This window comes from Xiphias gladius, chromosome 7, assembly GCF_016859285.1.
Source record: "Xiphias gladius isolate SHS-SW01 ecotype Sanya breed wild chromosome 7, ASM1685928v1, whole genome shotgun sequence".
NCBI lineage: Eukaryota > Metazoa > Chordata > Actinopteri > Istiophoriformes > Xiphiidae > Xiphias > Xiphias gladius.
This window is the reverse complement of record NC_053406.1, coordinates 6,327,627-6,399,293: the sequence shown is the minus strand read 5'-3', so window position 1 is coordinate 6,399,293 and position 71,667 is coordinate 6,327,627. Positions and strand designations below refer to the sequence as shown.

Sequence of the window (71,667 nt, the reverse complement as noted above, 5' to 3'; positions counted from 1 at the left end):
GGCGTGTTACAAAGCTCGGCCGCCCCGTCGCAGATTAGGAGAGCCGGCTTCGACGGCGTTTTAAGACCGTTTTTAAAAATTCCAAATCTATGAGACGGAGGAGCTTTCGTTTCTTTGCACTGCGTATTTCGATTCAAGCAGTCTCATTCATAAAAGATAACACCGTGAGACATGTTACATCATTTTTATTCGATCCAATAAAATGCATCAATCATCAAGACATTCTTTGACTTAACTAAACATTTCGTCTTGTATATATGACTCAAGATGTATGATCCAGTATGATCCGAAGAGAATTATCGACTGAAATTTATGGAACTTTATTCGGTATTTCCCCAGGCACGTTGGGCAGAATAATATCTATAAATCACAAAGTAAAGGAGTAACAAACGGCCTGTGTTTTATGGTCTGTGCTGCGAGGCAGAGCTGAAATCATTCCCTGGATTCACAAGCAATCACTGAAACTTCATTTTGTGGTGTTCTTCATTAAAACGCCTAAATCATGTCTTAGGGTATTTTTAATAGCCTAAAATAGATTGGAACTTCCTGCTGTGTCTAATAAATCGGCCTGTTAAAATTGTGAAGAACTTTCATAAAGTTTTGGTCACGTAATTTTCGTGCAGAATCTTCGTGCATCATAAAAACAACGAAGGCGTAATAATAATAATATTAATAATAATCATATCAATAATAATAATAATAATAATGATGATGATGATGATAATAATAATAATAATATGCTGGATTTCTTTTTGAAGGCACCCCGCGTAAACAGCGTCGGGAGCGCACCACCTTCACACGCGCACAGCTGGACATCTTGGAGGCTCTGTTCGCCAAAACCCGCTACCCAGACATCTTCATGAGGGAGGAGGTGGCCCTCAAGATCAACCTGCCCGAGTCCAGAGTCCAGGTAACACATGAAAGATCACTATACAGAGTACTATTTTAGTGCTATATGTATTAGTATTATATTGCACACAGTATTTCGATGTAAACCTTAGTACTGTCACACTGAAAGAAAGAAACGTCTATCTGTGTGTGTGTGTGTGTGTGTGTGTGTGTGTGTGTGTGTGTGTGTGTGTGTGTGTGTGTGTGTGTGTGTGTTTGAGAGAGAGAGAGAGAGACATAACACAGGCCTCCTCACAATAGCAGTTTTTACAGGTTTACTGTTTATTTTCAGCAGTTGATTTGACAATGAAGAACTGATTTTATACTAATCTCCACTCTCTGCCATCCTCCAGGTTTGGTTCAAGAACCGTCGTGCCAAGTGCCGCCAGCAGCAGCAGCAGAGCACAGGCCAGTCCAAACCACGACCCCCTAAAAAGAAGGCGTCCCCTGCCCGTGAGGCCAACACTGAGGCCAGTGCCAACCCCACCAATGGACCCTACAGCCCTCCACCCCCGCCTCCAGGCACCGCCATCACCCCCAGCTCCAGCTCAGCTAGCGCTACGGTGTCCATCTGGAGCCCAGCTTCAATCTCTCCACTGCCAGACCCTCTGTCTGCCTCCACTACCCCCTGCATGCAGCGCACCACCACCTACCCCATGACCTACACCCAGGCCCCAGCCTACAGCCAGAGCTACGCAGGTTCCTCCTCCTACTTCACTGGCCTGGACTGCAGCTCCTACCTGTCCCCCATGCACCCGCAGCTGTCAGGCACTGGAGGAGCCCTGAGCCCCATCACGGCCTCGTCGATGGGCGGGCCCCTCAGCCAGTCCCCCGCCTCACTCTCCTCACAGGGCTACACAGCTGCCTCGCTGGGCTTCGGAGCTGTCGACTGTCTAGACTACAAGGACCAAGCTGCCTGGAAGCTCAATTTCAATGCCACTGACTGTCTAGACTACAAAGACCAGAGCTCCTGGAAGTTCCAGGTCTTGTAAATAACAGGAAATGGGAGGTGGGGAGGGGAGGGGATATGGGAAAAAATTGAGAAATCAAAACGAATCGAAGTGGAGTGAATAACAACCCAAGATTACTTTTGATGTGTTTTAGAGGAAGGAAGAGAACTTTGGAAACAGAAATCAATTAATCATATCAATTGAAGAACTAATCAGCTGAAATAATCTCTTCATTTTTTCTGTAAGAAAAAAGTATGTTTGGACGTAAACTAATCTGTTCATGCTTGGCTTGGTGATTGTAACAAAGAGACGACAGTAGAGTTTTTAAGTTTAACAGCATAGAAATCCGCCTTGAAATCAAGGAATGGCTGTGCAAAAGGAACACATGATTACAATATCTGCACAATATAATCAGATTACTAAGAAAGAACGACAGCTCTCATTCTCCAGCTCAGTGAATGAGAAGGTTGAAATTGCTGTGATTTAAACACTGGTAGTGATGACAAGACAGCCACTTGTCACTTGCAGAATGCATCCATTTGACTGATGACTCCGTAGTTATGGTTTGTGGATTTTATTTTAATATTTCTATTTGGTTTGATTGATAGAGATGAATTCAGAAACTGTTTGACTGGCCTTGACTTGGACCAAATTTGAAGCCGAGATTATTTTTCTAAATTGTAACAGCACAACAAGAGTTTCAATGACCTACAGGTTTACTGCATAGACAGCCTTGAAATTGACATGTTGACCTGATGAGATCCCAAGCTTATGTTTATTTCTTCCTTCTAGATTTTGTCTTGTATTTTCTGTGATGTATTTCTTTTACAAAGCTGCTTTTCATCACCAAGCTGACTCAAAAAGCTTTGAGCCAAACAACTCAACTGACCCACTCAGACATCTAAAAGAGTTGTCTTTACAGGGTGGCCACCGATTCAGTACCATGTGAAAACTGTATAGCAGACAGAAGCTGATGATTCCCAGTAGCCTTGTATGATACTGACCCTCTGCGGCCTGTGTGTAATATAAGCGGAGGGGGTAGAATTGGTCACTGAAGTGACTGCAGTACAAACCTGTTGCCTTTGAGCATGGTTGTAATCATTAGCAGAATGGCTTGTACATTGTTAGTATAATTGGATCACTTCCAGACAATCTGGGCAACAATGGTCACATTGTGGCTCTTGGCAGCCGAGCCCCCCCCCCACATCTCACAGTGTTTGCATGAGGTTAGAGGACTGTTGAAGCAGTTCTTGAATTTACAAATGAATTCATCGTATTTTTTTTTCTTTCTTTTTTTGAACTGCTCCAGTGAGATATTTGATGGGAGAGAAGGCCGCACCAGAGAAAGGGAAGGGACTGGGCCGCTAGGCAGCCCCCCTTTGCACAGAGAGTTTGGTGCCTCTCTCCACCCTAACCTGTAAAGATGTAATGGGTACCACTTTATGTGTTTGTTGTATTGTTTGATTTTTTTTTTTTTTTGTATTAGATCTAAACAACATTATGTTTCTATAAAGATTTGTGAATTTGTTCAAGTAAAAATTGTGGTAATTTGTTTTGAAGTTGATATTATTACCAGTATTATTACTATCATCATTAATATTATGTCTTCAGCTGACATGGACATTGCTAATATTCTTTTTGTTGTTATTTTGTAAATATTAAAACTTGAAAATGCAATCAAGTCTGTTATCAGCAATGTGTTGTTACACAGGCACTCCACCCAACAGAATCTCTCTTTCTTACTTTCTAGAAAACTGCCAACTTTTTATTTTTTCTGTTTGTAATTTTCTGGTTTCTGCTTCTTCTGTTTTTGTTTTTGTTTTTTCAAACTCAGGGGTTTATCCAATAAAAGTAGCAGTAATAGGATACAATGCTGTTTATGCTTCTTAATCATTTACTGTACTTTTATCTTTTGCATTACTATAATCTTCTGTGCTTATTTTTCTGACATGAATTATTTTGTATATTTCATTTGTCTTCTGTGTTTGACCAGTCTCACCACTACCATGCTAGATAGCTATGATGTTTCGAGACATTAAACAACTTCATTAAAACTTCTGCTGTCATTGTGTTCTGTAAGTCATTGGATCTGAGCGTTTCATTGCTGAACACCGGCTGTAAGGGTTGAATCAAGGTTGGGCTACACCTCTGACATGTGTCATCCTTCTGTATCTCTGCCCTTTAGGGCTGCAATAGGAAAAAAAGGGAGTGTCGGACATACACGGAGAGGAGATCGGGAATCCGTTTCTGGGAGCGTTCCACTAATCCATGCAAGAGGTTGAGTGGTTATAAGGCAGAGATGAGAGGGAGCAGGGCAGAGAGGACAGAAAACAGATTAGAACTTACCATAATACTGAGGCCTGCCGCTCCACCAGCCCCAAAACTGAAGTCTGAGAGATGGGCAGATTATTTTGGATTGCTGAACCTTTCTGTATGTTCCTGCTACCAATAGGGCAGAGAGTCAGTTCAGTGGCAGGTTGTCAGAAGTGCACTACTTGAAAGGCTTTCGGCATGCTATGAGCTCATGGTGTGTTGAGATGCTTGACATCCTACAACAAGGCTGTGGGCACTGAATCAAAATGACACAATGGGACAGACTCCAATAAAGTGGAAAACTTTATATAAATGTTGCACCAAAATGACAATTGAATTAACATTCTCATTCATCTATATGATCCTCATTTGGTTGCATCCAGTGTGAAGTCAGCTCAGATTCCTAACTGGTGAACGCGCTTGTAAATTTAAGGAGTCGCTGCCAAATATGGCAAAGCAGCAAAATAAGCCAAGGTAAGTTTGACATACATGGGAAAGTGTCTCACAATTAATGAATAATTCAATCTAACTTTGGGACTGCTTTTGGGAAATGGTAGGATTAACAAACCTGCTTTCATGCTTTTCTGTCCACTTTTTGATATTCATCCCCCTCCTGTGTGCGTTGTTGTTGGTATGGGCCCATGGGATAACGTCATGTCATTCATTTGTTGTTGCTTAGTCCTCTTGTCCTCTCTTGCTTCTCGGCTGAGTGGAGCCTTTCTTTGGATCGTGGTCGATTTCGCTGCTGTCTTGATTATCAAACCCTGAATAAACGTTATTGAACTGGTTTCTTAAGACATTTTATTATAACTTTGACTAAAAACTACAGTGTACATTTGAGCTGAAGCTCAACCTGCACGTCTTGCAAGTCTGAGAATGTCGCACACGGCCACATCTTACACATTGCAAACTGTGAAATGCATAATGGGGCTATAATTAACGTATTTTAACACAATCAGATAGATATTCAGTACCGATCACTGTTACATTAGGCCACGTGTCTTGGCTGGTTGTTGCACTTTTCTCCTCAGGTTGCCCAGTAACAGTGAGACTCTGCCTTCTGACTGGGATTTAGCCTGAGAACAGAGAGCTGGGTTCAGCTTCACGGTGACACAGCATAACACTGGCCAGTCCAAAAGCTTATTAACAAAGTGCAGTGGACTGCAGTCGTTTGCCCAGTGTACACTTGTAGAAAAAGCTATATTGTTGGTCTGACAACTGAGTTTTAAACTTTAAGAGTTTCTTGGTGTCACTGATATTGTGAGCATAGATAGATAGATAGATAGATAGATAGACCCCCTCCCGTGTCTTCAGGCCGTGTGCTCCTGTAATCCCCCAGCAGCAGCATATGGACTGTGAAGCACAGACACAGACAGAGATACACTCAGGACTTAGAAATATGATTCATTTCTTTCCTCTCTCTAATCCCCTACAAACAAGCTGGTGACCGGCCCGCTCTGAAGGCGCACTGTAATCATGCCACAGGCTGCTGCTGCCAGAGCTGAACAGAACCCCCCCCCAGCAATTTCCTCTTAATCGATTCCTAATCCCAACGCCGCCAAGCAAACACGCGCCGAGCACACGCCCAAGCACACACATATGTACAGGCACATATATGGACAAATTCACAATCGTCAAACATATATTTATAAATGCAGATATGTACACACACACACACACACACACACACACAAACACACACACACACACACACACACACACACACAAACACACACACACACACACACACACACACACACACACACACACACACACACACAAACACACACACAAATGCCTACATGTGCAAGCAGAAAGTCATTACTAAACAAATGCTACACACAAAAGACACACACACCTCATTTACTCACACGATGGTACACACACACACACACACACACACACACACACAGTTCATAAATGTATACACACTTTTTTTTTTGTGCTTGGTTTAGAATAAAATAAAATGGAAAGGAAATCCATGTTGAAAGAGAGTTTCAGAGAGATGAAGTGGGATCACTGAGCGAGGAAAATGTTGTACTGTTGTGTGGTAGCAAGACAGAGTCAGACCAGCTTAAAAGAGTCGCTGAAAATACAGTAACAAGCCTGGTTTTGGTCAAGTGGGACTCAGATCATGCATCATAATCATCATAAGACCTTAATAGGTGTTCCAGGATGGTACCGCATTCATCCCAGTGACAGCTGCGTACCAATAATGCAACCAAAACTGTCTTTTAAGTTTCTGCAATCTGGTTCCATATGACTTGTGCATTAGAGTTAGCCCACACACATGCAAAATGGCACAAGAATGCTGATACGACTCTCTTAAACATATGTACTGTATGTTAGACGTATGGTTCACAGGGTGATGTGTTAAACAGTGTTGAGGATGTTCTTCCTAGTTTTACAGCTGTTTCATACTTCGGCGATGAATGTGTGAGGCCAGAAAGCATCGCATGACCTCCAGTTCTGCATGCGGCCACCGCACCGAAACGACTGCACACCCCAGTGCTGTTTCTGGGTTCAAACAAAGAATACTGTGAGGTTCCTGAGGAAAGAGTTGATGGTCAGTCAAATGTAGTTTGTGCCTCAAGACGCAAAAGTCGGATTATCACTGTATAAGCTAATGCTTTGTGGCTCTGGTTCAAGCTGCTCAGTTGATTCATTTTTTAAATTTTATTCTATTTTTTTTACAACTTTATTGAAATGAGCAGATCAGGGTAAGAAAAGACATAATTTTGCACACACATGCCAGTTCTACAATTATGACATGAGGCATGGACATGAAGGAAAATCACTTAATTAAACTAAAATACATATATATGATAATACAGAGTGGACAAAACATCACAACGTGCCTCACAATTTCCTCCTGAAGAATGACACTTTTCTGTGCTTTTTGACACAGAAAAGTCCACATCAGTAGAAAAAGTCTGAAATTGGGCACATTGTTTGTTCTTCTTGAGTAAAGAAAAGGATGTTTCTCCAGCAGACAAATAAGCTTTATACCGTCATCACTCTTTCTGGTATGAGCAGAAACTATATATTATGAAAAATATATATAAATACTAAATAGTAACAGTGACACATCTGATCAGCATATTTTGAGAGTAGCAGAGTTTGTTTGTTTTTTTGTTTTTTTTTTTGTATAAAGGAAATTCTGTAGACCAACAGTAAACAGCCCTGGGGATCAGCACAGTATATACTCGGCTTCTCCCAGTGACAATGATTGGAAACCCACATTATGGTCACTATAGGATGAAACCTCAGTATCCTGTATTGCATTAATATTTCTATCTTACTGTTATAAGATAGAAACCATTCCACTCTTATCAAATACATAATTAGCTTTGTTAAAATAGGTACCTTAAGATACAGTCAGTTATCATAATAATAAAAAACAATTATCAGTGGTCTTTCATTATGTCCACACTGAACAAAGAGAAACCATCATCCAAACTGTTTTGAATCTGGCTTAGCAATACATTTATGGATATCATGAAATAATCCTTATACAGATAATTCATTTAACAATGCAGTAATTTGCATAAATCATCAAATAAGATTTGTACTTGTGCAGTAATCACACAGTAGTGCTGTGTAAGTAGGTGAGAGTGATCTGCAGCTAGTAGTGGTAACAGGATCAGTATTACAGTATGAATGGATCAACCAGCCACTGTCAACCTCAGCATACACTTCTGCTAAGGGCTTTACTGCAGATTACAACTTAACACCTAGTTAATATCACTAATAGTAAAAGTCAGAGTTTAGCGCCACAGATTAATGATATATTGGACTAAAAACAGTTGTCTGGATTATGGGAGCGCTTGTGGTTTGGTGCTATTCAGGGTATCAAATACAAATGTGATCGGAGACACTGAGACAGTTGATTCAGGTACTTAAGCCAACAGGTGGCAATTCTTTGCATCAGTGGATTGTGCTTCTCTGACCATTCATTTTGATAATTTCCCATCAATCTCCCCTTTATTTGCTTCGGACCATTTTTTCCCCGTGTTAGGGACTGCGTGCCTTGCTCAAAGGCAGCTACTGTAAATATTAGTTGGAAAACAGTCTTGTCAAAATGGTTCAAACTGGCAACAGACCTTTTCTTCCTTAAACCTCCCATCAGCAGCTTCATTCCATATTTACGTGATGGGTTGAACCTATGTCTTCGTCTATTTCTACCTTTTCTTCACATGCACCTGTCTTCCCCTGCTTCATGCCACCCTCCCTCATCCGCCCCTTCCTCCGTGCCACCTCTCACTGTGTGCCCCCCTCGTTCCCTCCGCTCCTCTTCTCCTTGCAGTTTGTTATTCTTGCTGATCTAATTTAGAGAATGTCCCAAATCCTCTTAGTGTCCTGCTCCCTCAGCGCAACACTAAGTGAATTAGACAGGATTACTGTCTCCCTCTTCCTCCTCCTTCTCGTCCTCCTCTTCCTCCTCCTCCTCCTCTTCTTCTCCATGCTGTCACTCTCTCCTCATCATCTCTCCACTTATATGTCCATCTTTCTCTGGACATTTCTCGTTTCATCTGCAGGATTAAGGCCTTTTCCCTCTCCAGATGACAAATTGGTTCCAATGTTCCCTCTGTGACAGATGCTCTCACAGGCCCAGTGCATCATGGGACATGAAACAGCGTTAATTAAACTTTGACCTCTTGCGAAGAAAAATAGCACAAAAAAAAAAAAACACAAAAAAACCAACAAAACCCTGACATAACGCAGATTAAGTTCACCAACATCAGCATGTACAGTACAAGTAGTATAGGAAGATGAAACTTAAGGTTTTAAAGGAAAAGTAAAGGAATACTGATGCTGCTCACCAGGGTTTCATGTGCTCTATTTCTTTTCACTTTAAATTATCAAAATTAAAAAAAAACCCTAAAGAGAGCAATGTCAGAGCCATATTTCCTTGCTCGTGTGGCTGTCTCTACCTTGGTTGCACTGCAGGCCAGAGGAGCCCCAGGACCAGGCAGGTCCTCCAGTTCCAGATTCATGCCAGTGTGATGCACGCTCATCTGTAGTCCAGCTTTCTCAGGTTCGACCTGATCTCTGACGTCCCAGTGCGCGGTCAGTTTAGGATCCCAAGTGTTTACCAAGACAAAAACACTGTGGTGTAATTTAACGGTATCAGATACTTTTTGTTTCTTTCGTTTTTCCGTCTTGTACAAATTTGCTCTGGATTGCATTTTTCTATCCAGGATGTGTCGAACTGACCACAAAAATAAACCTCATTATGTAATACTTTACCTCTGTTCACTCTCTGTCATCAACGTTTATAACTATCAACTATCAAAAACAACATGCAACCCACCAAAAAAAGAGAAAGGACTGAGAGACCGGAAACCGCTGATGAAATAAGGTGGTAAAAGATACACATAGAGAGGAGGGATCTAGAAGAAGAGATGTGGTGGCAAGGTACGTGCTCACTTCACTGATAATTTCTCTTTCTATTTAAAGTAGATCAGAAGTTCCCAAACTGGGGGTCAGGACGCCGACAAGTAGTTGCAAAAGAAATCTGAGGGGGTCATGAACTGAACAACAGTATAGAAAGGAGGAAATAAATTTACATGTCCACCACAGACAAAATGGTGTTTATTTTATTCGACTTTCCTCCACTCCTTTCCATTTTCGACTGGATAATTCATCTCTTCGGGATCACTCTTTGGTTGAACAGGTTACACCCAGCGATGAGGGGTCACAGGACAGAAAGGCTGGGAACCCCTGATTTCGGTCATTGGTGAAACAAAATGAATCAATAATAATTCATCATGTTGATTGTTATCAAAGCATGATGAATTAATTTACAAATTAAGAAAACAGCATGACTTTCTACTTTGTTCTCCCTTATCATCACTTAATATAGATTATAGGCTATTGTATGCAATGGGGATAATATTAAAAAAAAAAAAAACTAAAGAGGCACTACATTTACATCACCGTAAAGAAACTCCTTCCCTCTGAGTGAGGGGACACGCTTACAGTGGAGTCTGCGAGTTCCAGCATGAGCTTTTGACCTTTGCCCCTGTCACTCCACTACACTCCCCCCGCTGTTGTCTTCATCTGATTTACTCCATGGTGACTGCATCTTTCATCTTCTGAAAAACAACTTTACAAATGTTTTATTCTTAAAGAGCTCCACTTACTGCAGTTAGATAATCAGACATGACACCAGGACCTCTGCACTGTTCAATCCTGCTCTGCTCTTAGTATAAACCCCTGCATATCTTCACCCCCCCCTGCCCTCCTGCACTCGCTCCTCTTTCTTTGTTGCAATCTCTCACTATCTCCCATCTCTCTTTTCTTTTCTCTCTTTCTCTTCCTCTCTTCATATGCGGGCCATCTGAACAAACAAACACACACACACACACACACACACACACACACACACACACACACACACACACTTCTCCTCCCTCACTTTCAGTAATTCCAGCGTTGCCTTTCTCGCTCGCTCGCCCTAATCCAGCTCTGACCTCAATCCCGTGATGTAACGGATCATGTGATGTGGGGAGAAAGAGAAAGAGAAATAGAAAAGAGAAGAGAGAGAGAGAGAGAGAGAGAGAGAGAAACAGGGGATGGAAAGTGGGGAAACATGGTCTAATCCCCAATGGCGGAGCCAAAGACCAATCACAGACTGATGGGGTCAGGGGTCAGGGGGCGCCTCCACGAAGTTACAAAATATTAGTCAGACACACACTGATGCCCTCACACATGCAGTCACACACAGGCATGTACGAGCACACACACGCCCTCTGAAAACAACAAGTCAACATGTTTGTTTCATCTCCGTGACTCAGTGGCTATTTACATGCTGGTTTGTCTGCATCCTGCCAACAACAAACACATTAGCCAGTCTGTTTGTGACTGGTAGCTGGCCAGTCCCTCACACAAATATTTACTGTGTGTGACTATATAAAGATATAATCATACATGCATTTCTATATCTTTGTTGTAGAGGAACAGAGTTTCTGTGTAGCAAAACAAAGGCCTCAGAGCTGGAATCGGTTTCATGTCTTGCATCATTTGCAAATCTTACTGTTATAACACAGTGTCCATTAACATGTTTGTCCAAATATCGTGTACAGTACTGTAAATTCTTAACCATGACTAACTTATGACGGCCCATTTCTGCCACTTAAAAAAAACAACAACCATCCAAGTTTTTTTTTACATAATTATTTTTCACTGATATGAGTTATTATGTCATAAGTATGGGTATATAAGAAAAAGTATTTTAAAAATGACTTAATAATGATTATTTAATCATTTGTTTCAAGTGTCGTAAATGTGTTTCCATAGAATCTCGTAAAAAGTTTAAGAAAACAAACAAAAAAGTAAAAATTCACACACTTTCCTATTTTTGTTTATATAGCAGAAAATTTCCTATTTTCTTTCATCATATACCTGTAATGCAGTTTTTTTGAAAAATTATATTCTGGCAAAAATGGCAAAAAGTACAACAAGTAATTTTGTGAATTTTTAAATTTGTTTAGTATTCACATGTGCTATTGGCTGTGTTGTGTGTGTCATGTAATGCTAAAGTTGATCATTAGGAGGAGCTGCAGAGAGACAACCATGAACAGTGAGTGTGTGTGCGTCCGCAAAGTCTTGTGTATGTTCTGCTCTCCCTCCCCTCTTGTTCCTGGTGGCAGTGTGACTAGAGAGGCACATGGCTTGAGAGACAAAGGCCAGCACACACACATACACACACATCGGGACACACACTGGTACAATGCAGTCGTGAACAGCAAGAAAGACTGAGGTTTGGAATGAGGAGGAATGAATGAAACCGGTCCAATGACACTCCTAATGGCACACTTAAAGTCCCTCTCCCACTCAAAAGTCTGTTTTGCTCTTTGTTGCTTCGCCTGGATGTTTGACCTTCACTGTGCAGAATGATGCTTGTGCAGAGCTTGACACTAGAAGGCTGTTTTCACATTCACCTGCTGAAGGGGGGAGAGTGTCTCCGTGCTCATCTTAGATCTCAGTTTAAAATCTCAGCCAATCGTGGTCCAACATGGACTTTTCAGTAAAGGAGGCCACATCTTTGTGTACAGCAGGTAAACTTTTGAAATTAAACATTTGCATATTTATACTCGGAGATTCGGGATTTTTCAATGAGCGCGAAGGACTAGATGTATATTTAAAAAATTTAACTAGTTTATCAACACTTAAAAGATAAGATAAAACCACAAATATTATCTCCCATGCCATGTCCCTCATGCATGACAGTTTTCCAGTTTATTCCAATGATTTTTGTAAAATCCTCTTCATATGTTTAGGTTTTGACCCATGTTCCCGTAGGGAATAACCTGACCGGGCCATCACAGGTCATTTTAACACTGCGTTTGACACTGTTAAAATAGAGGAATACAGCCTTTTGATCATTTTGTCTTTCATAGATGGGAACATACTTGCACGTGGGCGGTCAGCTGGCCGTGAGCCGTAGTCTATGCGGTGTGTTCTGGTGCAACTTTTAACAGAGGACCTGAGGTGACTTGAGCAGACACAAAACATGTTTTCAAGGCTTGGTTGGTGTTTTGGATTTTTACAGTTTGGGACATTACTGGGGCCAGATCAGATACATTTTACTTGGGCTGCTGTAACTGACCTCAGTCAGACACCAGTGTAACAGGCTAGTTGGGAAACCTTTTTACTCTGTTGTGTAGCAAGTTACAGTATTTTTGCACAACGGCTAGCTAGCTTGTTTGCTGCGTACACTATTTCATGTCATAACAAAAAGTCTTGACCCCATCGTGTTTATACAGAGAACATATTGATAGTATGAGTTTCCTACATTTTTATGAGGCCCCGACCTTAACAGCCTACTTTGGGCCTATCTCTCGTGAACTTAAAAGTTACACAGCCACTTCTAAAATAAAACCCTTCCACCGGATTTACAGAATAGCAAGTGGAATCACACACTGTACAAACTGTTTTTGCCATAAGTGCCATAAGACTATTAGGTGATAAATTGCAACTAACACTGAATCAAATGAATGCATAATATGAAAGGGTCACTTGTGCTAACCCTACATGTAGACCTTAGTATTTAGCACCTTTTGTCTTGTTTTTCTTGTTTTTCCGACTACACATAACTGTATGTTTCATCTCTAACTGCACTTCTTGTTAGTCAGTGTGTGTGGCTGTACTGAACCCTGCTGTGTTGCTAGTTGACTACCAGGTTGTGCTAATGGCTGAACACGGTTAATCCCTGGGAGCAATTCTCTACACACCCCCACCCTCAGGTTCCCTACCCCCCCCCAACCCCCACCCAACCCCCCCACACACTCACCATGTTCCTTTGTGCACTAGTACACAATAATCTCAGTGGTGCGCTCATGTAGTCTGAACCCACTCACCCCCCCCCCCCCCCCCGTCCAAGCCCCTAGCCTCCCACCATGACTACAATCTCCACCATACACACACACACACACACACACACACACACACACACGACACACACACACACACACACACACACACACACACACACACACAGACACACACCCCTTTCTTTCCCATCTTGTGCAAGTCATGGACTTTGTCTCCTCACTCCACAGGGACAGATGAGGGTGAACCCATCCTAATCTCAGTTTAGTTAGCACTGATGTTAACTACCCGATGATTTTAATTTTTGTTTGTCGCAAGACAACATCATGTAGGTATCACTTTGTGTATTCCTTGGTCTTACAAGTTTTGTCTCCTGTCAACCTTACCTGTTACACTTTGACGTTACCTTGGCCAAAATCGACTGACAATAAGTTAATGAATGCAGTGTACACTCTCAAATCTCAAGAACTATCCGGTTCTCTTCTGACTAGCTTACGTACTTGCTCTAAAACCATCATACATAATAGTAATGTAATCTTTTGCATGCTTAACTGAAAATTTTAGAAAAGAGTGCAGGGTGTGTTGACAGAAGTTACATTAGCAAAAGGCTTTCTAGATGCTTAAGGCCGCTGTATGCTTCAAACATGGTGCTTGTTGGATCATATCAAAGCCTCCAAAACCTCCTCTCTAAGGGTGGAGCACGAGTTGTACCTTTGTGGTAAAGACAATATGAAAATCAACTTCATGTAGCAACAGGCAAGGTTGGCAGAAGTGTGAAAGTAGGCGGGGATTGATCTTCTATATCAAATCAAGGATGTCCAAATGTGTGTGCTAGATCCTCATTTGGTCGTCTCTGTGACAGCAGGTGTTTCGGCCTCCTTTGAGTGTTGTTACTCAGGACACATACTTTATAGACACTTGTGCCCCTGGCCCATTGAGTCCTACAATTTTTTTTAATTTTCTGAAGCAGATGATCGGAAAAAAGCACGCCCACTTCACACGGGGATTGCTCAGGTGTGTGGAGGTGTGAAAGTAAAGCACGGTCTGAGCTCTTCTCAAGCTCTTTATTTAATTCTTCACACAACTACTTCCATCCCTTTGTGTGTGTACACCTGACTGCGACACTATGACTGCTTCCAAGGAAAGACCGTCTGGAACTGTGCGCCATCATCCTTATTTGTACCATTCATCCCATCTCAGACTCTTTGCCCTAAGTTACAGTGACAGCTAACCAGAACAGGTACAGTATAAACACATTTTTTTTTATCTACATATGTTGTCGGACTGTGCACCGTTTTCCTCTGTACAATGCCTTTGATTATCAACACTCAGAGCAGGAATAACACTTTTGCTTTTGATTAGACACTTGGACACATACTGAAACCTTTTTCAATTGAACAAACTGAGGCCTTTATAATGCAACTGTCTGCACTTGGGGAATATTTTTGCTCACATTAAAGCTGTAGTGGAAGATTTCCATAAATCTTACTAAGATCAGCACTCTGATAATCATATGGAATATGGTCTCCAGCTCCTCTTCCCATTTGTGTCAACAGGGGACAGTGCTTGAACATTTACAGATTTAGGTGGATCTGAAGCAGTAGCTTTAAAGTTCACCTGTAGCTCTACCTACTGCTATTCCTCCACCTTAACAGCACTCATAAATTCCTGTCTATTAAAAACTACTTTAGCAACTCCTCATTCCACTGGAGTATTGTATTAAATGCGACCCCCATCCATCAACGCACCATATACATCTGTCCCTCTTCATTCTTCCCCTTCTGTCCATCTCTACTCGATGTCTATCAGCCCCCTCCCTTCCCAAAGACGCACACAAACACACACCACACACACACTCACACACTGTACCAGTTTTGTACTAATCTGGGGTCGTCCTCTCAACCTGCCCCCTAACCCCCTCTCCACCCCCCACCTCCTCCCAACACATACACATCTCTCTCTCTTTCTTTCTTCCTGAACATCCATCCACCTCTCTCTTCCACCCAACCCCTATCTCTCCATACTCATGCTCCACCCGCCGTCCCCCAACCCCACACCCCTCCCAATCCCAGCACTGTGTTAATCTGGTGCTGGTCTGACGGTCAGCACTTTGAGCGGCAGACAGACAGATTGGCTGTAATCCCCTGAGTGCCACAGATGGAGCACCACTACGCAGACCTTGGGGAAGGTGAACGCACAGTTGTGTACACACACACACACACACGCACACACACACACACACACACACACACACACACACACACACACGGACAAAGACATATAATTAGAAAAAAAATACCTATGCACTTACTTATTTATCTGCGTGGGCATGAACGGTCCATTATATGCTCAGCAATTAGGGCAGAGTACTGCTTATGAGCGGTTACATCCTCGTAGTCTCACATGATGCTCCTTTACTTCATGACTCCATGTTTTTGATGAACAAAGATAAAATACAATGTGCACATAAAAAACCAGAGAGGCTCAAGTTGCATTAACTGGCGTAGTGGCAAATTTAAAAAAGGAGGTTTTGATCCAGTGATGATAATTTACAATTTTCCACAAGGCAACCATAGGCCTGTTTTTTCCTATTTTACTAATTTTGAGGTGAAAGCACAGCTTGTAAATTGTAAAACCAAAGACTTGGTGGAAAATATATTCTGCTCAGCCAAACTATGGTAGATAATCCAATCATCACAATTCATCATTATTAAGGCTCATTCAGAGCAACAAACGTCTGGCTCTCCTAGTCCCACATGCCAATATTCAGGTCCAAATCCGGAAAGAAATGCTTCTTTTGATATGTCGCTATGTAATCCTACAGTTAGATTAGCTAGGAGTTAGCTGGGTTTTTTTTCTTCTTTTAATCCAAAAAATGAAATTATTTTGTGTATAATTAACTGGTTAATTGTGTGAAACCAGTTTTCACTGTAAACTTGTAAAATGTGCATCATTTTGTGACAGGACTGGGGTACAGCGCACGTGACACGGGATTTTCGAGGTTGAAATTGATATAGATTTAGTTTAAATAATTCAATAACAACACATTGGATATATCAATAGTTATTTTTTAAACATAAACACATACCATCAACAAACAATCTTGATACACATTGCTTAGGTTTGTGTTTTTTTAAAGAAAAGAGACTAAGATACATACTTAGTGAGACATTTTACAGTTAAAAAATCAACTCCTCAGTGAAAAGAAGAGAAGAGAAGAGTTACTACATGAATGGCTTGTCATTGGCTTGGTTTGTGACATTTTCATACCAGTTGGTAGAACTATAAACCTTTTCAGGTAATATATAATGAATGAAACCTTTTTGCAATTATATGATAACAGCTAGACATATACCCAACTCCACTGGTTGCCAACTGGGGGTATTTGGGCAGGGACATGGAAAGATAGTGGAGTAAACATACGTGATTATAGGTGGAAAATAAAAAGGAAGGTGTAAGGCTGATCTTTAGTATATCTATTGTCACAGTAACCAAAAGTGCTGGATAAATGATTGAAACGTCCAGCTTCTGCCACTCCAAGTGGTAATCGTACGATTGCAAAACCTGACCTAACCTCCTGGGGGGAAAAAAAATAAAAAAATATATATATATATTGATTTATATATATCAAATAGTAAAATAAAGTACAGTACTACAGTGTGTCTCAAATTAAGTTTTATTTAACAGTGTTAAAGAAACATCAAGTTTAAAAGTGACTTAAATGCACACATTTGGAAAAAGACAGATGAAGTCGATGAAGGCACGGACCCTTCTTTCCTGTATAATGGTTGTATTGATTTGACCGATTGAATTTGTTGGCTCAATAAAAACATTCAAGCTACTGTATTAATCAGAATGACAGCAACCTGAAATGTGATTTTCACAACACTTTTACTGGATGGATGCAGAGCTGGGCCGTCACCCCGGCAAAGTGACTGGTTGACTGTTTGTTTGTGTGTGTACATGACTGTGCTTGTACATACCACCGAAGCCGTGGTGCCCATTCAAAACAACAGGATTAAAGGCTGGTGTTTGATTAAATGTTTGTTTGTCTATGTGTTTTTCATTGTAATGAGTATGGCTGAGGCCACAGTGACATGGGTGAACATGTGTGTGTGTATTTCATTGTAATGAATATAGCTGAGGGCATGGCTTTATCCGTTTTAATCAAGGAAGTAGAAGGATGAAATTAAACACTGACGAGGGGAATGATGTCAGTCCAGAAAGGGATATTAATTGTATCTGTGTGTGCGTTTGGGTTTGTGTGTGTGAGACAGAGAGGTTCATAAAAAATTATCCAGCAAGAAGAGGACAATGGGTAAAGAGATCACTGCAGAGAAGTATTTTATCATCAGAAGAAAATGTGTAAGTGGTAGGGTTGCTGTTAAATTCAGTTAAAAGGACAGAGGTAAATTGGATGAATATTAGTTCAAAGTACAAATATTATTTGTGGGTAAATACATATTTCCATACATATACACAGAAATATTTTAAATGTATCATTCATCTAACACCTATACATCACACTGTCCTATTTTTGTATTTTTCTATTACAGTTTAATTTACACAGTATCTTACTGCCATCTTGTGGTATAACTGGCGTCAATGTGAGATTAGGGTCTCACTCCACTTTAGGGTTCCAAACCTTGATCTCATAGAACATACAGAGAGATGTGTTTATTGAGCTAGAAAAATGGATCTAGTACAAGAAACCACAAGAGTGATACACTCTCATATTCAGTGTCTTTGATGATTTGGGAGTGGCTGTTCCTGGTGTGTGAACATGTGCAACAGGCTTGTAGCATTTTTTCCAACCCTCCAAACATTTGAGAGTAGCTCTTTCTTTAGCTGCTCTTTTAAAATTAAACAGATTTTACGGAGCTAATTTTGCAGTTGCAAGGGTTGTTGCCATTGCAATGAAATCTAGTTGAATCTTGGAATGTTAGTACTTTAATTTACAGTATGTTTATCATGGATTGTTTTCATTTACCATGTATATATTTTATATATATATATATATATATATACACACACACACACACACACACACACACATATATATACACACACACACATATATACACACACATGCATACATACAACTATATATATATATATATATATATATATATATATATATATACACACACACACACACACATATATATATATACATACATACATACATACATATACATATACATGTATAACTATCGTGAAGGTATACAGATAGAGGAACAGTGATCCTTATCCTATTAAAATCACCTTGTTTCAGCTTTTGTCTTAACTGTAAATATAATAACTTACAATAACCCATAACTATTATATAATATGGGGAGAGACAGGGGAGTGTGTGTGTGTGTGTGTGTAACATCCATTTATTACCACCTTATATGACAAATCTGGAAATTACAAACATTGTTTATTTGAAACATCATCATTTCCAAAAAAAAAAAAAAAAAAAAAAAAAAAAAAGAAGAAAATCAAATAGAGCAAAAAATAAAAATTAAGTTAAAAGGGTGACAAGTCAACCTGAGAAACGGTATACAGATGATCAACTGATCCGGAGGAAAAAAAAACAAAAAACAAAAAAACAAAACAAAAAAACAAAACAAAAAAAACAGAAGCACAGGGGGGACGTATACAGAAAACATGACCATTATTATTTGTCATGTAACACTGATTTACAATACATTTTAATCAGTTATTTTGTTTGTTTTTTAAAAAAAATCCTTTTCACACTTTGAGAGCTTTTGGTTTTAGAGAACATTACAAACCTTGATGAACCTTTGTTATAAAAAGGTCCTTTATTAAAAAAATGAGCCACTGTTAAAAAAGTGTCTCTGACACCATCCTTGAGCTCTCAAGCTTTGGCTTTAAATAATTAGATGAAACCAATTTGAACACCACAAAAACAGGTGAGGTTAAACACTTGTCGGTTAGGAAGAGAGCATCTACAAGAGGATCAAACTTTGGTGCCAAAACAAGACAGTAGCATCACATTTCAGTAGAAAAAAATAACTTTCTGTTCTCTATAAGTGTTTTAATCTGATTCATCCCCCCATCTCCATGTCATCCACAAACAATTTGAAGTGAAAAAAAAAAAAAAAAAAAAAAAAAAAAATCCCGTGCATGAGACTTATTTGGAAGGAAAAAAAACCTAACATGACGAATGACAGCAATGATTAATATGGTAATCATAAATCAACTTCTCTAAGGATGCCAATGGATTGTATACAATTTGTTGTGGTGATCAGAGCCAGCACTCATGCAGACACATGCAGGGACAAAAATTCCAGCCCCGGCTTTCATGAGCAGAGACTAACGCTCTCGTTTCTGCACATTTCTGAGTGGAGGCTGGCAGCGTAGAGGAAGCACGAGAAGAGGACTAGGTAAGTTCTTCTAGCACCTTGCTGCAGAAAAAGAGACAAGGGTCCCCCAGCAGACAATAACCATCCTCTCCTCCTTTCTGTCCCTCCCAAATTTGCATTGTTCCAGTCCATCTTTTTCCTCATCCTATCCACAAATCATCCATTACCCCACAGAGTCAGAGTAGAAACAGTGCAGACTAGGAAACGTGTGCTTGAGGAGATCTCATCACCAAAGAGATGGTACATGCACAGAAAGAGAGTACCCTAGATGTCTGCTGCCGAGAGCACTAAGAAAAACACGACTATACACTTTATTTATTCATAATATAATCAGTTTTCCTCTACACACTACTAACACAGGGAGAAAGGGAGGAAGGGGGCAAGTGAGGGGCGGGCACAGGGACGGAGAGACAGACTGGTGAAGGAAGGGCAGGAAGAAGTGAAAAGATTAAAGACCAAGAGGAGGAGAGAGCATTTAGGCACGCTCTCCACGGATACGACGTGCCAGCTGGATATCTTTGGGCATGATGGTGACACGCTTGGCGTGGATGGCGCACAGGTTGGTGTCCTCAAACAGACCCACCAGGTAGGCCTCGCTGGCCTCCTGCAAAGAAAGAAAACAGGAAGCAAACAGCTCTCAGCAGAGTTTAGGTTACACAGATAATTAGGGCACACAGCCTATTTTCTACCTTAATATGGGCATTTGTCATTATCTTATACACTCTTCCAATACTACATGATGTATTTATGCAGCAAAAAAAATAATCAGTTAAATTATTTCAAAAGTAAAATGGTAGGTGAAGCCCTAGCTGTCAGTCCCTGCACCTACAAATTTTATGCACACACTGTATGCACAGTTAAGTTTTCAGTAGACCGAGTTATATAGATACAACTCATGTTTTGAACATATGCACGCTAATTCAAGTGCAAAAATCCTTTGTTGTTTTGGTATATCTTTACATTATAAATATTTTCTACTTCTACTTTAAAAATGCAAAGATTCGGCTTTTATCTTCACCTTAAAAATGCCCAGGCTTCACAATATCATATTTAGATACAGTTGAATTTACACCTGGGATTAACAATTAATAAACATATAGTTGCACAAGGTGAATTGACTGTAATACTGACCTGCAGAGCTCCGATGGCTGCACTTTGGAAACGCAGATCAGTCTTGAAGTCCTGGGCGATTTCTCTCACCAGGCGCTGGAAGGGCAGCTTGCGGATCAGCAGCTCAGTGGATTTCTGGTAACGACGGATCTCACGCAGAGCCACTGTACCAGGCCTTCACAATACATGAAAAATAATTAATTATGTGGAAAGATATGGGAAGCAGAACTTGGTTGTAGAAAATCTTTTTTATATCAACCACATTAAAAGCCAAACTACCCACAGCAGGACACCTACAGCTGGTGTAGTGAGAGTCTACAATCTAGGGTATGAGAATTTTTTTTGCTTTGTAGAAATGTTTTAATTTTTTTCCCAAATAATTTTGACCCTACAATTGTAAAAATGTCTGTCACTCATAATTTAGGATTTCTATCTGGCCTAAAATAGAGTGAAACCACTTGTCTGGGAGCGGCTTTTGCCTGTCTCACCTGTAGCGATGGGGCTTCTTCACACCACCAGTGGAAGGGGCGCTCTTGCGAGCAGCCTTTGTGGCCAGCTGCTTACGTGGGGCTTTGCCTCCAGTGGACTTACGGGCAGTCTGCTTGGTACGGGCCATGGCTTCTAAAGATCACCTGAAGAAGATGGAAAAGAAAGGATAAATAATTCAGCAAGAGGAGACAAACCACTTAGATCATTTTGAATAGAAAAATCCCTAACACAAAATATGGCTATTGTATGACACATATCCGCCCCTCCCCCCTCCCAAAAGCCAATTGTCTACTTCATAACAGCCAAATGGGAAACATGTCAAGCCAATTGTGCTGTTGCGAAACCTTGTGCATGGATAGTCGAAGTACTAGCTGTAGAAAAAAGGCGTTTTAAAAGTTATTTTGGGGCAAAGTCAGCAAACTTTTTAAGCCTTTTCTATCAGGTTTGACTGGTGATTCAAGACATGTAGTTATGATGTCCCAGTGACCACTGAAAGTGAAGTTATGGCTCTCTCGCCAATCGTGTAGATAGGGACCTGGTCTTTTTAGCTGAAGTTACTCCCCGGGGTCGTGACTTTCCTATAAGGACTTTGCTTTGGTTTAATATGCACAACTCATTCCATGGCCAAGAGATATCATCTTAAGTCCTCTTGTTTTTTGTTCTCTCTTTACCCTGATCACTCAGGGGACTAAATTGAAGGCATTTGTGGCAACAATAATGCACACGTGGTAACAGACAGAAAGAACAGTTTTGCATTCATTACTTTATTTAGTTGGTCTGATATTTCTCAAGTTAAGGTGATACCACTGTTGAGGAAGACGCTTCCTAAATATTGATTATTAACCTCAAAAAGGTACTTGTGTTTTTAAATCTCAGATACATATTATATAGTAGTTTTTCCAATTAGAACAGGAAACTTGAATTAAGTAAACTTTTTGAGTAAGTAAACATACACGACATTCCCTAACACAATAAGACCGATAAACATCAATCAAAGATGAACGACGATACTATAGGCTGGTAGACCAATACGTATCCAAAAATATAACGTGTGAGCCAATCAGCATTCAGAGTCTATACAGTCGGCGGGCTCTACCGCTGCCTTTCACTGTTGCTAGGTCCGCCTACCCCGCTCTGATGATGGCGGCGGTTTGATGCGCAAACGGGATAAAGACCCAGGGCAGAAGAGCAAAGGAGTACCACAAAAACAACTTCAATTTTATAGATAACCGCTCTTCCAGCGTATCGGGAAATAAGAAAACGACACAGAAGACATTTCAAGGAACTAATAGATAGGCATAGGAAAGCTGAACGGTCCCTAACGGCTGCGTAGAACCGAGCTGAACCGGCGCATAATTTGAAACAGAATTTCCCCTCATCTGAGCGGCTGCAGAAAAGACTGCATTTCACCGTCGCTTCGACAGCCGTGTTTGTTATTTTGCCACACGACAAAATTAGAGGTTATTGTCTGTTAAATGTGACTATAAATACACACATTTACAACTCAAAAATATAAAGTTCATTCACAAACACAGTGACATATTTCGAGAGGCTTACCCAAGGGGAAAGTGAGTAGAAGTCGTGAGAAATGTTTCGCTTCTCTCTATTTTCTTCTTCGTATCCACAATGGGAAGCAGCGTCCAGCGGGAAAATGGCCGCTGCGTCAATCATGGGTCCCACAATGCAACAGTGTTCACAACATTTATGTGGTCACTTTTATTAGGCTGGCACATGCCGGTCAAAACGGGTTAATTGATTTGAGTGTGTTTTATTAATATTTATCCAGCAAGTCTGTGCTTTAAATTCTGACCGGTAGTATGGGAAATGCTGATGAGACGTTGGGAGTGTTTCGCCTTTGTCCACATACAGTTTGTATGTGACCACTCGCGGTCAAACCGAAAGTTGTACAGAAAAGTGAAGCCGTACGTTTTACTGGTTGTCAGAGGTAGTTTGAAAAGAATACATAACAATTTTGAGAAGATTCCCATACGTCTGTGTTGAAGAGAGCAGACTTGTGGTTTTTTTTATTTTTTCTTCAATGAAATGAGGAAACAACCCGGGAGTAATGTTTATTCCAAAGTCGATATTTTGGTGACCTGGGTATGGCTTGTAAATTAAAAAAAACAAAACGTTAATTTTTAAAACAGAAATGTTATTTGTTGTTTTTAATTTGAAATAAAAAGGAATCCGTGCAATTATATTTCTGGATTATACGTAACTATATCATCATCAGACCAAATACTCAAAGACTTCTAATTTTCAAGAAATGAAAAGAGGAACAGTGCCTTAACATTTAAAGAAGGGCGTATTTTTTTTTTTTTAATGTCAGTTGACTGCAGGGGTTTTCATTACCTCTTTTGAATAATTTGTTCTTGGAAGGATGTGCAAGAATAGACATTTACAAAATGTATGCACAAGAATATGAATTGGGACTGCAACTATTTTTTTCTAAAATCAATTAATGTGAATAATTTTTTATGATCAAATGGCAGAAAATACTTGTTTAATACAACAAACATCCCAAAACTTAAAAAAAAAAAAAATTCAGTTCACAAACACACCAGACGGAGAAAAGTTGAACATCCTCTTGGCTGAAAAGCTGGAATTAGGCCATGTTTTACACATGCACGTGAAAAACGGCAATAGATTATCAAAATATTACAGATTAATTTTTTCTTCCATCAGCTAATGGACTAATTGTTTCAGATCTAATATTATGTTAATGTAGATATTCTCTCATACAACGCATTTAACCACAAGTATCTGTTTATTATGTTTGTATGTGAATTCCGGAGTACAAATATTTTGCTATTAAAAATGACTGAAAACATAAATCAAAACACAGTAGAAAAAAAATTAGGTTACCATATCAACCTGAGAGAGGAACCGAAAGTCATAACATTACCTGGACATAATAACATGGCTGAAAATCAAAACATGATCAACACAGGTCTGCTACATATATGCCACTCGTAGTCTGTCAAACCATGCAGTGTCATCATAGCACAATGACGTTTTTAATTGACAACCAGAATCAAACTTTTGTATTTTGAGATATTTAACAGTAGAAATACACCATTATTGTAAAAAATAAAGAAAGAAAATCACTACTTTTACACCAAATTTCTATTTAACAAAAAATTAAAAAATCAGAAGACCCACTATATCAATGTATGTGTCCGTCTGAAGATGAAAATGTCTCATTGCTATTTCCTATGCTGATTTCAGATCATACACTATTCTTGGCTTGCAAGAACACCTTATTCATAGAGATAACAAGGCATTCCTGTGAGCTAGCTAGTCATAAGTGAGGAGTGTAACTGTGATTCAAAGTTTCAAACATACATGAAGATATCTCTAAGGAAACTCTGCAACTAGTAGCACCAAAGAAGACATGATCACACATTTTACGGTTATCACAATCATATGATATATATAGAACCTCAAACCAAACTACTAACTAAGTATAGAGGAGGGAAAGGGATGGAAAGAGCGGTGAAAGGACAAGAGGACAGCATATAATAAATCAGAAAACATTTTAAGCACGCTCTCCACGGATACGACGTGCCAGCTGGATATCTTTGGGCATGATGGTGACACGCTTGGCGTGGATGGCGCACAGGTTGGTGTCCTCAAACAGACCCACCAGGTAGGCCTCACTGGCCTCCTGCAGATGGCAGAGTCAAAACATTGGTTTAGTTGGAAAGAAGGAAACATAGTTTTAGTTAAGTTAATTAGTTTAATAATTTACTATGATGACCGCTACAGACCTGCAGAGCTCCGATGGCTGCACTTTGGAAACGCAGATCAGTCTTGAAGTCCTGGGCGATTTCTCTCACCAGGCGCTGGAAGGGCAGCTTGCGGATCAGCAGCTCAGTGGATTTCTGGTAACGACGGATCTCACGCAGAGCCACTGTACCAGGCCTGGAGAGGAGAGGCAAAAATTGACCTGTAAAATTTAAGGTGGGAGCAGCTGAACTGACTTGCTTTAGTACAAGCTTCTGTTATCCTCCTTTTTTTCATTTCAACAGAACACTATACATGCACCTATTTTCATCTTCACCTTGCCCCTCTGGTTACTGCAGGTAATGATTACTTGAACTCCAGTCTCAGTTTCCACAAGTAAGAGTGTGAGATGACAGGATAGAACATCAACTCTACTCAGAGAGGTTTTCTGCAATGTTGTCTACTTAACAGGCTAAATGCACAATATACACAGCATATTGTGTTTTGTGGCAAAGTTTGTTAATAGAATGAACTGCATTAATAGGGGAACTAAAATATTTCCTCAGAGTTTTTTGTGGGCACGAGGAAAACTACTGAATCCATCCATAAGTCAGTTTTGTTTTAATTTATGTTGACCTATGCAACAAGGGGCATAAAACTGTGGCATCTCTTGTGTTGTTTTTCTTTCCACACACCCAGAGGAACCCACTGTGTTTTCACCTGTAGCGATGGGGCTTCTTCACACCACCAGTAGAAGGGGCGCTCTTGCGAGCAGCCTTTGTGGCCAGCTGCTTACGTGGGGCTTTGCCTCCAGTGGACTTACGGGCAGTCTGCTTGGTACGGGCCATGGTTACTAAAGATCACCTAAGGGTACATAACAAAGTTTTGCTTCAATAACAACAAAGCATTTTTAGACACATGCAACAGAATAGCTTAGGGCACAGGATGTGAATGATAAAAATGTAATTTTCTGTTTGTATTTAATTCAATTTAAAACTTTACATAAACAACTTGACAGCCTAATCTTTAGTTAGAGAGGGCTAGAAAAAAACAATCAGCATCAGGAGCTTAATTTTTTTCGAGTTATATTCAAGGTAAGCTTATGCAATGACTGCAGCAAGAAGGACAGCATAGGCATCGAACCATAGCACAGCTCTTTATCATGTAAACCAATCACCTTCTATAGACAGACCAGTGGGGCGGGATGTTGTGACCCTTAGAGCCAATCACCACGCGACGATTGCCCAACAAACTCCGCCCCTTGCGCACTGAATGTGGGTTCGTTCGTTTCTTCATAGCGTGCTCCCCGGTTGCGCAAAAGCCGTGTTTTTTTATTCAGAATGAGCTATTTTAAAAGAAAACCAGGCGATCCCGCCCACACCGGCTGCCCAGTGTAGGCAAACTAGCACACCTAAAGATGATGGCTGGCTGCTGGCTAGAAGAATGTAAACGCGAAGGAAAAAATCGTTGTAGGAAGCGAAGAGGGTGATGATAAAAACGACGGAAGAATATAAAAACCGCGGCATGAAAATGGAATAAACTTTTTGAAGATGACACGAGACATGTCAGGGGATCAATTGGTGAACAATATTTTGTCAGATGACCCCTCACTTTAGGCGCATTTCCGAGTCAAATTCGACCAGATCACAACTGCTTTTTAGGTCCCTGACTCCCCGAGCAGGCAGATAATAGCTCGACTGCTCTGCGTTTTCTTTTTCACCGAAAATAAACGAAAAACACGTCCATCCGAGAACTAATATAACGTGAAATGATAGATTGGAGTTTTATTGAAATGGTGATACTTACCTTCGAAAGTTAGTGAAAGATTGCAGCTCAAAAATTGGAATTTATTCTTGAGTCTCTAAAGCGTTGTTCTCGCAATAAAATGAAGGGAGGAAAAAAAGGAAAAAGTACATAGGAAAGCAATAGGAGACACGTTTCCCATGATGCACCTGGGACAAACATATTACATACATGCAGCAACATGATAAACAATTACATGAACACAGTCAAGTGCAATGTCTCACAACAAGTTTTTCTCAAATCTGATTATTGACAGTTTGGCTAGTTTAGATTATTATTTTTAGTTTTTTATTAAATGTATTTTACCTGGAAAGAAAAAAGGCAACTATAGCACTAAAAATGTTAGGGAGAGAATATAAAGTGAGTATCATTCTGACCTTTATTACTACACTCACATTTTTAATTCCGTTTATTATGTACTAAATATAAAAAAAAATATTGGAAACCAACATAACAATACTCTTCATCGTTCTTTCCGTCATATTAAACTGTGTGTATAATATTCTCACTCTGATGTAACTAAAGATAATTATTATAGCCTTATCAAATGAGGTACAGTAAAAAAAAATAAAAATAAATAAAAATAAATAAAGTTAAGACTTCTATTTGTATAGTAAAAGCTTTTTTAACATCTATACTGTCAGTCCTGCAGGTGGCGCCACCACCTTCACTCCGGCGCCTCAGCACTGAAGAAGAACAAGCGTGTTTCTTTTTTCCAGTCCTTCAACATGGCGGCTGCCAGGAGGTTGAAACGCGTGGCGGCTTCACAGCCAGGTTTTTTACATTTAAAGTCCACTTCAGACTCTATAGACTCGATGAGCAGTCGGAGAAAACGTGTGAACAAGAATAAGAAGAAGAACTGGAACAAACACAGCGACATAATTGACGTAGAGGAGTTTTTAGAAGACGTCCGGCACCAAGAGAGGACCACAGGGTAAGTTAGCCAAATGTGGGGACGACTTGTAAGCGTGATGCTGCTGTAACGTAAAAGGTCAGTCGAAAAAAATAAAGTCTTCACCATGAAAGTTACCTCGTCGCCTCTCTTCGGGGCCTTGTATCGCAGTTTCTTTGCAAGACAGTAAATTTGGACAGTGCACGACATATTGCTTAATTCCCTAAAAGAGTGTCACAAAACACAGTGTGCTCGATCTAGAAATACAAGTTGCTTTCTCCTACTAGTTTAGTAAACTAGTTGAAAAGCTGCTTGTAAGCTGGCGTTACTTTTTGTTGATGTTTATGTTGTTTTGGGCATGTGTGTCATGTGAAGTCCGTAAACTGTTTGGCCTAATCCATGTCTAAAGTCACTCCATATGTTTTACTACCTTGAAGTTAGTATGAGTACTAGTGCTGAAACGATTAATCGATTGACGGAGAATTAACGAACAGCAATTATGATAAGTGACGTAACCAAACAAGTGCTGAAAAATTGCTTGTTCAGGCTTCTCAATTGTCCTGCTTTGCTCTGTTGCATATCACTGTAAATTTAATTTCTTTGTGCTTTGGACTGTTCAAAATTTTGAACATGTATCTGTGAACAGTGGGATGTTGTGATGGGATTTCTTAAATTCAATTTTCTGACTATTTGTATGCCAAACAATTAATCAACTACTTGAATAAATTATCATCATAACTAAATTATTAGTGGCAAATAATGAGTTAGGAAAAGCTGTTTCTTCATTTGTAAGTTTAAATTGTAACATGATGTGATCATTATGTATTTCAGGGGTCTGCTGTCTGAGAAGTCAGATGACAGTTTGTTCTTTGTGGATGTTGGACAATCAAAGAAAGCTGAACAGAAGGGTAAATATGTAATATTTGTGTTTGTCAACTATTTAATAGAAATTTCCTGGGACCTACAGTTGTAATAAATAGCTCAGATCAGCAAAAAACAAATATGTATTCTTGTATTTCTCAGACGTTTAAATTAATACTTAACTAACCAGTTTGATTGTCTCTTTACATTCTTGGATTAGGGGATATGTATGTATATTTGTTCTTGTTAGTGAATAATTTGTTTTCTCTGTGAAGAAGCAGAATCCATAGAGGGGAAGAAGAGGAAAGGGAAAACGTCACGTCCTCTGAGGATAGACCTGATCCTGCAGCACGACTCCCTCGTTCCACCACCTAAAGAGTCAGTAACCATCATGGTCCTGTGTGCTTTTCTCTCCGTCTATGGCTTGATTCATACTTAACTGTAAAGATATTGTCAGAAGAAACAGAATTCAGTTTCCTTTTAAGTGGTTTAAGTTTTTTTTTTTTTTCATCAACTAAATTTTTATATCTAGCTACCTGAAAGTACTGCAAGTTGTAATCATCTGTTTTCTTAAGGAAATCTGTCTGTCACCTTTTTCCTGTTCCACCTGCTTGCTGAGATTTCTTAGTCTTGTCATTTGGGCAGATATAGATCTGCTAATAATAGTTTATGTGGTATTGTCATTTAACAAATTTACTATGTTAACCAACCCATAGAGCATTCTTTGATGCAAAGCTGCATATTGTGATTTTTCTGTTTATCAAACCTCAAGATTGTGGCAGGTACATTGATTTTTATTAATAGCTATAACTAGAAATGTATTGGAGAAACATGGTGGCATAGTTGGTAGGTAGTATCACCTCTCTACAGAGCTCGGCTGTCTTTTTCATGAGTTTTTCATGGTAATTTTCAGTATCTGAGCAAAATCATAAATAATGTATATTCAAAAGTTGATCATTTAAAAATATTGAAACATCAGCTTTTGATTTATCGTCTGAAATGTTTGCGGACTGTGTGTGACCGGTGATGATCTCATCCTTGCGCTCCCAGTATTTCCATCATGGGAATGTGAAGACAACACACAGGAGCTCAGGAGACTGTTGTGTGAATGGTGTCCTGAGATCTGAGGAAATGCAAAAACACACACCACAGTGTAGACAGTGTCAGATAAAACGGGCCTAAACATCTAGTGTGCTAGTTGCTGGTTTTTGAATTTCATTACTTCCTCTTGATTTCAAGTGTCAACTTCTCGCCATCATCTCTCATTTTACCTGTTTCTTTTACCACCTCCTGCACTCAGTATCAACTATTTATGTCTTCTGCCTTTTCCCTCTCAGTGTGCTGGCCTACCAGCAACCAAATGCCAAGAAACTTCGTCGCATTGCCCAGAAGGCTGAGCAGCTGGCAGCTAAAGGCGTGGTGCCAAGGAGGCAGAAACAGCTGCCGAACAGACGGCCTGTCGACAGGAAGGCGAAGAAGGCAGTGACAGAGGCCAACAACAACCCAGACAGAGAATATTACGATATATGGGGGCAAGAGTGTGAGTGGAGTGAGCGTGTGTGTGTCTGTCCCGTGATGAGCACATCCTTGCGGTCCCAGTATTTCTTGTATGGGAATGTGAAGACCAAAATAGAGCTCAGATGACTGTTGTGTGAACAATCATCTGGGATCTGAGGATACACATAAGGAAGTTAAAGTTCGGAGTTGTATGACGATCAAAAATCTCAAAATTGGGATGATTGTTAATAATATATAAGAATTTGATTGACAATAATGTATAAACTTAAAATGTGCATCTCCTTGATTTTTAATCCTTCAGTGTGGGTGTAATCAGTGGTTAAGCCTAAACTGCGTTTTCCATACAGTTTGAATAACATATATTCCATACAGTTTGAAGACAGTGTGTTCCACAAGCAAGCGTGATCACAGTCTGTGGTGTGTGTACGGTGTAAGTGGATGCTTATTTTAAAATTTCAAGTGCCAGTTCAAGTGACCAGGGGAATCCAAAAGAGGAAGCCACCAGAGTTTTATTTTCTGAAATGGGGGATGCAGGCCTAGTTTGAGTGTCTATTGCAGTACACAAGGCTTGATCTACCCATATGTAGTCCTGGTTTAGGACACCCCAACCACATGTAGAAATTGAGGCGCGAATATGTCTTACTCACTTTTGTCAGCCTTCTCAGAGCCCAATTTTTCTTGGACATGTATTGACTAGATACTTAACGGCTTTGAAGATTACAGCAGCCAGCCGTTCATTTCAAAATGTGGAATTTTGCACCATCTGGCATTTAGTAAAAGCAAACATCTCACCAAAATCAGTCATTATTAGAAAGTAATGCAATGGAACTCTGTAGCTATGGAGTGGGCCTTAAAGTGTAGATAACAAATATATCTTAAAATTGCAGAGGAATGTTAAAAAGCATGTGTAACCCTTGTGTATTTCCTTTGAAACTCTTTTTTTCTTTCTAACACAGCCAAAGATTCAGCTGACCCGTGGTACCTTCAACAGACTGGCAAGAAGCTTGTCACGGTGAGAATGGCTGTTTGTTTTTTTTGTTTTTTTGAGAGATGTGCGTGACAGCTTACAAAGTAAACAGCCATCCAGCAGGGGGCTATTATTTTATATTGTATGCGTGGTGGCTGGAGTGCGACTAATGTGGCTTCATCGGTTTTGTCAGCGCCCAGAGAAGTTGAATGAGAAGCCGTCTGTGCTCCCTGCTGTGGAGGTGATCGCCCCTGGAGGATCCTACAACCCAGACTTCTTCTCTCACCAGGTAACACACACCTTTATGCCTTACAGACTTACTAATAGCTGCAATAATTATGCTAGGCATCATCATTTGACAGTGGTTTTAATGAACATGATTAACTGTTAACAACTGATGTTATAGATTGTACAACCATTGTGGACTTCTTAAATATGTTGTGATTTGTGTCAACTGGCTGTATAACTTCGTAAGGCCAATTCATGGTGGTACAAATCGGCAACAAACTCTTCTTCTTGCTGTTAGGAAGTTGCCGTCATGTTATCTAGTGCGCATGTGTGGAACGTGCCTGCATACACGTATCCCTGATTGTAGTATGAATAGAAGAGCAACAGCTGTCCACATCCATCCTGGAGTATGATCAAGGCTTTAAGCTTGTCCCGTGGGTTATTCATTGATTATCTTGTTGTAATGACCCGCGCTAACTGACTTCTTCTGCTCCCTCACTCTGAACTCAGGCCTTGCTGCAGGAAGCCCATGACGTGGAGGTAAAGAAACAAAAGGAGGAAGATAAAATACAGAGACAGCTGGCTATCAACAAAGAAGACAGAGCTACAGAGGTACAGATGATCATTCCAGCTCTTCCTTCATTTTTTGGTTTATTCTAAATGCAGTGGAAACTTTGATCCTTTCTTTTATTTAACGTGCATGTGTTTGTTCTGCAGGAGACGACCTTAAGAGAGCAGGTGGAAGGTCTGGTGGAAGAAGAGAATGAGGAAGACACAGCTCCTAATGAGGAAGAAGGGGGTGTGGCAGTGGGAGCCATCGCACTGGCAGAGAAGAAGACTGAGAGACAGAGGAAGAGACAGAAGGCAGACAAAATTAAGGTTCATGCACAATTTATACATTAATCATTTTAAGGACACAAATACTACAGCTCAGTAACTTCTACAGCTTCCTGTAAGTAATTGCACACATGTAAACAAGTTTGGACTATTACCTGTATGTTGAAGAGCAACAGGGTTTGAATGCAGCTACAGATTGAATTGTATTGATAGAAATCATTGTACTTTTCTTGGAAACCTCTTATTTTTAAGAATGTAATGAAGCATTTTGATAAGATGACTCTTCAAACAGAACAATGCAAGATGTCAGCTTATTACGTATTAGCATCATTCTTTCCAGATTTATTAATATCAGCCAATAGCACAAGAAGTTATGTTAAGGACTCCTAATCCTGAAAATTGAGGAGAAGCACTTGAACATAGATCTGAACTAATTGATTGATTACTTGATAAGCTGATTGAAAGAAAATGTATCTGCAGCTATTTTGATGATTTTCCAATATTGACTGGTTGAAGCTTCTGAGATGTGAGGAATTTTCTTTTGTATATTCTATATGTGACAGTAAATGAAATATCTCTGGGTTACTATGTTGCAGCTCTTAAAATGATGCACTGTTTCGCCTCCTCTTTCCATCCCAGGAGCAGCAGAGGCTGTCTGACAGACGGCAGACTGAACAGCGGCAGCAGCTCTTCCAGCTACGCTCCATTAAGTCGTCCATCAAACAGCAGGAAAAGAAAACCAAGGACAAACAGAAACTGCGCAAGGCCAAGCAGGAGGCCCAGAAAGGCCAGCCCAGACGCCTCGGCAGACTCAAGTACACCTAACACTCTCCTACCACCTGTTCCCACATTTAATAGGGGTACTCCTGTGATTTAGTATTGCACTCTCATAAAGTTAGGGGACTCGCAACAGACAGATTTAAAAAAGAACAGTCAAAATGAATAGAGGATGATTGATGATTCTTAGTATGGGGTCAAGCTCCAAAAATACTCGACCCTACTTTTCCCTTAATGCAATTCAGTAGCGTCTTTTGTGAAGATCCTTCTTGTCCCCTAAATTCCCTCTTCTCTCAATCTCCACACCTCCAGTTTGTAATGCAGTCTTTCTAATACAAATTAAATTAAATAAAGTCTCAAGCCCAAGCTGATATAACCCAGATGATATTACTACTTTACTACCACTCACAAGCCGAGTACTAGTCCTCATGACGAGTAAAATAATCTTCCCGCGTAAAATTGGTGGAGTGCTCCTAAAATGCATGTTTTTATTCCTGGTATTATCTTTACTGGGGAAACAAAACCCAGCTTCTACTGTATATATTCATAAAGATTGGAAAAATGTTGAGACCATTTAAAAGTTCTACAGATTGCGGATCAGTTTTTTACTGGTGGTAGTCTCCTTTTTTTATTGTATTTTTTTTTTTAGTTCTCCAGTGCCACTTAAGCAACACCAATGATATATCCGCTGGTACAAATTTTCGTTCTGGCATTTCATTTAAAAAAAAATTTTTTTTTTAAGCAAAATTCATTTAATTTGATGTTTCTTGTGTTTTTTGTGCAAAATGTGTGCATGTGGACATGTTTATGGCAACTAAGCCCTTCACTTTTCACAGTTTATCCTTTCATCATCATAAGCTATCCAGACACGCGTTACCGGCATTAACAATAAAGCTTTACCCGTGGTTATTTCAGCAGTGGTCAGTATGTGAATGGACCTTTTTATGACCCGCATGGTAAATATTGTATTTCGTCCTTATTTTGCAGGTTCCAGGCTCAGGACCTGGAGGTTCAGTTGAGTGACGAGCTGGCCGGCTCCCTGCGACAACTCAAGGTACTTCACTAACAGCGTGTTCTTTCTTATCCACTTTGACCTTTGCCAGTGAGGACGCAGTGTCTTTATCTGCAATGAGTTTTGGTTCATTTAGTTGGTGTATTATCTTCAGTACTCTGTATTGTCTTATTCTAAGCTTTATCCTATTCTGTAATACTGCGACGACCCACTTTCCCCACATGGACAATTAGAATTTCATTTGGTGTAATTGCCGGCCTTTCTCTCTTATCTCCTGCCATTATGTCTCTGAAAAATACTTAAATCAGCCTTTGTGGTGTGAATGGGATTTTATAATTTGGGTGGAAATTGTGTATTGAGTCAGAGCAGAGTGACGTTTGTCTCACATGGATTTGTCTGGACTTGTCTCTCCCCTCTTACCTCATGTAATGCCGTGACTCTGCAGCCAGAGGGCAGCGTCCTCAAGGACCGCTTCAAGAGTCTACAGAAGAGGAACCTGATCGAACCTAGAGAAAGAGCCAAGTAAGGACCTCTTGTGTAACATCTCATCAAAGGCTCACAGTGATATACAGTTTCTTAAAGTGTATATTGATGGGTTAAAATGTATGTTTCCACCCTGCCCCCTTCTCTTAGGTTCAAGAGGATACACAAGCTGAAGTATGTGGAGAAGAGGGCTTTTAGAGAGATCACTTAGTGCCGACCTAGAGTTCACAGGAGCTTAAAACCAGAAGCTGGACAACATTTAAAGCCACAACTGCAAAAGAATGGAACTGTGTAAATACAACTTAATGTCTGCTGAGGGCCTGCTTGTCCCTTTCAGACATAGCAACTTCTAACAAATAAATATGTCACAGACAATTGTGGTGGAGATCAGTGTATTTCCTATAGTGGTATGTATCATGCAGTTTTTATATCACTTCTCACAATTAAATTGAGATGATGTCATTTGTGTATATGTTAAATAATATGATCCCGATCGGGCAAAGGTTACCTAAGGGTTTGTAGTTTACAGCTGAGTCCAAGTGTCACTGTGTCACTTTCAGCTTATGTTATTAACAGGGTCAGCCGCATGAAGTGTTACTTTCCACTGCAGGGGTAATCGTCTGTTATGTCAGCTATTAGTTTCTTGTATTTCTGAACATTGGTGCAACACCAAACATTTAGACCTTTTAATATATCCTACATTTTTTGAAGGAGTTGCATGGAATATCACTTCAGTGGGTTATATTTGATAAACATTTAGGTTGATCAAGAGATTTTTATTACTATACCAGCATAATTTATCCCTGAGGTTGCTCTGGAGCTGAAACCCTAGATCGTTAAGTTTTTCATATATCTACTGACTTTTTGTGTATTTTATGTGCCATGACACCCAGATTAACACAATTAAAAAGTACTGGACAGTGATTAAAATGTTAAGATAGGAAGCAACAGAAATCAAAAATAGATTCATTTTTAAAATCCACATAATTAGATGATTTGATTAAGTGGAGTTTAATTGAAATAGATTAATGATTTTTTTTTTTAAATTTATTTATTTTTTTATATATCTTAGGTGAAAAATAAAAATGCAGACAGATGGGTTTGTGGAAGTCGGCATGTAATAATTGATTCCAGCCTGCTACTTAAAACCATAATTGCCTCCAGTGTCCTGCTGGTGTGAACAAGGACGCGCTTACACACACACTCCGTCCCAGGGTGCCTGGAGCTACGCCAAAGCTTCTTATTAATTAATCAGTGTGAAAATGTAATCTTTTACCTTTAGAGTCCACAGAAGCCCCCACCCCCACCCCTATGTAGCTGCCAAAATCACACAGTGGGGGGGAATCAAGTGATTTTGGCAAAGGGGATAGTGGAACCTGGACCACCTCCCCTTTCAGCAACTTTATCAATGTCTATATCCCAACTACCTGCTGATGAATTAACCCGTAGACTAATAAAGCCGCAGTTTGTCCTCAGGGAACCTCATTCATTGCTTTGGATTTACAAGAGTTAGTACAGAATATATTATAATACACAACTCTGTAAAGAGCAGGTGGGGCTAATTTGAGCCCTCAACAGTCACCATCCATTTCTCTAGTGAGTGTAATAATAATTGATGTTAAACTTTTTTTTTTTTTTAAATTTTGATACAAACTCAATGGAAGCTATGTGACATACAACAGCAAATCTAAAGGATACCATAGAGGATTAAAAATACGGAGAACTAAGACACAAGACCTAGCAGCTCTGTGAGGCTATAAATGCTAACATCAGCATGCTAACATGCTGACAGTTGGCAGATATTGTTGTTGCCATGTTCGCCATCTTAGTTTAGCGTGTTAACATGCTAACATTTGCTAATTAACACTAAACACAAAGTACAACTGAGGATGTTGAGGAGATGGTTACCGTTACAGGAATTTTGTCATAAAACAAAGTCTCAGACAAATTAAAATTTTGACCTGATTATGCATGGTGGATCATAAAAGTTATTACAATATGTTTGCCATGAATGTGTGAACCAAACTTAATGAAAAACCATTAAATACTTGTCAAGACATTCCATCCAAAACCACAAATATCAACCTCATGGTGGTGCTAGAAAAAGTGTCAGGAGATCACCAAAGTCAGTAGGATTTACCCTCTTGGGGACCATGAATGTCTGTACAAAATTTCATGACAATGCATCCAACACTTGTTGAGCTATTTCAGTCTGGACCGAAGTGATGTAACGACTGAGCGGTCCACTGGCACTGCCATCCCAAGAGCTACACCACTAGCATGGCTAAAAATATAGGTAAGCCCATTTAGGAATAATAAAAAAAAAGGATTATTATATATTTTGGTTTTTCAAAGGACTACAGAATGGTCTTTATAGTCAATGACAGTCACCTTACATGGATATTAGGAGGTTAGAGAAATGTCCTAGTGTTTTCTTCTGCACTCATGCCAGATGATGCACACAGCAGCCGCCTCCCCTTGCCTTACTCTCTTCACGTGTGATACGTGGTGCTGCCAGATTGTCTTGGCATGGGCTGGGATGGATTAGGTGTGTGCATGTGTTTGTGTGCCACCAGAGTCACTCATTACATCCTTCAGAATAGATTACTACTCCTCCGGTCTGGGGAGCCGGGGAGTGACAGAGGAAGCCACTAAAACACTCATCTGCACTGCATGGAGATGCTACTGTGTATGCGTGTGTGAATGAATATTTTTATGTGATCCCAAGCTTGGTTGCTGCAAAGTGACAGGCATTTGCATGGCGGCCCAGTGTGTCCCTGGATGTCTCACCTCTTCACTGTGTGGTACACACAGAGGCATGTGGACACACTGAGGTTTGCACTGCTGCAAGTTAGCTGAGGTAAACTTACAACCCAGCATTCCCACCCATAAATTCATTTATTCACAATGATTTGATCAATTGGTTCACACATCCACAGAACACATTTACATTAATTTGGAGTTGTGTTTTTGTTGTACTTATGAACGTAAGTCCAATATTCACTTTCTTTTTAGCTGCTAAATGCTTCACCATGTTCACTAGCATATTGCTAACTTGCAAACTAATACAGCGGATTTTTAGAGCTTTTTCACCTAAAACAGCTGCCTGTTGTGGCTGAAAAGGATGCCTGAGAGTGGTGAGAGTGAATCAAAACAGTTAAGTTGTGGGCCGTAAAACCAAAACAGTGAGCTGAAAGACACTAAATTGCTCAGTAGAGCTGAAAGGAACTGCAGAGTTGGGTGATAATTCTCCATTTCATAGTCCATTTGTAATATAAAAGGAACTTTATGTAAGTTTTGCTAATGCTTCATAGTCGTTAGTACTAACAGCTGTTTAATTACCATTCTACAAGAAATGTTGCAAGTTCATCATCAAACTTCACTCCTTTACTCATCAAGAACCTTCTCTGATGGTGGAAAGCAAAGCCAATGTAAAAACCTTGTTTTGCTTCTATCACTTCTTTTCTCCTAACGAAGTTAGCATGCTAACCAGCTAGCCCTGGTCCGTCCCCTCACTTTCCGAAAATGAGTCACTGTAGCGTCCAGGTTGTCCTGAAGAAGTAGTGTATTGTGTGTATTGTAGAGGCAAATCATGGCTGAATCTCTTGGCAACCGACCATTATCAATGTCTGCTGGGAACCATGTTCGGTGGCTGAGAAAACTTATATATATCACCTTTGAAAAATATCAATTATAGCCAATTTAATTTAGTTATCAGTTGAAAATGTCAAACATTTGCTGGTTCTAGCTCTTCAAATGTAAGTACATCCTGATTTTCTCTGCTGTACATCTTTGTACACTGAATATCTTTGGCATTAGAAAAAAATTTATGAAATGCATATATCTGAATCAGTATTAAAAATCCATCATGTTTATTTTTTCTACGATTGTAATTGTAAATGTGTGTGTGTGTGTGTGTGTGTGTGTGTGTGTGTGTTTGTGTGTGAGAGACAGAGAGCCTCCGCTGAGTAAATTACTCTAAATCCTGATGACTTTTGCTAATTCCATTTCCATTACGCACACACACACACACTACTCTGATTCCAATACATCCTCACTCTGTCACACACTTCCCGTGTGTTGGCTCAGTATCCTCGCATAGCCTCAGTATGGCACTGCCTACCATGTCTGAATGTGTATGTGTCCGCTCGTGCGGACCGTCCTTGCTGTTACAGTAGGTATCGATGCACACAAGACATCAAGAGGCAAGACAATATAAACATAGAAACAAGACAAAATCACAAGCAATGTGTGTTGTGAGAAGTGGAAAATGCTTTATGCGGTGGTGTTGGTGGTGGAGCAGTAAGAGAGGAAGAGGAGGAGGAGGGAGGAGGGATATACACAGTGATGGAGAGTGAGTGAGAGGGAGCGAGAGGGGGGAGGAGCAGAGAAATTATTCCCCTAATCCTCTAGACACACGCTCGGTTTTGCTGCCTACTGGCTGAGAGAGAAGGGGCAGGTGGAGGGTGCAAACAGAGAAAACAGGTGGGAAGGAAAAAACAAGATGAAGGGAAGAGAAGAAAGGAGAGCTGCCTCTCGTAAACCAAGCTGAGAGAAGCACAGAGAGAGAGAGAGAGAGGCAGTGAGGACGATGAGGAAATCAGTGACTCTTGCCCGGTACTGAACAGAGGGACAGAAACGGTGGAGGAGGCGGAAGTGTGATGCTTCTCTCTGGTGCTGCCTGAACCGAAACTAGGAGAGAAGGAGAGAAGCAACAGAGAGGAGGAGGAGAAATCCCTTGAAAAACAGCTGGAAGAGAGGACAGAGAAAGAGGAGACGGCGGGAGAGAGGAAGAAATGAAGAGTACTAAGGAGCGGAGAACGTGCAGAGATCCCTGGGTACTCAGGCTCACATGAGTGCATGGACCTGAGCCTGGCCAGTGTTAATACAAGATGCTTTCAAAGACCCAGCGTGTGAGGGCAGAGTGTTACTGTGCGAGTGATGGATGTCTGCACATACTACAGCTGCTCCTCCAAACTCAGTAGTGGATAGTGTCTCTGGGTGTGTTTAGACCAGGTATGTGTGTTTGTCAGTGTGAGAACGTATGACCGACCAGCTGTGATAAAACAGGGTCAGGTGTACCTAGAGGAGGAAAACAAGGTGGAAAGTAGGAAGACACATTTATGTGAGCAGTTGCATGGACAGAGAATTACACACAGACACACAAGAGTATGTGTGCAACTAGCACATAAAAGCTTCAGTTCAACCATCTCAGGTGCAGTTAAGGGCCTGAGCGTGTGTTTAGAGACAGCTACAAAAAAGAAGAAAGGGAACTCACAATGAGGCGTCACTGAACTTCTTCAAGGTTCCTTTTGACTCTGCTTTTACACCGAACTAGCCACCTGAAACCGCTCCCTACCTCATCTTAACTCAACAAGTGGACTTGAACACTCAGAAAAAGGGACATTCAAACCAACACTGGTGCTCCTGCTGACTGGGAAGCCCACCAGAAGTGGGGTCAGCCCCGATTTCCTGTGCCCAGTGGATGCCTCCTAACTCCAACCATGGGAGAATGGACCATCCTAGAGCGCCTCCTGGAGGCTGCCGTGCAGCAGCACTCTACTATGATCGGAAGGTGAGTTCTTGTAAGGGTGTGGTGTGTGACTGTGGTCTTTGATGCATGCATTGGAGGGGAGTTTTGGAGTGTTTGTTTGAGCGCTTGTAATTGGCATGTAAGAAAAGACTGTTCGCGCTTGGTTCTATCATGTGTGCACGTGTCTTCATTAGCGCTTTTTCTAACTGTATGTCTGTGCATACGCATTTAAAATAAGAGAGTACCAATGCATGTGTAACATGCATGCAGAATATGAATCCTTCCCTGCTTCCAGTCAGTGATTCCTGGTCCAAAGTGGCTGATGGAAGGACGAGGGGGCTTTAGCTTCTTTAATCCCTTTGAGAGACATGATGGGGGGGTTTAGGCAACCAAGAGGGACACTGTAAGCCCACACAGAGGCTTTGGACATCAGAGGATCCAGAGCAGTGTGAGGACATCTCACCTTAGAAGTCCATAAGGCCTTCATTCACAGTTTTCTACTGTACCTCTCCATGCTGGTGTCTTTCTTCTCCTTCTCTTTTCCTCCTGCTTTTACGTCAAGTCTGCCATCACGTTACACAAGTGTGCCTCATTCTCTGTCAAGTATGAAGTCACTTCACAACTTCAAAAACTTGTCACCAGTGCAAGGTCATGGCAGTTATGATTTATGCATACTTCTGCATACTGAGTGGTCTTGTGTTTAGTTTGAATAACTCATTCTCGTCGGCTGCAGAAGGAGCAATTATTCATGAGCGTTTTAGCCACCGAGGCACATCAGCTCTGTATACGGTATTAAACATGATTGCACATGTAGTAAAGGACATATTTCTGAGTCTGGGGTTTTCTTGGGACACCTTTAAAAATGACAAAATTCAGCACGGGTTCATTAGAGACTGTCTGAATTAACAGTTTAAACCAATCCCCTAAAACTACTGACTCACTCTGGCTAGTAGTACTCTTGAAATATATAGTGAATAAATGTCAGCCAGTATATGAAGTAAACAATGTTTAGATATATTCTCTTTTTTGGCAAAAGATCAGTCTTCTTCTGCTGACAAAGCTCTGAGCGTGAATTTTGTCGTGCCGAGAAAATTACGTCTTTTCGAGCCGTGTTCAGAGAGCAGGCTCTCGGTTGAATAGTTAGTTAGATTTGTTTCCTTTGGCATTATGATGAATGATTGGTCGGCATGTGCTTCCCCTAATTCATGAGACACACGAAGTGCAATGTCGCTCATCAACTGGATAGTCATACTGGCTGCAGGGTCTCAGTGAGATCAAGAAAGATAAGACTTGGAAAGAAAAATGATATCCACAAAGGCATACGAGGATAATAGAGAAAAAAAGGCAAAGCGGTTTGGTTGCAAAGTAGAGAGAAGAAGAGCAGAATCAACAGAGTACAAGATGTGAGAGACAGGAAGCAGATGAAGGAGAAAGAATGATAAAGACTGTGAAGGGGAGGACAGTGAGGAACGGTTATTCACAGACAAGTGAGCAGACACATGGCCTCAGTCTGCAGGGTGTTGGTAGGAAGCCAAGAGGACTGTCTCGTCAGAAGATGGTGCTGCCTGTCATGACCTAGGCAGGGCAACCAGGACACCCGGTGGCAAAAAGCCTCAGATCTTCTTCGTGCAGATAATATCAGTTGTTCAGACAGTTGAAATGTTCAGACGACGGGAAGATCCGGCCAAAAGATTTTCAAAATATCAAAATTTACACACAGGATGTCAAGCAGCCGGTACAGTTGCATTTGCATTTGTTTAGCCTTAATATACAGTACACACTTTTAATTTCAGTCAACCAAGCTACTGAAATGTTTCCAAAAGTCTGTGTGTGAGCTGAAGAACTGTATACAGTATATTTCGGGGGAAAATGAGTGTTGTGCATTTTTGTAACAGTGTAAAAGAAGTTTTTATGTGTACAGGAAGTTCAGAAATCAGGATTATATAATCAGTTTCTCTTCAGATAGTAGGAAGCTATTCAGTGGTTTGCTCCAGGACACTTCAACAGGGTGGATAATCACTTTTGAGTGGCTTGAACTCAGGCTGACATGTTGAAGGATGTGGTGATGATGCAGCTGAATGACACTAAATGTCTATACAAAAATGGTAAATCAAAAAATGTTCAAATACTTGATTCCAGGTTCAATTTTAACTGTATTTTCTAGAAATGTCAATGTCCATCTGTCGGTCAGTCCACCACTTTGGTCTGGACTGAAATCTCTCAACAACTATTGGATGGATTGTCATTAAATTTGGTAGAAACATTCATGGTCCCAATTGGATGAATGCTACTGACTGTGTTGTTCCTCTGACTAACAAATCTATCTAATTCCGTAATTCTGTCTACAATCAAATAGCTGCACAAAAAAATGACCATAAACCTCAGTTATTTTTCGGTTAGTGCTAATTAGCATTTATTAGCATGCTAACAAGATTAACTACAACCATGTACATGGTAAACACTGCTAAACATCAGCATGGTAGCATTGTCATTGTAAGTATGTTAGCATGCCAATGTTAGCATTTAGCTCAAAGCACCGCTGTGTCTAAGTACGGCCTCACAGAGCTGCTAGCAAGGCTTTAGACTCTTCGTCTTGTTGTCTTATCAAATGTCCATCCACAGCAACCATATATGGCAATGAAGTCAGCCGAACAATGATGGAAGAAAAATTTTAGTCATTAACATGATGTATGATTTGACTCAGTGTGCTGAGTGCAGCTGCAGTCTACTTGTACTGCTAAAGTGTAAGTAGTTAGGCTGCAAGTGGAGCTCTTTTGGCCTTGAATCTCAGTTCCACAGCTGTAAACTGAATTGGCTTACAGATTGATTCACCATCCAGTTGACCAATTGGCTGAGCATAGGCTGTCCTTTCCTTGGGAGAGTCCTACTAACTCTACTTGGAGATTTAATTTTGTGGTTTCCATGATAAATGCCTCACAAGACATCCCTAAGTATGCACTGGTCTGTTTACTGTAAATCTTAAGGGCTTGCTCTGCTTGTTTCATTCACTAACAGGAAGACATAAATATGATATTTTACCAACTTGCCCATTGAGAAAAAAATGGATAAACAATGGGAGGATGTTATTCATGGTATTTACTTACCTCTTAAATTTTGTTAATCAGAAGCGCTCCTAATAACTATTGCTAGTGCTATTTCTGAAAATATGAAAAGAGTCAGTCAGCCATTTATAGCTTTAGTTCCTGTGTGACAGTCTGTATGTTTCCACGGTAATATGCCTTCCCTACATCTGGCTTTTCTACAGCTCAAAACCATCTAATCTGGGCCATCACTGCTGACATGAATTTTTATAAACACACGCTAATACTCCCTCAATCCTAAAACCTATTGGTCCCTCTGGTGGGATTTCACTCATTTCATTGGTCAGCGCAGGTCCCGTCCTGTTGGAGGAAGTATTGGACAGGTTTGTGGTCCCTGAGGCGATGCCAGTGTGTGCTCTCATGAGTCCACCAATACAATAGCCTGCAGGCCTGGGTTGATTTGTCATACATGAGTCACACACGCATTAGGGGGAGTATAACACTCGTTTGTGTAAGATTACAGACGGCTCTAGAGATTCCCTTCTACGGTCAGGGTTTTTGTGTATGTGTGTGTTCCCATAAATACTCAGACTGTGTGTAAAACGTGAGCTTCAGTGTACTTTGTTAGCCTATCACATGCTTGGATGGGTTTCAGTCCTTTCTACGAGTGTCTGTGTGTGTCTGTGTGTGTCTTAGTGTCTGTGTGTCTGTGTGTGTCTGTGTATTCACCTGCTACCTGTGATTTATTCCTGCCATTACGGGCATTGGGCCAGGTGTAAATTGATTTCCCCGGGACCGTCTGATGGACTGTGGGATCACTGTGCCTGTTGTTGCACACAAGCTCTGAGGATAAACCCTGATGAAACACTCTCTACCTAACTACTGTCAACACATCACTCATGCTGTCTCTGTGGTCCTTGCTCCCATAGGCTACAGTTCCATTTGTGAGCTGCCATTGGTCAGAGTGGGATTGCTAAACATGCAAGTCCATCCTCCTACCATCCTGATATTGATCTCCAATAATGGAATAGGAAGTGAAGCTTGATAGAGGACAGGGCATTTATTGAGACAGTCTTTAAGAGATGTCCATTTGCAGTAGAAATAGGCTCATGGGTTGCAGCGACTGGAATGTTAAGTGAGTGATTAAAGCTGTAAGTACCTCATTGACTTTTTTGCCCATTAAAATAAACCTCGATAGTAATTAAGAGAGCAAATATTTATTTGTTAAACGCCTCAAGGACAATGAAATAAAAGTGACTCTTGACAAGAAGTCAAGAGTTACGTCATGATAATTATATTAAAAAAAAGAATGTTACCGCACTCTAATCAGAGGTGGGTGATGCACCTTCTCCTGCAACTGAGTAGGAGTCTGTGAAACTGCACTCATTTCCAAATATATACTGATCAAAAGTCATTCACATGCTAACCCTCTTCTTAGTGTTTTTCAATTTTGGCACGATGGTTCGGACTTGTACTATTAGAGGCTGCAGAAGCACCACAGGACTGCATTCTTTCCCTTCAGAGCCTCATATGGCTCGGCAGTGGTTACAGATGGCAGTAGGTCCCTGGGTAGCAGTACAGAGTGATATACAGTAAAACATGAAATGCTTTTATTAAAAGCAAAACATAAATCCCAAATGTTTGTAGCTTGTCTGTCAGTCATATACTCACAATCTCCTTTCGGGCTCTCGAAAGCTGTCAAAAGTTTCTCCGGCTGTGAGTATTTGTCTTTTGGTCTTTCTGAGACCCTCATCAGGTCATTTGGGACACTGCTGATTTTTTGGCTATAAGTTAAATTTGACCCCCAAGTCTCTTTCTGCAGTAAAGATGTTGGTATACGCCTTCACCTCATTTTCGCTAGTCAAGAATTTATTTCCTCTGTGACTTGATGAATCTCATTAGCCTAGCAACTTTACAGTTACAAAAAATACAGCCCTCTCTCTCAAAGCGTGCATTACACTAGTATTCTTGCCACTCGGAAAGAATATCTGAGGTTGTGAAAATGTAAATGTCTATACTTAAAATATAATACTACCCTCAATTTTTCAAATGTAATTTCCAGAGAAAAAAATACTTTCTAATATTCTTTCCAATACAGTACTATAAAGGCCACAGTATGCTTCAGTTGAACTAGGTTGCACAACATTTAGTCTGACCACGTCTGAAGGCATCTAATGCCAAATGGTCACTCTTGAAAATGGGGGAAAAAGACTTTTGTATGTCTTTTTAGTCACTGCCCACTGAATTGTACAAAGGTTGGAGAACAGTTCACACATTTGAACATTCTCTCTTCGAAAGCATTTATGGTGTTGCACTTGGTTTGTAAAGATGAAAAGTGACGGCTGGAAAGTAATATTCAAACTCTGCCTGTTTTTGCACCTATTCACATCTGCATAAAGTGGACATGATTGTGGGATTGACTGTACTGGAAAGACAGTCCAAAATTTTCAGATACAGCACTCTCCAGTTCTGCCAGAGGAAAGCAGGTTTTAGACGCTCTTACACACTCTGACAAGCACTTTGAATGAAGCATACTGAGGCCTTTAAGCTGTGCTGCTTAAATACAGTCTTTGCAGCAGCAGTTCATTTGGCGTAGTTGAAGAAGAGGAGAAGGTTCAAGGTTTGATTGAATCTCAGCAAAGATCTGCATGTGTTCACTTTAGAGGAGGAGAACAAGAGTGTGTGTGTATGTTTGTTCTTGCAGAAGCTCCACACCTCATTTTTAACATAGGCCAGCTCACTTAGCATGACTCCTCAGCAGGGTTCCACTGAGTCAAATGAGTGTTGTCACTCAGGAGCTCAGCTCATCCTCCTAGGAAAGCATGTGTGTGTGTGTCCCATGCACTCTTTCAGGACCATACTATGCATACACAAAGCCAAAACCAATATTCATTAGTTAGCACTGTTGACATGTGACTCAGTGTGCCTTTCTTTGATGACAGGTTACAGCTCTGTCGTTATGACCTTTAGATCATCATGCTTTTATTTAGCAAATCCCTGTGGAGTGTTCACAACCCCTGCGAAGGTGATAGATGATTTTGTTTATATAGACTGAGACTTATCTAGCAAATATGCGCTGTATTACATGGAAAAGTAGGAAAATAAGGAAGCAAGAAAGAGGCTGTGATATCGCCTCGCTTGTGGCAGATTCCCCTGAGAGACTGTTAAAAAGAGACACTTACAGAGGACCAAGCGAGACCTTCAACATCTATTCACTCCCTCCCACCCTGTCTCTGCTTTCACACTTCCTCCATCCATATGTAATGACCCGCGGGATGCTGTCGGCTGAAATGTCAGTGCCTTCTCTGTACTGCCATAAGAAGCTGGTTATTAAAATGCCCTCACATGCTCCATAGGGAGATTATGAATCACCAGTGGGAGGTCGATGCATGTAATCTCAGACTTTTTAGAACAAATATACAACATCCACCTTCTGATAAAACCTCTATTTATGAACACCATCTGGCAAAGTAATCATATTGTCAAGTTTATATTGAAAAAGCCTCATAACGTTCATGTCAGTGCGGATAGTGGGACTGATCTACTCCAGCAGGGCTACTAGAGATACAAGTGGGCCCCAGGGGCAGGAAAGGGCTGCTCTGTAGCTGCTCGCAGCTTATAACTGGAGTACTACAGCCGGCCTCCATTGGGACTGCTGGAGATGCAAAGTTGTAGCTGAGGGAGAAAGAGAGAGCAATTGCACATAATTAGGGAGCTTGTGGTCTCATTTCTTTCTGCTCAACCTCACATCCACTTCCCCCCATTCTTTCTTTGTGTCTCAGCTGCTTATCCCCCCTTTCTTCATCTTCACAGTCCACATATGCTAAGGTCAGCGTTGATTTGGTGTTTACATGCTGATAGACTAATTGATTAAGCTCTTATTGCAAATGTATGTTTGTGCTCATCAGATATTAGAAGATAAACCTCAATCCTCATCCTTAAATGTAGTGTTATTGCCAATGTTACATCAATTTTAACATCTTACATGCATAGTAAAAGGGTTTCAGTGTATACGTTGAGGGAAAAATCTCAGGTGACCTAACCATAATAAAATGACATGGTTGGTCATATAGAAGAGAAGGAGGGAGAGAATGGATGAATAGATTAGAGCAGGTGAAGGGGTCAGAGTTCAGACAGATTTCACCTTGCGGGGCCTCGGGAAGAATACGTCTCTGACAGGGTGACTCAACAAGGCTTATAGGTTTAGTGTTAGCACCTCGCTGGAGGACAGAGCAGGTCAGTGTTAGAATGATACTGGGGGGTTAGTTTAACCCCCGTATTACGATACGCACACAAACATAGGAGGGCAACTGTGCAAAAAATGGCCTCATTTTTATTTATAAAAGATATTTTCCTTTTAAAACATCAGTCTAGCATTGGTGCATGGGATACCCTGGAATGATTGCTATAAAAAATGAAATTATGGATGAAATCCCTGGCAGACTTTATTTTACTCCGGTGGTACTATTGATGTTTGTTAGTCCATAGCTTTTTAGGCTGATGAATGAGTTTTTCCATGCTTGCAGGCAAACATTAGTTTTGTTTCATTTGAGTACGGTTCAGTGAAAGTCATCTTGCAGATAGCTAAATCTTGCTTGCAACTGCGAATCCATCGGTGATCATTCTCTTGCTTTATTTTATCTTTTTTAAAGTTAGTTACATAGTAAAGTGGAAATGCAGTTGAAAGCAGGATCCAGTTTTAAAACTCTTCCCTGCTGCTGCATTCAGGGACCTGTGGTCAGATCTGACATTCAAAGATTGAAAATCACCTGCCAAGATCTACACTGTGTTGTCAGAAAATCAATACTTGAACATGCCAACATGATAAGCAGTCCCTGCTCTCATCTGCATTACCACATGATGCAACAGTGATGTGATGAATTATTTATTTCAGGCAAGTTTTACATCTCTGAAAGATCATTTTCATGCCTTGTTGACATGAGCTGCAAGTCATGTAGGTGGGCAAACTAGTCAGAGTAAATATGTTGGTTGTCAGGTGTTACATTATACAAGTGCAGATATGGATATTTTAACAAAGTATTAGTTATAAAAGATATTAGATGCCAGCTTTATTAGAAAGTTTTCAGTGCTTAAAAGGCTTAATAAGGCAGGGTATATAATATCAAGTAACGTAACCATGAATTTGTAATGGGGTTAGCGGTCTCCAGTCACTGTGAGCCTTAAAACAAAATTACTGTAAGGCAAGGGTACACAAAAAACAATAATAGTTTAATACATTTTTTAATAAATCTGTAAGTGGTAACTTAGATTATTGATAATACATAGGAAAGGTGGATTCTGCCACAACCAATAAAACCTACTACATATTGAATGTAAATAAACTGAATGACTATTGCAGAAAAAAATACATCAATAGTATTAAAAATAGGGTCTGATTTTATTAAAGTCTTAAGGATTTTAACTTTGAAAAGGTTTAGAGCAGGGTTTATGCACGTTGTTGGCTCATCACAAAACTACATAAAATGTGAGGGATAAAATTAAACCAAATAGCCAACTTTGATGTTTGTTTGGTACAAAGAAATGCTGCGTCTTTAGAAGTTTTCTCAGTTGAGTCTCTGTGTGAGCTTGTGGCTGTGAGATCATTGCCTTAGTTATACCGTCTGCTTTTCTTACACACGACTAACAGCAATTCTCTGTGGGGATCAAAAGGTTAACATTCTTGTTTTTGTTTGACTGAGAATTATGTTTGTCTGCTGATGTTCTGATAACACTGTTCCGCTACACATCACTATGCATCTCTCTCTCTTTCCCTCTGCCTCCACACTTTATCTCACTCTTTCTAAATGAAAAGGATGCTCTTCTGTCACTGATTTATTGTCCTTGCTCCCACCCACCACCACTCCCATCATTGGCTGCATCTTCACACATTACTGACGTCTCTAATGAACAAGGTGAGAGTGTAAGAGTCACTTAGACAGCAGTACGTTCATCTCTTTGAGTATGTTTGAGTGTGTGTGTCTGTGCGTTTGTAACAACTAGTTCCTCAGAGGCAGTGTCAGCTTCTGCACAGTGTGCCTGACTCAACGTGAATAAAAAATCGTGAGTGCACACCAGTCAGGCACCTTACACCTTGCTGAAACACACACCATCTCCGTCAGGACAAACATACTGTAAAAAGACATCTGATTCACTGCCCCCTCACACATGTGCGCACACACACACATAACCAGATGGTCATCCTAATATACAAGCATTTGCGTAAGCAAACTCGCAGCGTGGTTTCTATATTTACTCATACTTAGGGGCAGAAATATACACATAGACACACACACATCCTGCCAAGACTGTCACAGTCCCCGTCTTTGCAGCTGATTATGAGAGCAAACAGACAGAATGTGACAATGCATTCACACCTCACAACACACACACACACACTCTCCACACACATGATCCCATTCGCCGATTCTTCAATTAAGCAGTGAAGTCAAGCTGCAAGGAGTGCACTTGACTCTCGGCAATATGCTACATTCACACCGCTCTCGTGGCCAATTATTTAAAAAAGCTACTTGGTAGAGAATGCTGTGATGTCAGACGGATAAATTTAGCCTTCACAACCTGTAGAATGACAGCAGCAGGACTCATGCAGCTGGCTACTATTTACTGGCGGAAGCTGTATCTCCCAACAGGCAGCAGTGTGACATTTTGGGAATATCAGGCTGCATTCATATCACATCAGATGGTGGACAGTAGAGATAGATAAAAGCACTATTCACTTCAAACTTTCAGAGGGTAAGTACTATGTGGGATCTCAGGGTGTGATGGCCTTCATACAATGTATTCCAACAAGGTAGTTAAGGGAATTAGATTTTAATTTTAAAGAAAACCAACAAAATATATTTTTTACGGTTGTCAATTTGTGATATTAACTAAAGTCACGATAAAGCATGTCTACGTGCTGGATTTGTCGGACAGTTCTAGGTCTGGTCTGCCTAAAACATGAACTCAAATTAAGTCTCACCACAAAGTCGACTGAGTAGCTGTTCTGGAGCTTTTATTATATCACACGATTTTCATCAGCAGATGAGGTTGGCCAGCTGTCATGGATGTACAGTGTTGAATTCATAAGCAATAAAACACACCCATGCTCAATTCAATTCAATTCAATTCAATTGTATTTATGTAATGCCAAATCATAACAGAGGTTTTCTCAGAGCACTTTTCATATAGAGCAGGTCTAGACCGTACTCTTTATAGTTATATTTACAAAGAACCAGTATTCCTCCATGAGCAGGCACTTGGCAACAGTGGCAAGGAAAAACTCTCTTTTAACAGGTAGAAACCTTGAACAGAACCGGGCTCATGGTGGGCGGCCGTCTGCCCTGACTGGCTGGGTTGAGAGAGAAAGAGAGAGAGAAAGAGAGAGAGAGAGAGACGGGGGGGGGGCATAGCACAGTACAGGTATAACATTAAGATGTATAATAATAATGACACCAATAATAAAACTAATAAATACAATAGTAGGGTGAATAATAATCTTAATAAGACTAAATACAATAATAGGAATGATAATCATAATATTTGAAGCAGTGGGTGTTGAGAAGGATCATGGGGGCAGTAGGAGGTTTGCAGTCACAGATCCAGACTCTGCAGCACCACGGGCAGAAATACCTGCAGAAAGTGACAGGAGGAGAGAGGAGAGAGACGAGAAAACACAAAACTACGGGAGAGAGAAGAAGTCAATTAAGTACCCTCATGGGTTTTGCTGCTATAGTCTTATTCGGTCTTGTATGACCAATAGTTTCTGGTGGATAATGTTAGCTAATGAATTTAAAACTCTTCTCTGCTTGTGCTACTGTTATGCTGTGTTTTAGCATAGACCAATATTCACTAATTTCCACTTCTGGCTGCAGTAAGCACTCTCAAGCAAAAGTTACATTGGCTCTTTTTAAAGTGCACATAAAAAGTGGAAATTCGTACATTTACAGTACAATTCCATGACAACTGGGCATCTCCATCTGCTGAGGAAGATTGTGTGACATGGTCATAACCTCAGACCAGCTACTACGTGGAACTTGTGGTAAGATTGTTTTGACAACTGCTGTTTCCATTGAATGTAAAGAATGAACTTTGGTTCACAAAGAAAACATATTCACTCTCTCTTCATAATCTTTGGGGACTTGAACAGAGCAAAATTAAACCATGAACTACCAAAATATAGATAGCATAGTAATTGTCCCACCAGGGATATCAACACTGGACCACTGAAGAAATGGACCAGGGAGGCAGAGCAGCAACCGTTTTGACTGCACTGACTGGAGTGTGTTTGAAGCTGCAACTGGCAACCTGGACAAACTGATTGACACTGTGACATCTCACATCAGCTTTTGCAGAGACATGTGCTAACAAGACCTTCTCACGTACAACACCAACAAGCAGTGGTTCATAGCCAGACTAAGACAACTTCATCAGGCCAAGGAGGCCTACAGAAGTGGGGATAGAGTCCTGTACAAGCAGCCCAGAAACTCACAGACAAATGAGATCTGAGTATCTAAAAGAGCCCTCTGAAAAGTTGAAAACAGGTTTTCAGCCAATGACCCTGCATCGGTGTGGAGAAGCCTGCAGGACCTCGACAACGCACCCCCCCTCCCGTTCCGAAATTCCTTCCTGCCTCAAGCGCTCCACCATCATCACGGTCAGGGATATGACCTCAGCCTGTCACTCTGACGTCTGTGGTCCTGAAGTCTTTTGAAGGACTGGTGTTGGCCCACTTGGAGAATGTCCCCTGCAGTTTGCCTACCTGGCAAACAGGTCAGTGGATGACACAGTCAACATGGGAATGCACTACATCCTGCAACACCTTGACTACCCAGGGACATATGCAATTATCCTGTTTGTGGACCTCAGCTCAGCGTTCAACAACACCATTCCAGAAATCCTCTCCTCCAAAAGTTCCCAGCTCACTGTATCCACCGCCACCTCTCGGTGGATCACCAGCTTCCTGACAGGCAGTAAACAGCAGGTTAGGCTTGGGAATGTCACTTCTGGTATATGGACAGTCAGCACTGGTGACTAATCAATACTCACTCTGGACATGAGACATGTTAATGCAAAATGTAAACTGTCCTTTACAATCATTAGTGATTTCCATTGTAACGACTGTGGCAGATCTATTAGTATTTTTCATCAATTAAGATTGTTTTGGATGTTCCCTGTGCAGCCATGTGCTGTCTGATTGTGTGTCATGGAGGCTCTCTGCATGTGCCAGAGCTACTGATTTGGGTTGGGGCTTGGCACAAGAGAGCAACAGTGGGTGGGATGTTGGCATGGATGCAGCAGTCCTAACTCTGGATTGTCCAAAACCCACCGACTTAATCCGGATTACGCCCATCATTTCTGTCTGTCGCTCTCTCTCTCTCTCGCTCTTTCTGTATTTCCCTCCATTGACTCCCCTCCCTCCCTCCCTGCCTCCCTCCATCCGTCCCTCCTTTCTCGCCCACGCATTAACTCTCTTCCTCACTCCTGCTGCTCTTTCTCCTGTTCAAGCCTCACCCCTCAATCAAAATCTTACAACCCACCCAAAAAACAGCACTCTCACTGGTTGGTCTGTTGCCATGGTGACTACTCATGTCACTTCTTTTCTTTCCTGCATTTGATCTGTTGTGAATGATCTTCTCAGAGTAGATTTTTAGAAAGTCTATTTTTAATGTCTGGGCTCTTATTTAACCATTACTTGATTGCCTAATCAGTTGCCAAGGTAACTGTCACAGTTATTATTGACATGGAAACCCTTGCGCACTTACGTACCAGTGCAATGGTAGGAAAATTGGATAGTGATACATCTCTTGGGATCAATCTGTTCTATATTAGCGTGTAAAAAAATGTAAATAAAAATATAGCCTTTCACAGCCATTCGTCAGACTGATGGAAAATATTTTCTAATGGATTTATATCATTTAATTATACTGATTAGTATAACTACACAAAAATACTCTGGACATTTATGTATGTGTTTATGTGCATGTAATTCATCCATTTATCTCCAGAGGCAGAGTCAGTTCACATTCATCAACACACCACTTAAATACCTTTGTCCGTGAGTCTCCCTGTGTTTGTTTGTGTGTGTGTGTGTGTGTGTGTGTGTGTGTGTGTGTGTGTGTGTGTGTGTGTGTGTGTGTGTGTGTGTGTGAGTGAGAGAGACAGAGAGACAGAGAGATGGATGGATAAGTGACCAGTATTAGAATATACTGTTATTAGTTTTCCATTTTAGCAGTTTACAGACCCAGGATTACAAACAGAGACTACAGTATATCATAATAAATAGAGTACTGTCTCAAACAGAAATATTGACCAATATGCCACAACATTAAAACAATAATCATAGATATATATATACTAAGTATATATACTCATCTCTGTCTCTCTCTCACAAACACACACACAACTGATATATATATATATAAAAATTTTTTTTTTTAAATTTTATTTATTAATTTATACAGTTAGGTATGTAGGTATGTGGACAGTGACACAATTTGCATAATTTTGCCTCTGTACACCACCACAATGGAATTGAAACAAAGCCATCAAGATGTGATTGAAGTGTAGACTTTCAGCTTTAATTCAAGTGGTTTAACAAAAATATCATATCAACTGATTAGGAATTACAGCCATTTTTATCCATAGTCCCTCATTTTCAGGGGCTCAAAATTAATTGGACAGTTGACTGACCATCGGTTTCATGGCCTGTTCCCTCATTATTTAATGACAAATTAAGCAGATGAAAGGTCTGGAGTTGATTCCACGTGTTGAATTTGTATTTGGTTGCTGTTCCTGGGAATTCTCAATAGGCGGTCCAAAGAGGTGTTGCTGCAAATGAAGGAGGCCATCGTTAGGCTGAAAAAACAAAACAAACCTATCAGACAGATAGCAGGAACTTTAGGAGTGGCCACATCAAAAATTGGGTAAAATCTTAAAAAGAAGGAGTGCACTGGTGAGTTCAGCAACACCAAAAGGGCTGGAAGACCACGGAGGACAACTAAAGTGGATGATTCTTTCCTGGGCGAAGAAAAACCCTTCATAACATCTAAGCAGGTCAAGAACACTCTCGAGCAGGTATGTGTATCATTGTCCAAGTCCACAATCAACAGATGCCTTCATGAATGTAAATACAGAGGGTTTACCACAAGGTACAAACCACTTGTAACACTCAAGAACAGAAAGGCTGGATTAGACTTTGGCAGAAAACATCTAAAAAAACCTGCCCAGTTCTGGACCAAGATTCTCTGGACAGATGAAACCAAGATGAACTTGTACCAGAATGATGGGAAGAGAAGAGTATGGAGAAGGAAAGGAACAACTCATGATCCAAAGCAAACCCCATCATCTGTCAAACATGGTGGAGGCAGTGTTATGGCATGGGCATGTATGTCTGCTAATGGAACTGGGTCACTGGTGTTCATTGATGATGTGACTGTTGATAGAAATAGCAGGATGGATTCTGAAGTGTAAAGGGCTGTACTATCTGCTCAATTTAAGCCAAATGCTTCAAAACTGATAGGATGGTGCTTCACAGTACAGATGGATAATGACTTACAACATACTGTGAAAGCAGCCCAAGAGCTTTTCAAGGCAAAGAAATTGAATATTCTTCAACTATGTTGGTTTCTCCAATTACTTTTGAAACTCTGAAAAAGAGGGACTATGGATAAAAATGGCTGTAGTTCCTAAACAGTTGATGTGATATTTTTGTTAAGCCTTTTGAATTAAAGCTGACTGGTTTTAATGTTGTGCCTGATTGGTTTACACTGTTCAGTGAGTGTAAAACAGTGAATGAAGGACATGAATGAATTGCTGCAAATCTGTACACGTGTACGCACATATTTAGTATTGTAAGGCAATATCACCTTTGTAAGGTAAATAATAAAATAATAATGGTAAAAGGTAATTTTTCCTTGTCTACTATAATTTATCAACAATAAGGGTCACCAGATAAATATGAGGGGTCATGAGATGATTAATGGGACAGCAAAGAAGAAAAAGTTATGTTACACACGTCTGTATTTGTTTTTTAGACTTTTCTTTTTTGTCAAATGTTGGATAATTTTACCTCTTTAAGCCTTGAATAATTATTTCAATGAAACCATCTGAGTTTATAAGGGAAATGTCTCTTTGGTGGACCTCCAACAACTTGTAGACTTCTGAAATGTGACAAAGGGCCCCAAGTAGACACTGCTGTCTTTGTAAGGGGTCACAAGCCAAAATGGTTGGTTTAATCTAAAAATTCATTCATATCATTGTATTTTATGATCTTATGTTTTTTCTTTTTTTGTGTATGTAATGTAAAATGTAAATGTAAAATCTGAAAAGTAACTAAAAATGTCAAATAATTGTTATGGAGAAGAGGTACAACATTTCCTTCTAAAAAGCAGTGGAGTAGAAGAATAAAGTAACAAAAATGATTTACACAAGTAAAGTACGAGTAAGCTACCTCAAAATTATACTTAAGTGCAGTATATGGACTTACTGTAGTTGCTTGTCACCACTACATATACTGTACATGTCTAAAGTTTATTATCCTGGTATTATTTGATCATTTGGTTTGGATATATTACTTCTTGAATATTCATCAAAATAAGCCACACTGGTACATGCTGTCTCTGATTTACATGAACTGAACCAAATTGAACCTGAGAGTCTCTGAAGACACCTGATTGGAGACCAGAGGCTCCCAGACTAGACCATGATAAAACCATTATTACTGGCTGGTATGATAGAAATTCATCTTCATCTTCTCCCGAAAAGATGGAACTAACACCCGGCAATGTCAGACACAATCGGCTTTGTGACGCCCTGCAACAGCTGGGAGAGTGTGTGTGTCTCTGATTAAAATGTGTGTATGCACGTGTGTATGCAGAGGTGTCCTTATCTGTGTGGGCTGAGAGAATTCACTCTCTGTTTCTGTGTATGTAGCGCAAGTACACACTGTTTTTATTTGTTATATTGGTCTTAACATTTGAGTGTGGTAGTGAATGCCCGTGTGTGTGTGTTTTTGTTAGGAGGTGGGTGGCCATGCAGGATAAATCTCTGTCAGCAAGTGAGAGTGCAGCCCCCTCACTCCTTCTGTCACTGGCCTGAAGCACCGGAACGTCCCTTCTGGTTGCGTGTGTGTGTGTGTGTGTGTGTGTGTGTGTGTGTGCGTGCGTGCGTGCGTGCATGCGTGCATGTCTCTCTGATGGCTCTCGTGTTAGGTCGGATACAGCTTGGTGCCAGGTGACCTGGTGTGAACTACTAGCTATTGATAAACCTTGGCAAAGGAACACAGAGAGTGAGTATACAACAATTGTCGGCCCATATTTGATGTGACAGGATTAGATTTGTCAGAGCTGCTGGTATATTGTATTGGGTTACCAACTGGCACCCTCAAGAAACACAGGAGAGAGAAAGAAGAGAGGCAGGATAAAGGTTGGAGTAAACAAAGAGATGGATGGACTGAGGAGGGATTTTCCAAAACCACTGCTAACACGATGACAAAACATTACTCCAGATTTTGTACCTAACTTTTGTAACATTAGTATTAGTTTAATCTTTTTACTTACTGTAGCTCGTCTTGCAAACATTGGCAATCCCTTTGTGCTGTGCTTGCATGGTTAGATCTGCTGACCCATGAAAAGAGGAGAACTCCTCACTTCGTGAAACTGCACTTGGAGTGTAACCTCAGTGAGAGGCTAGCCTGGTTCCAGGCCCCTTCCCTTAAAGTGAAATGGCAGTTCAATATAATTACCAGGCTAAGTGATTGGCATACACATCTGAGATTGTGAAACAGAAGACGCAAGGTGAGAGGCTGATTGGGGAATATTTCAGAGACATGAACTGGGATGTAAATTAAAGAGAGGTACCGGTTAGAAATTTAAGTATGAGTAGGAACAGAGCGGTAGCAGGGATGGAAGTGTAGAAACGGGGCAGAGGAGGGGTGCAGAGAAAAGCAGTGAGCGAACAGGTATTGATGGAGGCTAAAGGTGTGACTCTGAGCAGGATAAGCAGGTCAGCCATAACACTGGCTTGTTTACACCACAGTCCAGAGCAGCTAACAGACTCCTCGGCCTGCAGAGGCACAGCTAGGAGCTGCCTCTCTTACTTACCGATTATCATTGACGATTCCAACCCAAAAAATGAATTTCAGCACTTAAGAAACATGAATTTTAGCTATTTTGTTAGAACCAGAACTAGAACCACTTGAGACTCCTTATCCATATTTTAAAATGGTTTTGGTGTCTCTTTTTGAAAAGAACCTTTTTTATTCATCTTTCCTCTCGATGATTTTTGAACACCAGTAGTACCTGAGTTCCTTTTCTCTAAAAAGGGGACCAATATGTTCTACTTTTCCTCACTGAATTATCTTCTAAGCAACTTCTACACAGCAGCATAATTTAGTTTGCCTAGCTGCCATAATTTACTGTTTCAGTGAAGCTTTCTTCAGGCGTTTTGCATAAAGTAAATTAGCATCAAGCTCTGTTAGGCACCTAAGCCACATTCTAACTGGTGCAACCAATCTGCTGCCCTCCTCAGCAGAAATGTGCTTTAGTTGACTTAGCTTCTAGACGACACACTTCTCTCTCTGTCTCTCTGTCTCTCTGTCTCTCCCTTCATTTTCTGCCCCTCGCCTGTTGCCGTGGTAACTAGCAGGGGGAAGTTGAGTAGAGGGGAGAATGAAGGGAGGGTGGAGAGATGAGAAGAGAGGGGGTTGTGTTGGGTTTCTGGGTAAAGGAACCATGGCTGTTCTTCCACTACCCTTCTCTTCCTCACTCCAAAACTTACGCTCCTTATCAGTCCCTGGCCAAATATTTCCTGTCCTTTTCCTCCTCTTCCTCATTTTTTTTCCTTTTGCTGGTTTAATTTCTTCTGTTGTCTCCTTCATCCACAATTCTTGATTTTTTTGCTTTTCTATTCCATCTCCATATTAAACGTTGTCCCTGTCTCTAACCACATCCAACTCCAGCTCTACCTATTGAGCTACGTCCAACTCCCACCTCACCTCTACTTCTATTTTTATTCAGCTTATCCTCTCCAATTGCCATTTAAACAGCATTCGAGGTTTCATCAAAAGAGACTGACATTTATCATCAAGGAAGATCAAGAGAGCCTCACTGTGCATGGCATTTTAATTTCTCCGGAAGTTGAATAATGTAGACCGCTGGGGCAGCAACAGCATTATGTGTTTTTTGTGTGTGTGTGTGTGTGTGTGTGTGTGTGTGTGCGTGTGTATGTGAGAGAGTGAGTGCATATGAGGAGGTGGATGGAGCTGGATATCTCGCATCAGGTGCAGAAGCTATGATTATTTTTTCATGTTACTGTACACATTTTATTTTTGACAATTAACTGCAGATCTATAATGAGATCTCCGAATATGAGAAATGCCCCCATAGTGCAAATATCGCCTGTCAGATAATGAGGAAGAGCAAGAGAAAAAGACGGTGTATACAAGTTGGACACACAATTGCTGGAGGAGAAGAGGCATTTTGGAATTGCGTTGGCATAATGTTTTTTCATAATCACCAACCGAAGGTCTGAGTGTGTTGAGATATGTGCTACTATGTCTGTCATGTGTATGTCTTTTAAGCATAAGTATACAACTTACTGTAGGGTCCCAGGTGATGATTATTTTCATTATTGGTTAATTTCTCAGTTATAATTTAAATTCATCAGTAAAATGATCAGTCTACAAAATAGCGATAGAGAAATCTGAGAACCCACAGAGACGTCTTCAAATTAATTTTTTTGTCCAACCAACAGTCCAAAATCTAAAAGTATCCAATTAGCAATGATATAAAAGATGTCTGAGAAGCAGCAACCAGAAGATTTGTTGTCATTTTTACCAAAACAAAAACTTTGTTATCAATGATTTTTTGATTTTTTCTTCTGTTGACTGATGAATCAATTAACTAATCAGTTAAGCAGTAATAAAAATGTAAATGGTTCTGCACAATTTGGTGGATGCAGCTGCTGTGCGAACCATTTCCACAAGAGTGTTAGGCAACAATAAGGAGTGCATTAGATTGAAACCACCAGCAATTTAAATGCCTCATGTGACCGTTTGCAGAGAAACGAGGCTCTTCATAGAAAACTACTGACACAATCTGGAGATTATTCCTGACGGGGGTGGGGTTGTGGGGTGGAGGTGGGAGCTGGGGGGCTCAGAGAGAGAGAGAGAAAAGAAGGAACAGAGAACCTTGGGAGTACATATGAAAGAAAAAAAAGAAAGAAAGATGTTCTAGAGAGGAGAGAAAAAACAGGTGGGGGATGCTGTGTGGGGTACGATAATCTAAAGCTATTCGATGGCATTAACAAAAAAAAAAAAAAAACCCTAATGCAAGAATCCTCCCTTGGCCCAGCCACAGATTACAGCAGTGGGTTGCGTGTGGAAGCTATTATATAATTCATTCTCTATGATGAGATTTTCCTTCATTGCTGGTTTTCCTTACTATCCCCCTCCATCTCTCGCACTCTGTCCCAGCACTGGCAGGTTTCTCTTTTAATTTGAGGAGAAGATGTCTGAGCCACATTGGGTTTTTTGGTGACTTTATAATCTTTTTATCCCTGTCTGGAACTCATTCATCTTAAACAGCACTTTGATGTCTTCTTTCAGTACTCAGTTAGTTTTAAACAGTCTTCAGTCACTGTCTGGACGGTGCTTTGTTGCACGGATATGTGCGCAAGCGTGCATTGTGTGGCCATACAGAATACATGTGTGTGCATGTGTGTTTGCATGCACATGTGCGGACATTTGGTGCAATACTCTCTCACTCTGGTATTGTGAATTCTCTGCTCACTAAGCTCCTTAATGGAGTCACTACAAGGGCAAAACCATTTCAATTTTTTTTGCATTTATTTTTTTTCTCCTTCCCTCCGTCCTTCCTTCACTGCCCCTCCACATGCCAGCTGATCACAGGTGGGCAGATTTGCAATAAGTCTTTTATTTTTCATTTTGGAGGTCATCACCAGTGATCTGCAGTTGTGATGAGAGGTACATGTGAACTGCACGCCGTCAGATTCTGGAAAGGATTAACTCTGCCCTTCGACTCCACATCTGCGCCACACAAGACTGGCAAAGCCACTGTGCGATTGGTAGATTACCCCTGACACATCCAAATGCCATCTAATGATTAACTTGCTCCGTCTAAGGTGCAGTAGAAGGGGCCCCCCCCTTGGATCAACTGTGAGGTCACAATGGTGTCCAGACATATCTTGTTGAGTTTGATTTAGTAAATCTATACGCATTGTACAAAAATATGACTCTTTCTATTTATAACAGTGGGTTGGCCCGAGGTAAATTCAAGTGGCAGCTACCATGTTATCAATACATTCAGACTAGTGAGGGACTGAGAGTAAAAGTGATGTTTGACGTGTTTGATGAGCAAACTCTTCATTCTCCATTACTGTCCTTACCCAGCAATGTATCTACTGTACTAATAAAAAAAAACATAATCAAACTACAAAAGAAGCCAATGCTGCTCTATTTTAACAAGGCTTTGATTTCTCTGCAACAGGGAGTATAATTCAGGGACAGATGTGTGCATGTGAATGTGTATGATTGCGCCCTCTGCCTTTGTGTGGCTATGTTGCCAGCAGCTATAGTAAAATATAGTCAGATATAGTTGGATTAATCTCTTAAGGGAATGGCAACCTGTCTAAATATTATGAAACCTTTACAATACCTCTAAAACATGTCACCATCATGTAAAATTGGTTGACTTACGGTTTACTGTTGAAGTCTGAAAGGCAGTTATAATGTATCTGTTGTGGAGCTTTATTTCTTTATATTGAAATAGTCTGTGTTATGCAGATTGACTTTTTCTCGGGAATTAATTCCTCTCCCTGCACCTCATACTGTGCTGCTCACTAGCACTGCCTGCAAAGCCATTTTTATATGTCACCATCTATTGATTTGTATGCACACAAAACCCATAAATCCATGATAAATGTAATGAGGTCAGGTTTTGATGGGCTACTGTAATGGCATGTACTCTAGGTTCACATGAAGTAATGACAGTGATTTATCATACCATTATTTATTATCTATATTTTATCATTAATATAAATAGTGGTGATTAGTGAGTGTTGATCTTATGCAGAACTCGGTTTGAACTCCTTCATATCTGTTGGATGGAACTACAAGGCGGCAATCAATCAACAGATTAACAGCAATGTTCAGGCCTGTCTGCGGTCTGCAGCCTTGTTCCAGACTTAGTTTAGTCACAGATTACAGTGTGAGACCGCCAAGAGGCTTGCACAGACTGCATAAAGCAAAAAGCTTGCTATGTGAAGTGCTTGCCTGGTCTCAGATCTGAAAAATAAATGAGGGATGAATAGAGTAAGAAAAGAACAAAGAGAAAGATGTCTGCAAGAAAGGAAACAGAACGGGGGGGGAGGAACAGAAACCTGTGGTCCATCTACTGTGTGTGTGTCTAACATCGTGAAGCACATAGACACACTAAGTGTACCGATACGCCAAGTCAGCTCATGTAACCATTTGCTTGAATAGACAAATATAACAAGCACACACACTCATAGTGAATTGAAGTGAACCTAGATTTAGGAACAATAATCTATCTCACCACATTCCACACAGAAATAGCACCTAATCTGCAAACAAGGTTAACCTGTTGCTAGGGCAGCGAGAGCAGACAAAGTGTGTGTATTGTTCATAAAAGTCAACTGAGAGATTACTCTCTATGACTGTATGTGGCTGTATGGATGTGTGCAGAAATTAATCACAGCTCCAACTTAAGTGATTCTAAACTGAGGTTGCCATGCTAACTTGGCCTAATGATGCAGAAGACACTAAAATTAGACAAGGAGACGTGTCATCTCACCTCTCCTTACCTGTAAACACCCTCACAAAGCACACACACACACATAGAAAGACACACACAAACTGCATCTTCAATCACAGATAGCAGGCTGTGAGTTATGAGCGCTGAAGACACATCGAGGCTCCCACTCATAACTGTCCTTCTTTTGGAGTGTTTACTCTGGCTGATAAATGGAATCTGGAGTGCTCTCCTTCTCTGGTTCTTATCAGGAGGAACAGTCACTTAATGATGGTCCATCATTAGTACGTTTTTTCCCCTCTTTTCCCTGCCTCTGTGATGTCTCTCTTACTTCTCTCTCTTAATAAGGAGTTCAAAGTCCTTCCTCTCAACCTGGATTCTGATTTATTTCATCCGCACCTTGTATCCTTTATCATATTTCCCCTCAATTTCCTTCCTAACTCTCTTGTCCTTTTATGTCATGAAGGCAAGTGGTGATGTCCAATTCCCTTTTACTTACGTTTGTCCTTTCACATGATCAGTCAATTGTTTAAAGGATTTGTTGTTTTCTCATAAAAAGAGTTGATGGGTGGAATCTAAGCATAACAGTAATATTGTTCGAACTCACAGTATTAAGGCACACTAATACCAGAAATTGGCCAAAGTCCTTATAGGCAAGTCTGGACACTTGGCAGCCATCTCGGCAATGGCCTTGGGCAGTTATTTCGGCTAACAAGACCAGGAACCCTATCTTAATGAATGGGGAGAGAGCAATAACTTCACTTTCCCTTTTAATTTGGTTTTATGTCACTGTGACATAAAAAATTCATGTATAGAATACCCAGTCAAATCTGATTTTAAAAAAAGCTTAAAAGGTTTGGTGACTTTGCCCAAAAATAAGGTTTAAAATGTTTTTTTCCCAGAGCTTATACTTACACTATGCATGCACAAGGTTGTTTACTCCCGCCAGGCATTTTGTTATTGGGATTGAATTGTACATCCCTGAAGTCCTTAAAGAGTTCCAGAGGAGTGGGAAAAGCACTCCGAGCCAGCTAGCTTGCTAATTGTCATTTAACTAACATTAACTGTGAGTTAACAAGCTTGTTAGCTTGGTCACTAATGACAATAAGTTCACACAGTTCAATCAAAAGATGTATTTATACCTTGACTCCTATCTCCTATATCCTATTAACTGCCTAAAAACATTCCTGTTTATTGGAGCTCTTTATACTCTGACAGAGGAGGTTAAATGAAACTAAATCGAACAAAAGAGTTAAGGTGCAGTCAATGCTTCCATTATTTTGCATTCCATAGGTTTCTATTCCCTTAGAGTTCAGCATTGTCAAGACAGCCTGCTATTGGTCACCAGCACAAGGTCGTGCATGAAAGTTAAAAATTGACACACACAAACTTGACACAAAAATGGTGCTAATGTACCTCATCGCTTAGACCCACTCCACAGATCCCAGCAATTCTACTGAATTGCATTTGTTTCACCACAAACTTTCGCTGTTTTAAATGATGGTGTGAACAGGCCTTTACGCCTTTGCCTTTAATAACTAATAATAGTGCAGAGTATTTTTGCACACTGACATTTTTTAACACTGCATATTGTTTTTTGTCCATCTTTACTCGTTTCAAAGCTTATTATACAAAATTCTGATTTAAAAATACTCATTCTGAACATTTACATTCATCATTTACGAGCCCTCTTATCTGTTATTCTTCTTTCCTGCTTTCTTGCACTGTCGTCTAATACTCAGCACATTTGTAGAACCTCTGCTGGGAAGGACATCTCAGGACAACACATCTTTTCTAATACATTAATTTACTGTACATCTCTGACCGTATTAACCCCATTTATCTCTCTCTTTCTCCTGTAGGATCCTGCTGACAGTGGTGGTGATCTTCCGTATCCTGATTGTGGCCATCGTGGGGGAGACGGTGTACGAGGACGAGCAGACCATGTTCATCTGTAACACTCTGCAGCCAGGCTGCAACCAGGCTTGCTATGACAAAGCCTTCCCCATTTCCCACATCCGCTACTGGGTCTTCCAGATCATACTGGTGTGTACACCCAGCCTCTGCTTCATCACCTACTCCGTCCATCAGTCGGCCAAGCAGAGAGACCGGCGATATTCCTTTCTCTATCCCATTATGGAGAGGGACTACGGGGGAAGGGAGGGGGCGCGAAAGCTCCGCAACATTAATGGAATTCTAGTTCAGCATGGTGGCGATGGCGGAGGAGGGAAGGAAGAACCTGACTGCCTGGAGGTGAAGGAGATCCCCAATGCCCCACGGGGCCTGACCCATGGGAAGAGCTCTAAGGTTCGCCGGCAAGAAGGGATCTCTCGCTTTTACATCATTCAGGTAGTGTTCAGAAACGCACTGGAGATTGGCTTCTTGGCAGGCCAATACTTCCTTTATGGCTTCAGTGTGCCTGGGATTTTCGAGTGTGACCGCTACCCGTGTCTCAAGGAGGTGGAGTGCTACGTTTCCCGGCCCACAGAAAAAACTGTTTTCCTGGTTTTCATGTTTGCGGTGAGTGGCATCTGTGTGGTACTCAACCTGGCTGAGCTAAACCATCTGGGCTGGCGCAAGATCAAGGCTGCCATCAGGGGGGTCCAGGCCCGCAGAAAGTCTATATGTGAGATCAGGAAGAAGGACATGGCCCATTTGTCCCAGCCGCCCAACCTGGGACGCACACAGTCAAGCGAATCAGCCTACGTCTGATCATGAACAGAAAAAAAAGAGGAGGAGTGGGATGAATGTGCAAGAGAGAGAGAATGAAATAATTATCATTTTAATTTAATGAAGATGGTGTGGAGGTCAAACAAGATGACCTCTCCTCTTTGATGGAATTAAAACAGAATGTAAAAAGACCAAACCTCCAGCTCTATGACTTTGTAAGTCAAGATAGAGTAGAGGAAGAAGAAAATTACATAGCATAAAAGGGGACAAAAAGTTATCTTCTGCAGATGAACATGATTTTGATCTCATGGGCAGATATTCCAACTGCCATTTTATACTTTTGTCTTTTTTAACTAATTACCTTTTCCTCTGCCCCTTGTCTCTTTTAATGGGAAGAATTAAATCCTCAAGGCGCTTGAGAGGGCAGGACTAGAGATGAGAAGAAGACAGGAAGAGAGGAGAATAGATGATAGGCTGTTTTGTGTTCTTTGGGGATATCGGAAGATGACGGCATTGTTTGATGCATCCCATGGTGCTTTTCTTCTGGACTGCGTCAGCCTCAATGAAAAAGGCAGGACATGATAGGGGGATGGGACAGGGAAGATGAGCTGCAACATCATTAAAAGAGGAACGGAAGAACTGTCAAAGCCATGACATACTCTAGAGAATGACCGCAAGTTTGTGAGGAAGAGTAGGAGGGATACATCACACTCTGAGAAAACATATGAAAGAACTTAGGGATAAAAAAAGAGGAAACTTTTTCTTTCGCTTCCTCTCCTCGCCAGAGACTTGAGATAGACTGAAGCCAAGACAGACAGAGCTGCCTCTGACTAGTGTCAGACTCGCCTCTGCTGGAACATTGTCACAAGCCAAAACCAAGAGAAAAAGACTGACGATGTTTATGTTTTGTCTCTTGGCAAAAGATGATTTTAACACAAACACAGCGAGTACCATAAACACTTTTTTTCTTTCCTCTCCCCTATCTCTTGCTCTCTGTGCTCCACAGTTGGCAGCTATATAGACCCATGGGGCTTCGGTTGACAGTAATGACCCCTGCTGCACTCCTGCTGCGTAAACTTTGGAGAGGAACTAACGAACAAATGAACAAACAGCGTGTAAATGTCAGTCTTTCCCAAAGCACAAACCAAACTTCCCTCCTTGCAGCATTCCAGTGTGCTGAGAGACAAAGGAGATATGGAAAGAAAGTAGAAAGAACGGGAGCATATGGAGGAGGGAATTGATGATTTTATTACAACTTTAAAAAATTTTTATAAAATATATCACCATAAATTCTGATTTTTTTTTTTTTTTTTTTGAGAAAGCGATGGTGCCATCCTTGAGTTGCATAGAGTATAACATAGTAGTATTATTTATCCATTTAGAGTATATCCAAATACATTTATTTATCTTTGTGGGAAGGTTGGGTGGGACTGTGTTGCTGTTTTTTTAAATGTATAAACTGTCTGTCTTTTTTCCATTTTTGCTTAGTTTAAAGCATTTCTCACCGATGGAACTGATTAATGACATGTATTGGGTGGGAAGGAACAAGTTGTGAGCTTTGTTTTGAAACGTTTTGGGGCAGTGCAGCTGATGTTTTATTTGCAACAATTTTTGAAAGCTTAATTGCAATTGTTACTTAACTGCATTTGAAATGCAGACAATGCAGCTGATAAACACAACATTTATGTGTTTCCTACAGAGAGCCATGGTTTTCTTCAAAATGAGCTGCATGGCTTCAGGTAATTAAGGCCTGTGAGCCATTAGGAAAAAGGCATGTTTACACGAGGTGATGTTTCTTGATGAAGCTGTGTAACCAATGAGTAGTAACTCTCTAGGGACGGTTGTGTTTTTGATTCCCAGTGGTTTCATTTTGCATTTCTTTCTTGTCTAGATTTCAGCATGCATGCCTTGCAAGAGAAAAGTAAAAAAAACTACATGAAAGAAATAGAAAAAGATAAGATGTTCAAGAGTGCTGCACCTTTAATAATGCAGACAAGTGGGAGAGTGGAAGACTGAGGGAACACATTGGGATAAAGGCTGTGTTCGTGGACACACTAAAAAGGGAACTAACATACTGTGAGCCTGTGAAACCACATACAGGAACAGTTCAGTGGACTGTGTGTGGTATCCTTTAAATAAAATGAAACATAAAGAAACACATTAGGCCAGCATAGTATTGTCCTGTTCCTCTCTGTGGAGGAGGCTTGAGTGACTGGGACAAGCAGAGGCAAGCACAAAACAGTTGGTACCAAACTCAAATCTCATCTGTTTCAACTCAGCTAAAATTATTTGCATTGAGTCTGATGCAGAGACAAAGATATGAGGGTGTTTAGGTAAACTGACGTTAACCCTTATCAGCTTACTGAGGAAAAATCCAAAAATGTTTTCTGAAACCTGGTCTAAACATACTGTAGCAGATCAGTGGTCTGCGCTTTAGCCGTGGCATTTAGGTGTGTCAACTGAGATTCTCATCTACCACTGCATACTGAATGGCCTTATGCAGCTCAACACTGCTGTAGCTCAGCACTGCTACATTTTGGGGTTTGATTCTTACAGGGATTCACCCATGCACCAAAGCCAATCCCAAAAAGCATTTGTATGATGCTTTGATTAAACACATTATCTTAATTGCAGACATGTTATACTAAATTGAAACTACAGTTATTCCTCTTCTGCTACAATATTAACCGTTGAAAATGTAAAGAAAAGCTCCTTGTGATAAGTAATACTTTCCCTCAACTTGCCTTATCTTTTTCTACTGCAGCTAGTGATTTCCTACATTTCCCACAATGCCTTTGGACAAATCCTAGGCCAGGATGCTCATGGCAAAGAAAAAGGTAATCATGTTGCATCAGTGGCACCCGGGTAGACCAGGAACCTTTATTTGTCTAGATTACATTCTCTTAACAAAAAATGAAGCAACATTAAATGCCAGTGTTCAGCAGTAAAATCTTCAGATTCTCTCTCTCCGTCTTTTGTATTTTTTATAAGAAAAATGTGTGTCAACAGATACCACTGTGGCTGCTCTGAAAATACACTGACATGAAAATAAGTAATACTATAAGCACCATGAATACAGCCAGCTTAGCCAGAGCTAAAGTAGGTCTTTGAGCAACAGCTGATGTAGCAGAAGAAATACCCCTAACTCTCTGTTTGTCCATTCTCTCCCACTGACATAACCTCTGTGATTCTTACAGGTGATTATCCCCAGATTTAGATTCCTCTGAGGATCTCTCAGTGGGATCGATGAAGTCTAATGTATGTGCTAGGAAGGACAAATACGCCGACGGGGCATGCCAGAATGCCTAATAATAGAGGCTGAGTCTTGGCTTCTCTCAGTTACAGAGAGCTTGAGCTTTTAGCTAAGGCTTACACCCTGACCTTGAGCTTAAAGGCCAAGCCAGTGTCCTGTACTTTGCGCAGCTCCTGCTGGAGAGTCACTGCACAGTACGGCCCCGATCTAATCCCCACAGAGCACAGGTCAATGCTGTTGTGACCACTATGTTTAGTGAATGGTACATACACACACGCCCAACATACATTCATTCCAGGAAAAACAAGTAAATCTGAATGTAGGAACAGCAGTTTGAGCTCACTTTACTCCTCTTGGATTCTATCATTATGTCTGGTTTCAATCAGGGCAGAAACACAAACACACACAGTGTGAGGACCTAGAGGGTCATAAATATGTCCTGGTTTTCTTTGGTTTACCTTTATCCAGCGTTCATTAGTGACTCATGACTCCTGCAGTTCTACAATCAGTGGGTACACCACCTTCCAAAGTAAAAGCAGGCCCCAACAGTATTCCAACAGTCCACTACTCTCCACTGTCTACTTTTCTATTTGTCAATGTGAAATGAATTATGCAACTTGTTTTTTCTCATTTGCTTATGTTTTTGACTTGTGGATTATTTTTGTTGTCTGTTGCTCTTTTTGTGCAGTGACATATCAAAAAAGAAAGATGTTTTTTTTATGTAAAAGAACAAAAAGTTTTTTTAAAATGTGTAAAATCAAGGGTATAGTGTTCAAATACAAGACTAGCAGATGTTATATTTCCTCCCTTGCCAAAGTGATATACAAAATTTCATTAATTTTCAAAGATTTTTTTAAATGCATGTGTAATGGCTAGAATAAGCATGTTTCTATGTTTTCTTCAACAGAATCTTTAAAGACAGACTTTTTTAGTCAAAACTATGGAGCAAAGCTATTTACGTCTTGATACAAAGTGTGTATATTAATAACCCAGTTCTTGAGATGGTACAGAGCCAGGCATACAATACCAACTCAGTGATGTTAAAACTACCTATGACAGTTCATCATTCTCAGTTTCTACTCCCAAAAGATTTTGAAATCTAGTACATACAGTACATCCTCTACTTTAAGAAGTTTGCACATAAACACTTACCTTTGTAATCTGTTGTAGAAGATGTTTTGATCTCTAAGCAAATCAGTCAAACGATCTACTGTCAAACACAGGGTACACAGGAATAAACTGTAAGTGTACAGGTTAAAGGCTTGCACTATGACAAGTTAGACACCAGAACATTCCAGGATTTAGTCCCCAGCACAATGTCATACTAACCTACAAATTAACAACTTTTTAGTGTGTAAATATGATTAATCCTCTGGTTATCTCTTAACAGACAACTTATTGGGGTACAGTATACTGACAGCAGACTCAGGAAAGACAACAATGCTGATCTTTTACACCAATTTTTTCTAGTAAAAATGCTGTTTCTACGTTAACACACAAGAACACTTTTATAGAAATGGTATCACAACACGTCAGCATACTTTTCATTCGCCATCTAATCTTGTACTGTAAAGCCCACCCAATAAAATTGTCTTCAAGCCTGATTAATTTCCCTTTGGTGCTACTGAGGTTGGACTCTACCTAAAACATGAATTCAGATAAAACCCCTTACCACAGATCAGGTAGCAAAGCAGATCTCCTTAAAAAAAATCAAGCTGTTACTCTTGACTGTTACTAACAAATGGGCAAGTCCACAAAAGCCTATAGAAGGTTATGATATCATTGTCATCAAACACTCCACAAACTTTATACTGAAGTCCAGTAGCAAACAATTTTGATTCCTCAGGAATGCAACATGTAATTGAGCTGTTTGGTTCATTTCATTTAACACAGAGCTCAATGAACGACTACATGGCTCAATCCTAAGGGCTGGTTGGTGGAAGTTTTGGGAACGCCCCATTCATACAGTACATTCGAGGGCTTCTTATTTATTACAAACTAAAAAGCCATAGTTTTAGAAAAGAATTTAAAATTGACTTAGCGCATTACCTTGAAAGAGTACAATATGCAAGATTAATCACATTCATAATGTATGTGGTCAATTAGGTGGTCATTTTTGCATTTAAATTGAAAATTAGACATCTTGTTCCAAATGGAAAGCGTTTTGCTGTGTTTAATTGAATGAGAAAATGTGAGATATAAAGCTCCTTTTATCCAGATGTTCTGCTTCAATTTTCATTTTATTCTAAAGTAAAATGCTCCCTCCTCCCGTCACAGCCCTGTCTGATACTGGTGCTGTTGTCCTTTGGGCTAGATTATTATAACCATTTCAGGGTTCAGGAAAGGACCTCTCAAGCACTCACTAAGCTGTCATGATATCAGTCGTGATTACTTCCTCTAATTATGCTGAGTGGCAGATCCAGGCAGAGTGGAATTTAAACCACTGTCCAGATTTGAGCAAATAGCCCCTGTGCATCTCTCGCTCTCTCCAGCACTGCCACCACCTACTGGCAGCGTGGTTGTGGACATGAGAAATAGCTTCAGTTTATTACTGTAAAATTCAGTAAATTGATCCAGTTTGAATTGAAACAAAAAATGGATCATGAAGAATGTACCTCAAGTCCACTTCTTACCTTTCAACTTCTCCTCCAAGACCAGCGCCTCATGAGCTTAGACCAGGTCACCTTTATGTCATGACATGTCTTTGTAAACTGTGAGAGTTGCTGCAGATAGAGTGATGAAACCTGAATTGTTGGCATTTCAGGGGAGCGGGGGAGCAATGTGAAGTTTAGCCAATATTTGGCATCGTATAGCGATGATCAACATTTAAGGGATCAGAAAGGGAAAATAGTTAACAACCTTAGCCCTAGGGATTTCTACAGTTATCAGAGACATCTGTACAGATGTAAAAGCATGGAATGAAAACATGAACGATAAACTACACACTTACACACGCTCACGCTTTGTAACCTTCATCTTAATAAATCTGTGGTTTTGGACTGCAGATTTTTATGCTGTACCTGACGGACCTTCATTGAAGGTTCACTGTATATTTCTGACTGGTGTACTGTATGTAAAGACTGAATAAAACCTTGAATGTTACATCAAGCCTGAACTGGCCTCGTGCCTGCTGATTTATGACCTGTAAGCATGTGTGTTTATGCATCGGTGTGTGTGTGTGTGTGTGTGTTGTTTCCTGCACAATGTGATGTGTGTATAGAAAACGTGAGCGGGTGGATATTTGAACCACGTGGGAGTGATGGGATTTAGGAAATAAAAAGGCAATCTGTGGTGCAAAGGAGACCGAACAAAGGTGGCCACAATTCGTATCCATACAAGTTTAAATATAGCAGACTGAAAACAGTGTCTGCAGAGAGCTGCGTTCAGCCCAGCTTGTTGGCATAATGGCATTTCTGAACTCAGTAGGTGACACTGAAACCTTTCAGCAGGATTTAAACCTTTAGACCATGGCACTGATGAGCGACGAGGAAGCATGCCTGTTTGTGTGTGTTTGTGTGTGTGCGTGTGTGTGTGTGTGTGTGTGTGTGTGTGTGTGTGCCCAGTCATATTTTTTCTTAAACCCCCTTCATATTGAATGCTCAGTCTATGCATATGCAGCAGTGTGTCTGAGCGAACAAAATGCACTGTATGCATGTATTCATCATATTATTAAACCTTTCTGTGTTATGGTCTGTGTATGTTGTGTGTGTGCGCCCTCATGCATGTGTGTGTCCAACCCCCACCCACCTTCCTCAGCAAGGTCACATGGTGGCTGTGATGGACTGGGATTGAAAGCTTGTTGCCACAGTGATAAGCCAGTC

At 40.5% G+C, this 71,667-nt stretch overlaps 5 protein-coding genes across 8 annotated transcripts in view; 3 read left to right on the top strand and 2 right to left on the bottom strand.

Annotated features, from left to right (window-relative positions):
• Window positions 1-3,849, top strand: part of LOC120792551 (homeobox protein otx5-like) — a 7,016-nt gene extending 3,167 nt beyond the window's left edge. For both annotated transcript variants that reach the window (XM_040131812.1, XM_040131813.1), the window contains exons 3-4: window positions 759-910; window positions 1,242-3,849. In XM_040131812.1, coding sequence (XP_039987746.1) covers window positions 759-910; window positions 1,242-1,880 — 791 coding nt within the window. In that variant the 3' untranslated portion in view covers window positions 1,881-3,849. The remainder of the gene's footprint in view (window positions 1-758; window positions 911-1,241) is intronic.
• A 15,767-nt stretch (window positions 3,850-19,616) lies between these two features.
• LOC120792563 (histone H3.3A) lies at window positions 19,617-23,132 on the bottom strand. Its single transcript, XM_040131830.1, has 4 exons — window positions 23,015-23,132; window positions 21,457-21,600; window positions 20,990-21,143; window positions 19,617-20,462 (listed from the first exon to the last, which is right to left on the bottom strand). The coding sequence occupies exons 2-4, from the start codon at window positions 21,582-21,584 to the stop codon at window positions 20,334-20,336; spliced, it is 411 nt and encodes a 136-aa protein (XP_039987764.1). The 5' UTR covers window positions 21,585-21,600; window positions 23,015-23,132; the 3' UTR covers window positions 19,617-20,333.
• A 1,073-nt stretch (window positions 23,133-24,205) lies between these two features.
• LOC120792562 (histone H3.3A) lies at window positions 24,206-27,120 on the bottom strand. The gene is made up of 4 exons (XM_040131829.1): window positions 26,990-27,120; window positions 25,904-26,047; window positions 25,228-25,381; window positions 24,206-25,124 (listed from the first exon to the last, which is right to left on the bottom strand). The coding sequence occupies exons 2-4, from the start codon at window positions 26,029-26,031 to the stop codon at window positions 24,996-24,998; spliced, it is 411 nt and encodes a 136-aa protein (XP_039987763.1). The 5' UTR covers window positions 26,032-26,047; window positions 26,990-27,120; the 3' UTR covers window positions 24,206-24,995.
• Window positions 27,121-27,310: 190 nt separating this feature from the next.
• nop53 (NOP53 ribosome biogenesis factor) lies at window positions 27,311-34,936 on the top strand. 3 transcript variants are annotated; one of them, XM_040131801.1, is made up of 13 exons: window positions 27,311-27,346; window positions 27,631-27,920; window positions 28,710-28,786; window positions 29,021-29,117; window positions 30,077-30,279; window positions 31,214-31,269; window positions 31,418-31,513; window positions 31,963-32,064; window positions 32,170-32,331; window positions 32,929-33,104; window positions 34,054-34,120; window positions 34,524-34,600; window positions 34,712-34,936. In XM_040131801.1, the coding sequence occupies exons 1-13, from the start codon at window positions 27,326-27,328 to the stop codon at window positions 34,770-34,772; spliced, it is 1,485 nt and encodes a 494-aa protein (XP_039987735.1). In that variant the 5' UTR covers window positions 27,311-27,325; the 3' UTR covers window positions 34,773-34,936. The 3 variants fall into 3 exon arrangements, with proteins under 3 accessions (XP_039987735.1, XP_039987734.1, XP_039987733.1); XM_040131800.1 differs by having other exon boundaries at window positions 29,018-29,117; XM_040131799.1 differs by having other exon boundaries at window positions 29,015-29,117.
• A 4,071-nt stretch (window positions 34,937-39,007) lies between these two features.
• On the top strand, window positions 39,008-64,703 carry LOC120792550 (gap junction delta-2 protein). The gene is made up of 2 exons (XM_040131811.1): window positions 39,008-40,136; window positions 63,786-64,703. The coding sequence occupies exons 1-2, from the start codon at window positions 40,066-40,068 to the stop codon at window positions 64,633-64,635; spliced, it is 921 nt and encodes a 306-aa protein (XP_039987745.1). The 5' UTR covers window positions 39,008-40,065; the 3' UTR covers window positions 64,636-64,703.
• Window positions 64,704-71,667: the final 6,964 nt, after the last annotated feature.

Bases quoted from the DNA above. Each gene is read 5' to 3' on its own strand.
- LOC120792563 (XM_040131830.1), bottom strand. From the start codon at position 21,584: ATGGCCCGTACCAAGCAGACTGCCCGTAAGTCCACTGGAGGCAAAGCC. The intron at 21,144-21,456 runs GTGAGACAGGCA...TGTATTGTGAAG, and splicing joins AAGAAGCCCCATCGCTACAG to GCCTGGTACAGTGGCTCTGC. The intron at 20,463-20,989 runs GTCAGTATTACA...CTTTCTTTGCAG, and splicing joins CAGCCATCGGAGCTCTGCAG to GAGGCCAGCGAGGCCTACCT.
- LOC120792562 (XM_040131829.1), bottom strand. From the start codon at position 26,031: ATGGCCCGTACCAAGCAGACTGCCCGTAAGTCCACTGGAGGCAAAGCC. The intron at 25,382-25,903 runs GTGAAAACACAG...TCTCCTCTCCAG, and splicing joins AAGAAGCCCCATCGCTACAG to GCCTGGTACAGTGGCTCTGC. The intron at 25,125-25,227 runs GTCTGTAGCGGT...TGCCATCTGCAG, and splicing joins CAGCCATCGGAGCTCTGCAG to GAGGCCAGTGAGGCCTACCT.
- nop53 (XM_040131799.1), top strand. From the start codon at position 27,326: ATGTTAGGGAGAGAATATAAA. The intron at 29,118-30,076 runs GTCAGTAACCAT...TTTCCCTCTCAG, and splicing joins CTCGTTCCACCACCTAAAGA to TGTGCTGGCCTACCAGCAAC. The intron at 33,105-34,053 runs GTACACCTAACA...CTTATTTTGCAG, and splicing joins AGACGCCTCGGCAGACTCAA to GTTCCAGGCTCAGGACCTGG.
- LOC120792550 (XM_040131811.1), top strand. From the start codon at position 40,066: ATGGGAGAATGGACCATCCTAGAGCGCCTCCTGGAGGCTGCCGTGCAG. The intron at 40,137-63,785 runs GTGAGTTCTTGT...TTTCTCCTGTAG, and splicing joins CACTCTACTATGATCGGAAG to GATCCTGCTGACAGTGGTGG.